The sequence below is a fragment of the Papaver somniferum genome, unplaced genomic scaffold, assembly GCF_003573695.1.
Source record: "Papaver somniferum cultivar HN1 unplaced genomic scaffold, ASM357369v1 unplaced-scaffold_137, whole genome shotgun sequence".
Lineage (NCBI taxonomy): Eukaryota > Viridiplantae > Streptophyta > Magnoliopsida > Ranunculales > Papaveraceae > Papaver > Papaver somniferum.
In genome coordinates, this window is record NW_020622934.1 from 11,978,696 (window position 1) to 12,050,784 (window position 72,089).

The following is a 72,089-nucleotide window of genomic DNA, read 5'->3' on the forward strand; positions in this document are numbered from 1 at the left end:
AATTATTAAGGCTCAATATTCTTTCTGTGAGTTTGAGAGAAAAAACGCAATAAACAGGCAACATGAATTAAAAGGAGACATTTAACATGAACTATCCACCAATTCTAAAAAAAAAAAAAAAAAAAAAACCCATATACACAGAAAACTTTTTGTAGCAATCAAATCAAATAGACATAAGAAACTAATTTGTAGAAATCAAAACAAATGGACATACGAAACCTAATCTCAGATAGCACCCACATATTTTCTTGTCGTTATTAGCCCCTATCAAGTTGTTATCCTAGCTAGGAATTTTTTCCACAACTTGATTCTCCTTGCAGTGGTACATCTTGATAATATTTCGAGGTTATCTATTCTGCATGATTATGATTACTAATTGAGTAATTTCATAAGCTGACTCCTAATATAATAAAATTCAGGTTTCCTAACACAAAAATAGAAAAACCATAACATATTGTGACTAAGACAAAAAAGCAAGCAAGAAAGAACAAAACTGGTTTTGCGACAAAAAGAAAATTACCATCCTTTTCAACACTATCCCCACTCATAATTGTCTTCACTTCCTTAATCCTCGTAATGTTCCATCTACAAAGTTATGAAAACATCCATTATCAGTATATTAATCACCCGAAACAAAGAAAAAAGAGAAGCAGCAAAATTAAGAATGCGACTCTCTTACTCTTCGAGTAAAGTAGTGTCAATGTGAATGACAATGCTTCTTCATATACATACAACACAGTGGATGTTGGTGAAGATAGTTTTCTGATGCAATTCATCATCTATATCTGCTGATCTCAAGTTTGAATGAAGCTGATGGAATTCACATAGGCCGATTGAAACATAACCCCAGATTTTTTCTATGTGATTCCCATTGCTTCATTCAAAAGTGTAAAGCACTCAAATTTTCCTACTTTCAAGATACAGAAAGTTAAGGTATAATCTGGGAAAGTCAATCTTATAATGAATCCGAGAAATGGATATCAAGATATAATCTGTTGGGAAGAACAATTAAAAATACTTAGTACCATACCATTTATTTATGTTTTGCCGAGAAACACCATTTCCTTGCTTAGAGAGCTTATGCCAGAAAACGTAAACCAAAAACACGAAATCCAAAAAGGGTTACTCACCATTGACACTAAGCTTGTATCTATCTGTAACTCAGCAAACACCTTTAAGAGGAAATAACATGTACGGGAAGACATAACATAACTCAAGCAAAAAACATGTATGGGCAGAGAAATCCGCACCTGCAATAAACAACAAAATCAGGCGATCCCTTTCACTTTCAAATATTGTATTATCCAAGATTTTTTCGAATACCAATCGATCAATTTCAATTTCTCTACAATCTTCTCCAAATCTAATTTTAAACTTTCAACAATGTCTTCACATTTTAAAATTCATAACATAAACACAAAATTGAAACATCGAGCCAATCAATTTGAGCCTAAACTTTCCACTTGATAATGCCATTACAGAATCAATAGCTATTGAAGAAAACAAATGTGAATCAGAAATCTAAGGAAAAATAAAAACCAAGTATTGGGAGAGAAATGATAACAATAATAAAAGATGAATAAAAACCCAAATGAGCCATACCTGTTCGGCAGATTTCTAGATGCGTGTGGGTTTATGAGTTGTGAGATTATGAGCTTATGTAGAAGAAACGTCTTAAGCGTGAGTTTATGAGACTCAAATAAAATCTCATTCCATGTAACCTCGTTGATTGCAAAGAAACTTAAACCTCGTTGATTGCAAAGAATTTGAAACGGCTAAGACTTTTTGTTCTATGCGTTTTTGTATTTATTTCTGTAACGGAAGACGGATAAAATGAAAGGAGGATTCAATTCAATGATAATAGTTCCGTAACTGAAGAGAAGGAAGAGGGATTACGGGAAAGGAGTACTTGCCGATTCGGGAATCGAATGATAGGGGTCGTCGATTTCCTTAAAACATGCATTCGGAACCATTGGATTTGGGAAAAAACATTTGTTTTTGTAAGATAGATTCGTATTTAATCTCGCTGTCATCAAAAGCCCTAAAATACCTTATTGCAAGAATACTCCGTCAATTTCCTAAATTCATCAACAAACACATTAGAGCTGCGACTGTGAATTCTACCTAAAGAATAACCTAACGTCTTGCGCTAATAAAGTTCAATTCCTAGGAGCATTAAGTTTAAGAAATAGGCTAATCAATGCAATTTTCATACATTCCGTATGACAATTCGGACAAAGGTCAATTTCTACATATGATTACAAGAGTGTATCACTACAAACCGTAATCATATCATGCTACTCATATTCAAGGTTATCGCTTGTTGATGAACCCTGAATTAGCTATAGAAATGGACGTGAGTTCAATCAATTCTAGACTCAACTAAACAAACATTCAATCATATTGCAATACATCAATCATGCAATTATTATACGCAGAAGAAATCAAACGATATTATGGAGAGAAAAGTAATTCATCATATCAAAAAACATGCTTGCAAAATCCGACTATAACTTTAACCAATAATAAAATTCTAGCTCATGTTCATGGAGTTCATAACAAGAATAAAGAGAAAAGTTTCCATATCTAAACCATAGAACAAAAGTAGAGAAAAAAGATATATGAGATGAAAAGTCTTCTTTTTATATACTTTCACTCCCCAGATTAGATCATAGCATCTCTGTCAAAAATCAGTCGCTTCAGATAGCCCATGAGTGAAGCCCATTCAAAACAGAACCAAGTCCATCTGGTCTGAGTCACGTCACCTAGCTCACTGGGTTGAGTGAACTCGGTTCCATTGTCAGTTCCATGGAACTAACAACACAAATTCAAATGAAACTCAATTCAAGCCAGCAACTCGGCAACTTATACCACTTGCATCAGCTCATTCATCATAGCACAACCCATCTACACATTTTCTGGCACTTTCTTGGCTACGCGCACACCAGCAAAACTGCATCTGCTCATCGAGCACATCATACTCGAGCCATTCCATTCTCTGCATTTCCATTTAGCTCACCCTTGTGTTCTCGTCAGCGACCACAACAACAGGTTCATCCTTAACGAGATAATCTCGTCTCCCTGGAAACTCCGCTTGGCTCAATTTAACTTCAGCTCCATGTCCCAGAACCAGAACTTCAATGATCCATCTCAAGTCATTCACAACAGCCAACATCTTCTCTTCCACTGCTACCGAACCAACCCATAATTCCTTGTCCTGATCTAAAACTTCAAACCCATCATAACACGAGCTGCAACTGCCACCGCATCTTCTGGGCCTTCTCTTGTAATATCCAGCTGCACAAGCTTATTCTGAAATTCTCAGTTCCTGCAGCACATCCATTCTCTTGGCGGCTCGCTGTCAAACTCCAATACTAGCAGCAGCTTCTTGTTCTTCGCATCTGACCCATAGCTGCAGCACACATTTCATTGTAAAACTCATTGCTGCATCGCCTGCACACTACCTGCAATGCACAGACTCAATACACCCACAATCTCCATATCTGAATCAATCAACCTCAGGCTAGGCCATTGCACCACCAACTCAACAGACTCATATCCGTTCTTCTCTGCAGCAGAACTTAACCCATTACAAGACCTCCTGCAACAACCCATCTCAGCTTGCCGACCTTCATGTACTTGCCAGAACTCAACCACACTTCCCTGTAGTCATACATACTGCCCTTGCTTTGATTCTCTAGCTGCAATTCCACCAGAACAAACACTTCCACCTCCATTTCCTTCTCAATTCCAGATCAAACCAACTCTATGCTATTCTTTCTTTTCTCCTCAGCAGCAACCACACAATCACCAGACTGCGGTTCATACAGTCCTTCCATGAACTCAATTACACCTGATACAAATCATGGCTTCACTGCACTTGTAGCTCCATCCCAACTGCAGCTCATTCCTTGCCAAACAATCATAACAGCACCTCCATCAAAACCCCATCAGTAACTCCAGTTCAGCTGCAACTATCATTCATTCTGCCACTTCAGTTACACACTTCACAGCTCCACCGAACTCCTCTTCTATTCCATGTCTTCTTCATTCCCAATCCACCAACAGCAGTTCCAGAAGCAACAAACCCTAATCGACTAATTTCTTCATCTGGTTGTTTAATTCAACCAACATCACTACTGTTTCTCCCAATTCCTGGAGTACCCATCTATCTATTATCTGAAACTTCTTGGATTCTTCATTCAGTTACCAAACTCATATCTTATGAAACCCCAATTTCCAATCTTTGTCTGATTTCTCCCACCGATCTCAGCTCCATCTATTCTCCTTCTCAAGCTTAGTAACATCTCTTCTCGTTCTGATTCATCAATTTCATCCAAAAATCTTCAACTTAACCCTGCAAATCTTCATCTTCTTTCTCTAATTTTCTCTAACTTTCAGACACACAGATAACACAGCCGCACAAAATGATTGAGAAGACATTTCTCCCAATTTTGGGTTTAGGTAATGATGAGAATTGCTATAGGACGTCCATAGTTCTGGATATGGGCTAACCAGTCTATTTGTCCTGTCAGTTTCACAAAACTGACTGCCTCTTCTCCTCCTTGCTCAACTGTCAGTTCTGGGGAACTGACAGTACATTTTTCACTCCCTCTTGCGCAACTTGGCCTGCTCCAAGTATGACTCGCCTGTGAATTGATCTTTTTGTCTTTTTCGCTCCAAATGAATGGTTTTCCTCCTTTGCTCCTAACGACTCCGTTGCACCTAATAAACTCAAAAGCAAACATAAGATACATAATTTACAAGAAAATAGCAAAGAAAGCATAAACAATATATAGTAAATTAAGGTGTTTGTGACACTTATCAAATTCCCCCACACTTAGACTTTGCTAATCCTCGAGCAAATCAAACAATTCAATTCTAAAACATACATACAACTCCGTGTCGTCGAGGCTACGGTCACACTTAGCACGTATAACAAGCCTTTAAACCCCCAGATGTACCTAGTGGACGAGTTATAGTCTTGTGAAGGTTTACAAGGGGTGTACCTACAAAACCTATACTTCCAAACTCCAGCCACCTGTGAAAATTTAAGAATGTCACTAAATATTTTTATTAATTGGCATACTATCAATGATTACAAGAGGAAGTACCCACTTTCAAATCCAATTCATAAATTAGTGATATATCTTCATTCGGAAAGTTGAACACAACCACAATACTCGGAATCTAATCAACCACAATCACATGAAAAGATTAAGAAGATGGATATAGAAAGTAGATGGTGGCGGACTGTTGACTAAGATGAACGGTGTTTCTCATATCTATCTGAAGGTCACCGCCAAAACAAACCTAAAAATCCTATTGGATTGAGCTACTGGTCTGAATACTAATATCAACACGACTGGCATATACAAGGGAACCAGCGGCCGACAAACTTAATTCTAGATCAATTCACTGGCATATACAAGGGAACTAGTGATCGATTTTATTCAACACAATAATAATAATATATTTTTTTTCTTTTTAGATCGACAACATGATTGGATCTTTTGGATCCAAGCGCATGATTCTTGTCAGCAGATTACATGGTAAAATCCCATGGATCCTGCATTCCACGCTTGTTTAGGCGACGGAGACAGGGAGAACACACACATATTGTTATCCAAGTGTCAATCTTTTTTCTTTTAGTAATTCACTCACTCTATTTCATCCTAGTAGTGATAACAATTCGATGTTGGTGCCCCACCAAATCACTTAGAGAAACAATAGATAAATATGAAAAAAATAAAAAATAGAACGTGACATGGTGACGACTCTGAGATATGGTGACATCTAACATGTTATTTATTTTTATATTTTGTTCGTTTTCATATGAATAGACTCTACTAATGGGTAAACTCCTACAACCACGATGTTTCCATTAGTGTTAGGCACAAGTTTCTAGACTTAGGAGTTTATCATCTTTTTTTTTCTTTTTCTTCTTCTTCTTCTTCTTCTTCTTCTTCTTCTTCTTCTTCTTCTTATAAACACAAGGGAAAACTAACAAGGTTAAAAACTCTATATGAGAACGCTCCCCCACACTTAAACTTTACATTGTCCTCAATGTAAAATTTAGTCATTCAAAATAAAGTTCAAGATGGGAAATTCATAACATGATATATATACACAATAAGAAAATAAGATGCATAATAAAAACTCATACTCCAACTCATAGCTATTTCTGAACAATAGAGGATAAACACTAAACAAGCTATTTACTTGGCATCTCATCCCAACTCAGCCAATATATATACCTCATTGCTAAGAAAAAATTCCATCTACTTAGAAAGGCTAGTGTTTATTCTAAATTGTTCAAAAATCTTTAAAAGTTGGAGTTTTGATATGCAAATATCCAAAATAGGAAAATAATGATAAAAGACTTAAAAATAAAATAAAAAGATAGAGATAGATATACAAAAGCAGTGGGTTGCTTCCCATTTAGCGCTTGGTTTAAAGTCATCAGCCCGACTGGCAAGATGAATTCTCCATACACCAATAATAGGAAAAGTTGGGGATCCACCCATAGCACCTGTTTTGCAAACACTAGCTTCGCACAAATATTAGTAATATAAAACAGAAACGAAGCTATCGACCGAAAGAATTTTCCCTCACACTTATTCTTGTCCACAGTTGGAAGTGTATAAAGAATATAAAAGTCAGGGACTACCACAGTTTCTTGTTTCAAAGCTTGCATAGTATGAGAATCAAATGTTTCCAATGGCGGATATCGAGAACAAAGTCATACAAAAATACTCTCGAAACACATACATTCAAACTAATAAGAGGTAAAGGAGAAGAAACAATATGCAAAGGGTTAGACAAACCTATCACAATCTCTTGTATCACGGAATCCTCTTCATCCTTGAAAAATTCAAGTGAACATTTCACCTCTTGTATATCGTGGTTCTCTATCAAACATTGCAACCATTCTTCTTCCTTTTCTGCCTTAACCAAAGTCTCGTCATCAACATCATCATTACAACCATTTGCAAGATCAATTGGGTCTTCCACAATATTGGTCACAATGGTTTCATTCTCAACATACTCATCTTTTTTGTAAGGCACATACTCTTTTGCGGATGCAATTCTGTCCATAAGGAATTTTTTTAGAACACTCATTGCATCATCATCAAGCTTTACCTTTTGAATAGGTTCTTGATCATTAAAAAGATCAAGGCTTGAGTAAGCTACATTAGTGTCATCATATTCCTCTTCGTCTTCATCTTGATCCCAAAAATATTCCATTGTACACCTTTGGTAAATGTCACCATGAGTTGTTTCAAGCGATGTATCTTCATAATCATCATCACTTTCATAGTTAACATAAGATTGGTTCTCGCTGAAATTAGTGTTGCTAATCTCAAATTCATCCTTTTGAATAGGTGAATGATCATTATTAAGATCAAGAGTTGAGGTAGCTACACAATTATCAACGAAAGACCCCAAAGGTTGGCCCTTTTCAACATTATTGTTCATTTCCTCTTTGTATTCATCAATGCCCTTTCTTATGTCGGAAACACCTCTTTGAAGCTCTTGGGGTGATCCATCCAAATTATGAATATAGTGTTCCATTTGGTTGTAAAGATCGTTCGAAAAGGCAAAAGTAGAATCACTTACCTTAGTATTGCTAGGCCAATTATCTTCCCTCTGAATGGGTGAATGATCATAACTACGATCAGAAATTGGGTCAAACATACTATGAGCATATTCGGTCGAGGAAATTGGTTCCACGCTTGGTTGTATACAAACGGACTTCATTCCTACCATAAATTGTTGCATCTCATCTACCAAACTAGAAGAAATATGAATAGGATCACAACTATTCTCCCCTCCTTGTGGTTGCTCACTTACATACCTACCGTAAAAAGGTTGGTATGTATGAGAATAACTCAAAGGGTACGTGGAATATTGACCATAACCAAAGGATTGGTTTTGATTGTATTCCCCTCAAGGGTGATAGTTGTCATAATGTTGTTGAGGTTGACAACCGTACCCATTGTTCCAATATGCTCATTCCATAGAAATTGGTACCTGAAACAAGAGTTCTCAAACCTATGTCAAGAACCAGAAAATAAAACAAAAACAAAACAAAAAATAAGAAACCAAAAACAAGTGACAACCGCTACCTCCCCGGCAGCGGCTCCAAAATTTGATCGCTGTCTTGTGTGTCAAAAATAAATTACTTTCTCATTACCCAAAATAAATAATATAGCAAGGGCAAGAAAGGATCGTTCCCACAGAGAGGTCTTGGCTTGTCAATATGTTATGGTTACTTATAAGTAACAAAGGGGGATTTTATGATTTTTATAAAGTAAACTAAAATAAAAGCAAATAAATAAAAAGTAAACACGCAAATCAAGGATGTGAAATATTGGGTAAAGGTTTCATCTTTAATTGTAAACAAGTATTTGAATGTGTGAATAGAATTCGTATTTAATCTCGCTATCATCAAAAGCCATAGAATACCTTATTGCAAGAATACTCCGTCAATTTCCTAAGTTCATCAACAAACACATTAGAGCTGCGAGTGTGAATTCTACCTAAAGATAACCTAACGCCTTGCGCTAATTAAGTTCAATTCCTAGGAGCATTAAGTTTAAGAAATGGGCTAATCAATGCAATTGTCATACATTGCGCATGACAATTCGGACAAAGGTCAATTTCTACGTATGATTACAAGAGTGTATCACTACAAACCGTAATCATATCATGCTACTCATATTCAAGGTTATCGCTCATTGATGAACCCTAAATTAGCTATAGAAATGGATGTGAGTTCAATCAATTCTAGACTCAACTAAACAAACATTCAATCATATTGCAATACATCAATCATGCAATTATTATACGCAGTAGAAATCAGACGATAATATGGAAAGAAAACTGATTCATCATATCAAAAAGCATGCTTGCAAAATCCGACTACAACTCTAACCAATAATAAAATTCTAGCTCATGTTCATGGAGTTCATAACAAAAATAAAGAAAAGAGTTTCCATGTCTAAACCCTAGAACAAAAGTAGAGAAAAACATATATGAGATGAAAAGTCTTCCTTTTATATACTTTCACTTCCCAGATTAGATCATAGCCTCTCTGCCAAAAACAGTCGCTTCAGATAGCCCATGAGTGAAGTCCATTCAAAACAGAACCAAGTCCATCTGGTCTGAGTCACATCACCTAGCTCACTGGGTTGAGTGAACTCGGTTCTATTGTCAGTTCCATGGAACTAACAACACAAATTCAAATGAAACTCAATTCAAACCAGCAACTCGGCAACTCATACCACTTGCATCAGCTCATTCATCATAGCACAACCCATCCACACATTTTCTGGCACTTTCTTGGCTACGCGCACACCAGCAAAACTGCATTTGCTCATCGAGCACATTATACTCGAGCCATTCCATTCTATGCATTTCCATTTAGATCACCTTTGTGTTCTCATCAGCAACCACAACAACAGGTTCATCCTTAACGAGATAATCTCGTCTCCCTGGAAACTCCGCTTAGCTCAATTTAACTTCAGCTCCATGTCCCAGAACCAAAACTTCAATGATCCATCTCAAGTCATTCACAACAGCCAGCATCTTCTCTTCCACTGCTACCGAACCAACCCATAATTCCTTGTCCTGATCTAAAACTTCAAACCCATCATAACATGAGATGCAACTGCCACCGCATCTTCTTGGCCTTCTCTTGTAATATCCAGCTGCACAAGCTTATTCTGCAATTCCCAGTTCCTGCAGCACATCCATGCTCTTGGCGGCTCGTTGTCAAAATCCAATACTAGCAGCAACTTCTTGTTCTTTGCATCTGACCCATAGCTGCAGCACACATTTCATTGTAAAACTCATTGCTGCATTGTCTGCAGACTACCTGCAATGCACAGAATCAATACACCCACAATATCCATATCTGAATCAATCAACCTCAGGCTAGGCCATTGCACCACAACTCAACAGACTCATATCCGTTCTTCTCTGCAGCAGAACTTAACCAATTACATGACCTCTTGCAACAACCCATCTCAGCTTGCCGACTTTCATGTACTTGCCAGAACTCAACCACACTTCCCTGTAATCATACATACTGCCCTTGCTTTGATTCTCTATCTGCAATTCCACCAGAACCAACACTTCCACCTCCATTTCCTTCTCAATTCCAGATCAAACCAACTCTATGCTATTCTTTCTTTTCTCCTCAGCAGCAACCACACAATCACCAGACTGCAGTTCATACAATCCTTCCTTGAACTCAATTACATCTGATACAAATCATGGCTTCACTGCACCTGTAAATCCATCCCAAATGCAGCTCATTCCTTGACAAACAATCATAATCGCATCTCCATCAAAACCCCATCAGTAACTCCAGTTCAGCTGCAACTGTCATTCATTCTGCCACTTCAGTTACACACTTCACAGCTCCACCGAACTCCTATTCTATTCCATGTCTTCTTCATTCTCAATCCACCAACAGCAGTTCCAGAAGCAACAAACCCTAATCGACTAATTTCTTCATCTGGTTGTTTAATTCAACCAACATCACTATTGTTTCTCCCAATTCCTGGAGTACCCATCTATCTATTATCTGAAACTTCTTGGATTATTCATTCAGTTACCAAACTCATGTCTTATGAAACCCCAATTTCCAATCTTTGTCTGATTTCTCCTTCCAATCTCAGCTCCATTTATTCTCCTTCTCAAGCTTAGTAACATCTCTTCTCGTTCTGATTCATCAATTTCATCCAAAAATCTTCACCTTAACCCTGCAAATCTTAATCTTCTTTCTCTGATTTTTTCTAACTTTCAGACAAACAGATAACACAGCCGCACAAAATGATTGAGAAGACATTTTTCCCAATTTTAGGTTTAGGTAATGATGAGAATTGCTATAGGACGTCCATAGTTCTGGATATGGGCTAACCAATCTATTTGGCCCGTCAGTTTCATAAAACTGACTGCCTCTTCTCCTCCTTGCTCAACTGTCAGTTGTGGGGAACTGACAGTACATTTTTCACTCCTTCTTGCGCAACTTGGACTGCTCTAAGTATGGCTCGCCTGTGAATTGATATTTTTTCCTTTTTTCGCTCCAAATGAATGGTTTTTCCTTCCTTTACTCCTAACGACTCCGTTGCACCTAATAAACTCAAAAGCAAACATAAGATACATAATTTACAAGAAAATAGCAAAAAAAGCATAAACAATAGATAGTAAATTAAGGTGTTTGTGACACGTATCAACATGGTCAATATGTAAAACAACAACGACTAAAGAACAATCGGCATTGTCGAAGAATACAACATTGCCGACCAAACTACAGTCGGCAGGGTCGACGTATCCACAACAATGCCGGTTAAGGCATGTTTCAAATCACGTTTCTGAGGTGCAAAAATCTTATAGTCATCAAGGTTCATATTTTCGACCTTGCCGACTAAACACAACTCATCAAAAGTCGTGGAATTTGGTAATATAAACCTTGTCGATACTGGGCAGCAAAAGTGAAAAACAAATCGTTCATTTGCATGGAAAAATCACAATCTTCACCATGTAAGTTGTCTACCTGATTACTTGCATTTCCATTCTTTTCTTCTGGTCATTGGATTATATGTTTGGCTCAAGACATTCATCACATCCATATACATCTTGGGTTTGAGGAAAATAAAAGTGAGGATCATGCATATAATCCATTTGATCATGATTTTGTAGATCATCATACAAGTACTCATCTGTAGGAGGAAAATTAGAAGACTCCCCCACTTCAAAATCAGGATTAGAATCACTCATCTCACTCATATCACAAATTTCTCAAAAACCCTAACTCCCCCCTCCTCCTCCCCAAAAAAAAGTAAAAAAAAGAAAAAAACTTCCTCTACTACTTCATACTCTTTCTTACTCTCAATTATTTCCAAATCCACTCATATAAATCAACTAACTAATCTAATCATATCAATTAAATTAGTGTTAATCATTGCAGGGGCAATTTAGACATTTAGAAAATACATGGTTAAGGGATGGCTTCTTTTACTTCAAAATGACCTAACTTTTATCTCATTAGGTATACCCCAATTTGGCCAGGTTTCATATGGGGTATACATAGCCGATCAAAAATGCATTATTTTATAATTTTAGCGAATTATTAATTTGGCACGTTATCTCCAACTCGAGACCGGCTAAAAGTATTTAAGAGAGTTTATTAAATAATCGAATTAATGGAGTTTCTAATGTAGTTCACAAGTGATTCTAAATTGACCGAAAAAAGTCTTGAAGATTGTTCCATGAGGGAATCGAACAGTCCCAACCATGCGTTTTCAGCATTGGGATTTGGGATAGGGAAGGTAGGAAATACCAATAGGTCCTAGAAATAATATATTATGATGAGTTTGGTCCAGTTGACTCAGTCAACTGTCTGTTTGGTCCTTTTTGGAAAAATAAATTATAGTTTGGTCATATGGTGACATCATGGATGATGTAAATGTCATGTGTGGTGACAGAAATACCCTTTTGGGACCACATATATAGAAAAAAATCCTTGAAAATATCTTATTTTTATTTTTACTTTCTCTCTCTTCCTGTTTTTCAGATCTATAATCTCTTTGCTCTAGAATTTCCTTTTCCCTGTTGTTGTTGAAGATGAACCTTGCTTGTCTTGATCTGCTACTGCGGTTGAAGATAATGAATCTTTAAAAAAACAACGATGAACTCGTGATGATTTTTTTTTTTTTTTTGCTGTTTTGAAGATGAACTCGTGATGATGTTTGAAGACGAACTCGTGATGTTGAAGACGACGGAGTTTTTTAGGGTTTGTTTGGTGCTGCTGCTATTGAAGACGACGAAGATGATGAAGATGATGCTTGTGTTGAAGATAAAGATGAAGACTAGGGCTGCACAAGACCCGCCCATCATACCCAAACCCGCCCGTACCCTCTAAACCCGTGGGTTTTTAATCCAAACCCGTCCGTTGTAGGTGCGGGGTTGGTTATGAAAATAAAAACTCGCTGTCTATGGGTGCGAGGTTGGTTTTAGCTAATATCCGCCCAAACCCGCCCGAAAAACCCATAGAGAATGAAGATAAAAGATCATGTGGAGATTTATGGTTTGAATTTAGTTTTGCTCCACTTGTTTCTTTTTTTTTAAAGTAAAAAAGTATTGCTTGCATTCACATACATACCCATCTGTGCCCATTCACATACGTACCACGGCTGTGCCCAAATTTGGTTTATTACTGTGTGTACATAATTTTTATTGTAGTTGCAACTTACCATTAGACCTTCACCACCATATTGGCGTTTAAGTTAAAGAGTAACGATGCAATTAAATTATTAAAATGAAAATGATGTGGAAGTTTCTCAGTCATTTAGTTAAATGAGAGGCAGACACTAAAGAACTTTCTGAGGTTAGGAATTAGGATCCTTAGTGGAGAATGATTATAGGATCGAACTTTGTATAATTATTGGCCTTGAAGTATTCTAAAGTTTAGAGATACATTATGATTCGGAGAACAATTAGGATCCTTAGTGGGTTTAAACCCAAACCCGCCGAACCCGTAGCGGGCGGGTAATAAAATCCGCCCGCTGTTTGTAGGTGCGGGGTTGGTTATGAAATAAAAACCCACAGTTTGTGGGTGCGAGGTTGGTTTTAGCTAATACCCTCCCAAACCCTCCCAGTTGTGAAAGATGAACTAATATCAGATCTGAAAACAATGAACTCGTGTCTTGCTGCTCGTGTTGAAGTTGAAGATGACGATCTTATCTTGCTGCTGGTGTTGAAGATCTTGATTTTAAGATCTTTGTCTTGCTGTTGCTGCTGTTGAAGATGATGAAGAAGATGAAGATTTGTTTGTTTTTTCGTCGTTTTTTTAGGTCTTTTTACATGGAGTTCATTTCTGGAATGAACTCTGTTCTTTTAGGTTTTTATATGGAGTTCATTTCTGGAATGAACTCTGTTTTTTTAATTTTTTATATGGAGTTCATTCCATAAATGAACACTGTTTTTTTTAGGTTTTTATATGAAGTTCATTTCTGGAATGAACTCTGGTTTTTTTTAGGTTTTTATATGGAGTTCATTTCTGGAATGAACTCTGTTTTTTTAGGTTTTTATATGGAGTTCATTTTCTGGAATGAACTCTGTTTTTTAGGTTTTTATATGGAGTTCATTTTCTGGAATGAACTCTGGTTTTTTTAGGTTTTTATATGGAGTTCATTTTCTGGAATGAACTCTGGTTTTTTTAGGTGATTTCTGAAAAAATAAGTAGAAATTAACAGGAGTTCATTTTGAAGAATGAATTGCTACAAAAAAATAAGTGAAATTAACACGGAAGTGTACTTTTGTTCATTTAATATTTTTAAATAATTATGGACCAAACAGTAAAGGCGTTTTCCCAAAGGACCAAACTGACATGGGCCTACCTAAAAAAGGACCAAACGATATTTTTCCCATAGGGAAAGGTAGGAATGGACCCACTATCCTCTCACACGGTATAAAGAATTTTCGCTAGTTTATATGGATGAATTGTGGTACCTTCTCGGTAAGTGAAAAATACTATAACCCCCTTACTATATGGGTTCAATATATAGAAACCCAACAAAATGGATCCTTCATTGTCAACTCCATACTTTAAGAAGATGTTACTACTAGGCCCAAAATATCAAATTTTCTTCAGATATAGCCCATAATTAATTATTCCGAATTTTAATAATGACAACACTACCCTTTAGTATTTATATGCAATGAAACTAACTATAAGATTTCATTTCCCTTTTCACTTTATCTCTCTTTGTCTCTCGTCTCTGCTATGAAGAACTGCTCTGAAGAATATTAGGGTTTTCAGATCAAACCTCACAATGAAATTAAACTGAAGAATAAATTTTCGTCTCTGCTATGAATATTAGGGTTTTCAGATCAATTTATTTCTTCTAAAACGAACCAATGTAATCAATCGTCAAACCATCGCTGGAGCTGGAATAAATTGATTTAGTTTTATATAGATCTGAAAAGAGGAAAAAGAAAAAGAAGACATAGAAATTATCTAGTTACGTTTTAATTTGATGTTTTACTTTTGTTTGTTGTTGATTTTGGTTGTTTGTCTCGATTTCGATTTCGATTTATTTTTTGATTTATGAGAAGAATTGGAAACATCATTGTTTGAGAGAAAAAAACGATATCTGTTTTGATTTCATTTTTCGTTGTTGTTGTTAATTTCTATCTTCAATTTCAATTTTGATTTAGTTTTATCAAAGTTTTGATTTTCTTATCGCATGTTTGATTGATTTGATCTCGGTTGAAGATAGATTTTAATTGAATCATACTAGTTCAGGATTCATCATTCTTCTTTCTCTTATTTGAAGCAAGATTTTGATCTTCTTCTTTTTTATCACATCCGTGTTTTAGTTTTATTATTGTGGAAGAAGAACAACAGGTCTATTTTATGAATCAATCGTTTTGTATCTTTCAATTTATTAACATTTTGTGTTGTTGTTATAGTTGTTTTTAGCTTTGATTTGTTTGAATTTATAGATTTGTTTTTTGATGATTCAAATTTTTGTTCTTCTTGGTCTGTTTTTGATCAATTAATTTTTGTTGTGCATCTTGATTAGGTGTTTTTCAATTGGATTGAAAAATATTTTGGGAATAGGTGAATACAGTTTCTACAAACCAAGTATATATGTACAGTTGGGTTCAATTCAATTTTTTGATGAATTTATTTGCTTGTGTTGATTGATAGTGGCATGTTAGCTTTTATCTCATCTACACATGTCAATTGTTGCTCAAATACGAAGCCTGATACTAACTATCATTGCTTGAGAGACGTTATGCCCAAGTGCCTATTTATAAAATTTTACAAAGGTATTAATAGTGGCATGTCTTTCTGAACTATGAAATATCTTCTCTTATTCTTTCATGTGTAACTTGCGTATACACATCCGATTTTCATGTGTAACTTGCGTCTACACATCCAATTTGCATGTGTAACTTTTAGTTACACTAGAAAAATGCATGTGTAACTCTTAGTTACACTAGGAAGGTGCTGATGATTTTGCTAGATTCAATGTGAAATCTAATGAGACTGTGGTTGAAAAGGAAGAAACCAGAACCATCATATATATTACTTATCTATTTGTTACGAATTCTATATACTTTGACTGAATTGATCAATTTTGTGCACTTCACTTCTGATTCTATGTAATTTGTTGTAGCTCTGTCAATGAAATCGAATTTGTAAATATTGATAGACGATAAATATATCCTAACTAGTTTCATCTTTTGAATATCTTATTCAGGTTACTCATAGAAAGAATAAGAGAATGCCATCTCCTTCTATTCGACGCCTTGGAAAGTTTGGGAGGGAGTTGAAAGGGCTGTGATCTCAAATACTACAAGGTTTCCTTGTACTACTCCTTGAGTAATTCATAGCTTGCACTAGATTTATGCAGTATTGGTGAATTATGGTTGACCTTGGATCATTACATGACTGTTACGCTTATTGTTACAGGGGTTGGGAACCAGTACGTCCAAGGAAGGGAAGGAGTACTTTTTGGATATTGGAAGCATAAGAAAGATTTTATGTGGGTGGATGAACAGGATGACGAGGCTATCGAAATAGCTTTTAGCAAAAAGAAGATTGAGGCCAGAAAGAGTTGTCTCAACAATATAAGGTGATACATCAGATGCTTGTCGTTATTTTATCTTTTTAAATAAAAATTGCCACTATAGGATACCGCATATAAATAGGTTCTTATTTATTCATACAGTGGATAAGTCTGCGGCTTTCCTATTTACATTTATAGGAGGGTTCAGGCCCAAAAAGTAGTTACATAGATTGGATAATTATTACTTACCTTCTAGTTTCACAAACTAAGTGGATGTGTAACTTCTAGTTACGCAAGCTAAATAGATGTGTAATTTCTAGTTACACATGCTAATTAGATGTGTAATTTCGAGTTACACATGCTAATTAGACGTGTAACTTTTACTTACACATACTGATTTTGGGTACACATACCAATATGAATGTGTAATTCCTAATTACACATGTTATATGCATGTGTAACTCTCAGTTACACAATTCAGATGCATGTGTAACTGCTAGCTACACTAGTCAGATGAATGCGAAACTGAATATACATTGTTGTATATACTGTTCATTTTAATATTATAAATACTGATTGCTTGTTGTTATATTTCAGGTTTCAGATAACTTCATAAAAGCTAATTGCTTAAACGTGGTAATGGCCTCGTTGGAACTGGAGTTGACGCTGAATACACAAGTCAGATGCATGTGTAACTCTTAGTTACACTAGATAGACACATATGTAACTCTCAGTTACACTACAGATGCGTGTGTAACTTCTAGTTACACATGTTAAGAAATTATTGTAAATGAATATTAAAGTAATAATTGTATTTTTTTTGTATTTTCTTTTTGATGTCTATTTTTTGCATATATATACAAGTGTAACTTTGCATTACACATGTCATAAGGATGTGTAACTTCTGGTTACACATGCCATATGCATGTGTATCTTCTGTTTACACATTCACACTGTACTTAATAATTTCGGGTCTAGATTTAATAATTTTGGGCCTAGATTTAAATTTTACTTAATCATGGACTTGACAATATGCATAAAGGTATCGAGGTCTTTTAATAATTTGGGGCCTAGATTTAAACTTCTTTTAATTAAGGGCCTCATATTATGGGTTACCCATGGGTGGGGCCTGAGCATAAGTTTCACGCTCGTTGAACTAGTGCCCCGTTACAAATAACCTAACCCAAATTGTCTTCAAAACCGTATCAAAAAAAATAAAAACTGTCTTCAAAACACTTCTCTCACATAAACCCCCCAAAATTTAGGGTTTAGAATTTGAAATATTATTTTTTTAAAATTATTGAAACTTATAAAATGGTGATTTATGGCATTGAGCTCCATTTTAATGGGGACAGCAGTGCCATGCAGTTAGAAGATAGGTTATCGGTGAATGCTTCCACACATTCAGTGTGCAGAGAGCAGTTCTATTTATATTAAAACAGTTTCAATATTCTGTTACAGATTTTGGTAAAAGATACAGAGATTGATCATGCCAATATTGTAGGCTTTAGACTCTGACACAGTACTTGGTCAAGAGACTTGGTGTAGAGACTTTTTAGCAGAGTCTTCAGGAGTTTGCTTAACACCTCCCCTCAAGTTGTACTGCAGCTGGCGAAGTTGCAACTTGCTACGTAATATATGAAATCTAGGTGATGGAAGCCCCTTAGTAAAGATGTCGGCGATATGATCTCTTGAACTGATGAACCTGACATGAAGTAGACTAGCAGCCACACGTTCACGGACAAAATGATAGTCTATTTCAATGTGCTTTGTGCGAGCATGGAATATGGGATTTTAAGTTAGGTACATGGCTCCTAAATTATCACACCAGAGTATTGGTGGTGAGATTTGGACACCAAGCTCTTGCAACAAGGATTGGATCCATATTATCTCTGAAGTGGCTATTACAATGCCACGGTATTCTGCTTCTGTACTGGACTTTGATACCGTTTTCTGCTTGCGTGCACTCCATGAGATCAAGTTGCCTCCGAAATATATACAGTAGCCACTCATTGAGCGTCTGTCATCCAAACTTCCAGCCCAGTCTGCATCGGAGTAGGCTTGCAAAGAGAAGTCTGAGGAAGAACGAATATGCAGACCATAGTCTACTGTATTATTAAGATAACGAATAATTCTTTTGACTAGTTCCCAATGCTCTTCATATGGGTCATGCATGTATTTACAGACCTTGTTAACTGCCACAGAGATATCAGGTCGCGTTAAGTGCAGATATTGCAGTGCACCCACTACACTGCGATACAATGTCGAATCATGAAACCTTTTGGTACCTTGCTTCTGAGTTTTCACATTTACTGCCAGAGGTGTGTTTACTGGCTTTACCCCATCTAGCTTTGTCTTGCGCAGAAGGTCTGTAACATACTTACGTTGTGTGAGAATTAGTTCTGTCCCCTTTCTAAGTACTTCGATCCCCAAAAAGAAAGAAAGATCTCCTAAATCTTTTAGTGCAAACACAGCACTAAGATCTTCAATCAATACATAGATCTCAATTGGATGTGAACCCGTCACTATTATGTCATCTACGTACACTAAAACGTACAATGTGGATCCCTGTGTTTGACGAATGAAGAGAGAACTGTCATCTATTGAACCCTTGAACCCCAACTGGACTAGGTAGGTGCTCAGTTTTGAAAACCATGCTCTAGGCGCCTGTTTAAGGCCATAGAGTGATTTGTGCAATTTGCATACATAGGTTGGATGCAGCTCATCTACATACCCCTGAGGCTGCTGCATATATACATCCTCTTCCAAGTCTCCATGAAGAAAGGCGTTCTCTACATCCAACTGTTTTATATCCCAGTTGCGCATTACAACAATTGACAGCACAAGGCAAATAGTGCATGGCTTAACCACTGGTGAAAAGGTTTCACCATAGTCAATCCCAGCTGTTGGTTATATCCCTTGGCAACTAGACGTGCCTTTCTCTTGTTGATTGAACCATATGGATTCTATTTAACTCGATACACCCATTTGGATCCCACCACATTCATTCATTTTTCATGTTTCACCAGAGAGTATGTGCCATTCCTAATTAATGCATTGATCTGGACATCCATTGCATCTCGCCATTCTGGAATTTTCCTTGCTGCCGAGAAACATGTTGGCTCCATGAAATCTTCATCATGTAGAAGATGTTTGGATGCAGTCAAGCACATTTTTTGAATAGGCTTGTCTATACCAGCTTTTGCCCTTGTGACCATGGGATGTGATAAAGTTGTACTTTGGACTTCGTCATGTATAGGTGATGATGAAGCTGGAAGAGCAGAAGAAGTTGAATACGCTGAAGTAGCTGGACTTGCTGCAGGGGAGATGGTTTCCTCAGAGTAAGCCAAACTTTATGAGGCCGATTCTGAATGATTCACGTTGTCTGATGTATGTGTGGCAGGAGACTGTGAAGCATTACCCTGTATTACAGTAGCATTTCCATTTCCAAATGGTTTCTTAGAGAAAATACTTGTGCTGGATTGTACAATACCTGGATTTGGCACTGGGGATTGTTGCTTGAGAGGCAAGAATGGGAATGTAGTTTCCTCAAAGCGCACATGCCTAGATATATAAATTCTATTTGTTTCTCTGTTTAAACACATGTACCCCTTATGTGCGTTGCTGTAGCCTATAAATACACATTGAATTGACCTAGGTTCAAGTTTATCTTTGTTATATTGCCTTAAGAAAGGATAAGCTAGACAGCCAAAAACTTTCAAGATGGAATAGTCTGGAAGTTTGTGGAACAACAGTTTAAGTGGTGTTTTTGTGTTTGACACATAAGCCGGTAGCCGGTTTATAAGATAACATGCAGTAACAAAAGCATCTGCCCAAAAATACCTAGGCATATGAGCATGAAAAAGTAAGGCCAAACCAGACTCTGTTACATGTCTGATTCGTCGCTCTGCCAAACCATTTTGAGGTGATATGTGAGGACATGAAAAACGATGCTGAATGCCAGACTCATTTAAATAGGAAGTAAATTTTTTATATTCTAGTGCATTATCAGATTGGAAAATTTTGATCTTATGACCAGTGAGATTCTCAACTTGTTTGCGAAAGAGAATGAATGTCTGTAATGCATCAGACCGTAGAACAAGGGGAAAGATCCATGTATAGTGGGAATAGACATCCATAAAAAAAATGTAATATCGAAAACCTGTTCTTGATAAGGAGGGTGAGACCCATATATCTGAAACAACTAAGCTCAATGGCTTATTATAAACTGTTTTACTTAGAGAAAAAGATAACTTCTTGCTTTTACTCACATGGAAAGAATGACAGAAGTCAAAGTTTTTATTTGTTACTGGAAGTGAAAACTGATGACAGATTTTTGACACAGTGCTAAGCATTGGATGTCCTAGTCGCTGGTGCCAAATAGGAAGTGTAGAGGACACCAGAGCTTCAGGTTTTATTGAGTATTGAATCAAATCTACCCCTTCAAACATATAAAGGCCATTCTTATTAAACCCTCTCAGCAGCATTATCCCCGTGCGCTTGTCCTTTACAACAAAGAAACCAACATGAAACTCAAAATAAACATTATTGTCTCTACAGAATTGTGAGACAGACAACAAGTTTGTCTTGATTTTAGGAACATGATATATATGATTCATTGCAAAAGTGCGGGAATTAAACGTAAAAGATGCATTACCAACATTGGAGATCTCCAGTGCATTACCATTGCCCACATGAACCTGCTCAGTGCCATTGTATTCGTGAGGAATGAACAGATTTCTCATATCAGATGTGAGATGGTGAGTTGCACCCGTGTCTGTCACCCACTGATTGCCAAACTGGTCACCAGGTAAAGCAATATAGGCCTGTGCTGAACGCTGGTTGTTGCTTGTGGTTTTGTCGTAGCGAAACCAACATCTATCTCCAAGATGACCCTTATTTTTACAGATCTGGCACTTGTCAATGAACTGAGGAGGTCTTTGATTCTGCTGCTGACGAGCATTCATGTTATTGTAGGAATATGTATATTTTTGTTTGACTTGATTCTTCCATTGATCACCTCTGCTTGTCGAGGGAAAGTTTGGGACAGCTACATTGGCTACTGGAGACTGCAGCAACGACAACTGAGACTCTTGGCGCATGTCATAGGTGATCAGATGAGAGTAAAAGGTATCAATAGGCATATCCTCAACAGTGCTTAACGCAGTGACAATAGGGTCATAGCTTTGGTTAAGGCCATTACTAATGGCTTGTTTCTTTTCATTTGTTGTTACAGCACAGCCAGATTCTGCCAACTGAGCAAACAAATATTTAGCATCATTCAAATAGGTTTTGAGAGTTTTGTTACCTTTTGACATGCTGTGCAGCTGCTTTTTCAGATTCATCTGATGATGAAAGGTTTTTGGTGCATATTCGGATTCTAGTTTATCCCAAACCTCCTTTGCAGTTGTTAGGTGAGCTACATTGCTCAAGACTTCAGGTGTTAGAGTTGAATTGACCCATCCAACTATGAGAGAATCCTGATGCTCATATGCTGTAAACGCAGGATTTATATCGTCACTTTCAGGTAACGTTCTTGCAGGAACTTGTTTTGTTCCATCTACAAAGCCACTGAGATCATAGCCTTTTAAGATTGGTTTGAACTGTGCCTTCCAGAGGATATGATTTGTTTCTGTGTGTTTTAACGTGACTAGGTGATGAATCTACACCTGTCTTAGGGTATTTGTTGTTTCTGCCATGAAGTTGTTTTGGTTTTTTTTTTTGGTGGTGTTTTTTTTTTTTTTGAGCGGAAGATGGTTTGGATCAGGCTGATACCAAGTTAGAAGATAGGTTATCGGTGAATGCTTCCACACATTCAGTGTGCAGAGAGCAGTTCTATTTATATTAAAACAGTTTCAATATTCTGTTACAGATTTTGGTAAAAGATACAAAAACTGATCATGCCAATATTGTAGGTTTTAGACTCTGACACAGTACTTGGTCAAGAGATTTGGTGTAGAGACTTTTTAGCAGAGTCTTCAGGAGTTTGCTTAACACAGGCCATAGTGTTTCGTGATCAAGAGGTTGTGGAAAAGGGAGCTAGTTTCAGGAGCTCAACCAATGCCGTACTTCGGTCGACCCCTTCGTTTCCAAAAGGTAAGCAACTCTGTCTTGATTAAATTAATTGGTTTCTTGTGCTGCATATGTCACTTAATTCTTCCATATTGATGGAATTGGAGTGGCTACTGTCAGGGAATGAAGCATGCATGGAACAAATGGATGTTGCCTATGAAGAAGCTTGATGTCGAAAAGATGATCTTGGGAATGGAATACTCTTTTCGGCTCAACTACTGCATACCTATTTTGATCAAAACCCTTAAAGGTGATATCAAAAGTTTTAATTCTCTAAACAATCACTTTCATTCAATTTTCTTAAACCTGAGAGTGCAAAATCATCTTTGACATCACTGTTGTTGATCGGTTCAATCGGTTCGATGACTAAATTGAGGCATAATTTTACTTTTAGATTTTGAAAATCTCAATATAGTATGTCTGTACGCTGGATAACTCATGCTTAATAGGATGTTTTGGGATATTTAGAATCCAACTACAGATAATCGTAGTTTTGATTCAGCAAACTGTGAAAATTAACAGAAATGAAGGCTGATAATATAGGGGAGGACATTTTGTTTTGTTTTCTTCAAATTGATCAACCCCTGCTGACTGAGTCAATGGGGGTATATGCACCGAAAGATCATTCTATTTGTTTGCTATCCACAACCAAAAGAAAGGAATGTGTAAGTCAACAGACAAAATAGGCAAAAGACAACCCACATTTATACTGGATATATAAACAAGTAGAAAGTTCTGATCCTAAACTGGAAGTCTTTCTCAATTTCAGTGCCCACTGAGTCACTAACTGAAGTAAATGAATCTTTCTTTTAATGTTATCTTCATTAGTGTCTCTCATGATGAAGGGAAACAAAGAAATCTTAAAAATAACAAAACATTATGGGAGATAATCCATTAGCTGAGCAACAACAAAAGCAACAACTCTTGAAGAAGATTCAAGAGCTTGAAGCAGGACAATTATATCTGAAAGAAGAGATCTACAATTTAAGCCTTTCATCTTCTTACATACCTAGTAAATCAGGTTTCATTCCAAGATCCTGCTGTGCACGAGAAGACAGTGTTGCTGGTGATAATGATGAGGGGAATAGTTGTAACTCCGGCAATTGGAAAATGGGTTCTGCTTCTTTTGGATTTTCACCCCCTTTGCAGAGTCGGAGTAGGGGGACAAGACGTAGTGCTGAGCTTTCGTACCCTAATATAGAGAATGGAACTTCTGCTCCGAGTTTTACCGATAAACAGTTTTTGAATATCTTGCAGTTCATGGGTCAGTCTATTCATGTTTTTGATACTTCTGGTTGCTTAATTTACTGGTAATTAACTCGAAATACTTCTTTTTGTTGCTGTTCATTTTAATTGTTTGTTAAAAACTGTTTCTGATAACGATAGTGGCATTCTGTTTTTAGTGACTTTTCCCACCCGGTTAGTAGGAACGGGTTGTTCTCAGATTAAACTCAACTTTATGTTATAGTGAGCAAGTTTTGATTAATTTTGGATTTTGGGTTATGGGCTTCCCTGAATATTTAGAGTTAGAGCTTATAAGATTAAGTGAAGGTTTGTGGAACTACTAGAATATGAAGAACACAATCTTTTCTTTTATTGATTTTGTTTCTTGCGATTTACAAAGAATGGTTTCCTATATAAACAAGTCTAGTGCTAGAAAATAATCTATCATCAAAATAAGATCTCTTAAGCTAGGCAAGATAATATACAAGATATGCACAATATATATCCTAAACTAGGTAAGATATTATATGCAACACATTGCCAAATATACGTGAGATATATTTGGCTAATACCCCCCCTCAAGTTGGAGCATGAAGAGTCGAAATGCCCAACTTGAGAAGAAGAGACTGGAATTGTTTACGACCCAATGCTTTAGTGAGAATGTCAGCCAACTGAGAAGTAGTATGAACATAAGATGGAGCGATAGTACCACGAAGAAGTTCATCACGTATGAAGTGACAATCAATCTCGATATGCTTGGTTCGTTCGTGAAAAACAGGATTATTGGCAATGTGTAAAGCAGCCTGACTATCACAATGAAGAGGAACTGATGTAGGATGCTTTATACCAAGACTTCGAAGCAAACCTTTTAACCATATAATTTCACAAGTAGTTGAGGCCATTGCGCGATATTCAGCTTCAGCAGATGATCGAGATACTGTCGTTTGCTTCTTTGTTTTCCAAGAAATAGGAGACCCCCCGAGTGAAATAAAATACGCGGTAAGAGATCGACGACTAAGAGGACAACTGGCCCAGTCAGCGTCACAATAAGCATTAAGAACAAGAGTAGAATCAGAGCGAAGCAAAATACCTTGTCCAGGGCTGCTCTTTAAGTAACGAACAACACGTAAAGCAGCATCCCATTGCGAGTGAGTTGGGCGTTGCATAAACTGAGATAAAATATGAACGGAGTAAGAAAGTTCAGGCCGTGTGATAGTAAGATAAATTAACTTTCCCACCAAGCGCCGAAAACGAGCAGGTTCACTCATGAGCTTGTCTGACGCAAGAGCTAGTTTGTGATTTTCTTCCATTGGAATGCTCGCAGGTTTAGAACCAAGAAGACCTGTCTCTTTTAGAATGTCAAGAGCATACTTACGTTGACATAGAAATATCCCTTTTGAACTTCGAGCTACCTCAATACCAAGAAAATATTTTAATTTTCCTAAATCCTTCATATGAAAGCACTTATGAAGATAAGTCTGAAACTTACGAATAGCAATGCTATTATTGCCGGCAATAACAAGATCATGTACATACACAAGAATATGCAGAATAACGTCGTTCTTCCGATAAACAAATAAAGAATGATCAGAAGGACTGGAAGAAAAACCATATGATCGCAAAGCGCTCGCCAACTTTGCGTACCAACATCGTGGAGCTTGTCGTAAGCCATACAACGATTTACGCAATTTACATACCTTGCCAGACATGCCATGACTAAACCCGGGAGGTAGTCGCATATATACTTCCTCATTCAACTCACCGTGAAGAAAAGCATTATGAACGTCCATTTGAACCAATTCCCAATTGTTAATAGCAGCAACAGCCAAAAAAGTGCGGACGGTAACCATTTTGACAGTAGGAGCAAAAGTCTCTGTGAAGTCAATCCCTTCCTTTTGATGATTACCGAATACAACCAATCTGGCTTTATATCTCTCAACTGAGCCGTCAGATCTGTGTTTGATGCGAAAGACCCACATACAACCAATAGCAGTCTTTCCCGGAGGTAGAGATTCAACTGTCCATGTGTGATTGAGCAGTAAGGCGTCAATCTCTCTTCTCATTGCCTGTCGCCATCGTGGATCAGCCATGGCTTCCTTGAATGAAGTTGGCTCTTTATCACTTAAAATAGCTGCAAGAAAGTGACGATGGACAGGAGAGAAAGCATTACAATTCACAAAATGAGTTATAGGATAGGGATTACCTGAGGATTGGACAGGTACAGGTGAGGAGTCGAGAGAACCCAAAGTCGTGTTAACGTTCTCCCATTGAACATAATCTCGGTGTCTAACATTTTCTGTACGAGTGCGTTTGCCACGACCAAGGGCATCATCAGTCAACATCCTGGTATTCACATCCTCTTCTACTGATAACGGTGTTGTTTCAATGCTGTCGGACACAGAAACTGGTAGAAAACTCGCTGCTGAGTCCCTGCCATGACGTCCACGCAGTTCTGGTGATGGACTGAATAGTGGAAGTACTGAAGAGCTACCAGTGTCGTCTGCAGAACTGCCGGTGATGTCTGAACTGGAAACTGGAAGCGTTGAAGAACTGCCAGAGCTGCCAGTTTCGTTCGCAGAAGTACCAGGGAGTCTGAACTGGAAACTGGAAGCGTTGAAGTATTAGCAGGATTTCCAGTTTCGTTTGCAGAAGTGGCTGAAAGCTGCAGTGACTGAGTAACAGATTCAGGGACGTTGAGAGAATCATGCACGCTGTCAGAGAAGTCAGCAGCTTGAAGATGATGATACACAGCACTCGAATCATCGGAGTAAAGAGAAGGAAACTTCGACAGCTCTTGGGGATCAGCCAAAGGAAAGGTGTCTTCCAGAAACTGAACATCACGGGACGCAAAATAATTGCCTGTCGAGAGATCAAACAGATACCAACCTTTCTTCCCAAAAGGATATCCAAGAAAAATACACCGTCGACTACGACTATCAAACTTGTCGCAAGATGAAGATTCTTTGCATAGCATAAGCATCCGAACACTCGAAGGGATCGAGAGTGGGAGCAGTACCATATAAAAACTCATATGGAGTTTTGAAATCGAGTACACGAGAAGGGGTTCGGTTAATCAAATACGCAGCGGTTAATACACATTCTCCCCAAAAATCAATAGGTAAAGAAGCTTGGAAACGAAGAGCACGAGCAACATTGAGAATATGACGATGCTTTCGTTCCACCCTAGCATTTTGTTGAGGTGTTTTGACTATAGAAGTTTGATGAATAATACCGTTCATGCGAAAGTATTCTGCAAGACCTTTGAACTCGGTCCCATTGTCACTTCGCATGATTTTCACCCTTTTGGAGAATTGTCGTTCGATCAAAGCAAAAAAATTTCTCATTAAATGAGGCACCTCATCTTTAGTTTTCATCAAAAGAACCCAAACACAACGAGAATAATCATCCACAATAGTCAAAAAATATCTTGAGCTGCAGGCCCGATTAGCGTGATAAGGACCCCAAACATCACAGTGAATTAACTCAAATAAATCAGTAGCTTTATTATCACTTAATGGAAAAACATTACGAGTCTGCTTGGCTCTATAACAGATATCACAAGCATGGAATTTTAACTGACTAGTAGTGCCACAAATTGGAGGTAAGAACTTCATTGCTTGCATGGAGGGATGACCGAGCCGTTGGTGCCATAAAGATGTAGAAGACGTCCCGGACACGACATTAACACGAGTTGGTTCCCACGAATTTAGGCAATAAAGCCCTCCCATAAGTTTACCCGTACCAATCGTCATCCTCAAGGTATGGTCCTGTATAACACATTCAGAGTTAGTGAATTGAAAACGAATCATATTCTTAACATGTCGAGAGGTTAAGAATTGAGATACAGATATGAGATTGCAGGTGAATGTGGGCACAAAGAATACATCAGATAAAACGAGAGTTTGATTTAACTTCACAACTCCCATTTTGGTCGCCTTAATGCTTGCACCATTAGGTAATCCTATTTGAATAGGTCGAATGGTATAAAGAGAATGGAAAAGAGATTCATCACAGCAAACATGATTGGAAGCACCAGTGTCGATAATCCAAATATGAGCATCCTTACCATTGAGACGAACATGATTCAAAGAAGCGGAAACGTCACCAAGAGTAACATTAGTTTTGACAGATTTGTCAAGTTTACCACGGCCTGCAGTTAAGCGTCGAGGTTCTCGGCCTTCCGGATAACCATGTTTCTCCCAGCATCGGTCCTGCAGATGACCATGAAAACCACAGTAAGTGCACTTCAATAGGGATTTCGACCCCCCTCCTGATTTGGAAGTTGTCGGCTTTTGGCTGGGCGTAGCAAACGCCATAGGGGTAACAGATGTCTCAGCTCTGCGTTGAATATGCATCTGAACTTCCTCTTCTTGTATAAGACGTGAGTATACAGCATGTATAGAAGGCAGCGGTTCTGTACCCAAGAGATTAGATCGAACATTGTCATAGCATGGTTGAAGACCCATAAGGAATTGACGCACCTGATCATCCATACGTCTGTTACGGAGAGTAACATTGAGTCCACAGCTACAACCAGTGCAAGTGCAAGAAGGAAGAGCATCAAAGTCATTGATGTCATCCCATAGCTTCTTTAAACGTCCATAATATTCTAACATAGGCTCAGAAGGCTGTTGTTTACAACTAGCAACAGCGGACTTCAATTGATATATCTTTATACCATTACCCAGTGAAAAACGAAGTTTAATATCTTCCCAAAGATCATAAGCAGTGTCACGATAAGAAATTGTGGAGCGAACGCTTGGCTCAATGGTATTAAAAATCCAAGCAACAATCATATAGTTTGCAGTCCACCAATCCTCAAGATCAGTGGAACTATCATCAGGTTTACTATACGTACCGTTAATGAAACCAAGCTTGCGTTTAGCACCCAAGGAGACTCGAAAACCTTTAGCCCATTCTTCATAATTGGAACCTTTGAGAACAACATGAGTAATAAGCGTTCCCGGACCATCATTAGGAGCTAATGCATACAATGACTTAGGAGGTAGTTCAACCGAAGGTTGTGGAACCAATGTTTGGTGAACTAAATTCTCTCCCATGGATCGAAAATTTGACTCACAATACCATGAAGGTTTGTGGAACTACTAGAATATGAAGAACACAATCTTTCTTTTATTGATTTTGTTTCTTGCGATTTACAAAGAATGGTTTCCTATATAAACAAGTCTAGTGCTAGAAAATAATCTATCATCAAAATAAGATCTCTTAAGCTAGGCAAGATAATATACAAGATATGCACAATATATATCCTAAACTAGGTAAGATATTATATGCAACACATTGCCAAATATACGTGAGATATATTTGGCTAATATTAAGCTTTATTATACTTTTTGAGCCATACGTAGGAACAAATTCAGTGTTTCTACTAGCAGCATTGATGAATTTGTAAAGTGGACAATAATTCATTGTTTATTAGGATTTTTAGACTGATATCAATTTGCCTGTTCAGATGATAGTTGGAATAAATTCCTTGTGAAATGAACAGTTTAAATTAACGTTGTAGTGTTTAGTATAATCCTTTTGCTTCATCTATAGTTCAGATTCATAAAACTCTTAGTTTATTCCATTTTTTGGTATTTTAATTTTACAGGAATCGCATGGCAGAGCTCCTTTTTGGGTACTCCGCATCAGAAGCTCTTGGACAGGATGTCTGTAAGCTACTCGTACATTCTCAAGACGCTGATGAAGCAAATGAAATAGTTGAAAGAATTATCACCGGAGAAGATTGGACAGGACAGTTCCCAGTAAGGAATAAAGCAGGGAAAGCTTTTTGTATCATTGCGACCAGTACCGCATTATATGATGATAATGGTAGTTTGGTCGGAATTATTAGTATAACAGGTGATGCAGATCTCTTTAGAGATGTTTTCGTTCCAACTTCTGGAAGAATTTTTTCTAAAGATTGTTCAAGCACTAGATGGCTTAGAAGTTGCAGCCCAACAAGTAAACCTGATGTTGATTCTCGGCAGCCTCTGCAAGATATGGTTGCCACGAAGATATCGAATCTGGTAAGTTTAAACTTTTATGAAAGCTAACTAGTTTATTTTAGATGGACTTAAAAACAACGGAAACTAGAATCACTAAATATTTCGTCGAAATTTGAATAAAAAAGTTCATTTCTTTAATGATCTTGTTTCGGTGAGCCACTCTGGATTAACAGACCCATGCAACAGGCATCTAGAGTGACCAACAAAGTTTGGTCGAAAATGAGAACTAATGAAAGCACTTTGGGGCGGGAAATCCAGTCTGGAGATGGACATTATTTTGTTCTTACGGAGGATCCAACTTCAAGTAGAACTAGCACGCCTAGGGGAGGGATACTCCCGTCTCTCTTTGGTGTTCCTATCAAACATACCCTAGAGAAAAGATCCCTGGAACGACCTGTCAGCGATTCTGGTGGTGATGGGGAGATAGGGGCGTACAAGAGAATAACCTCCAAGGCAGAGGCTTGGATTAGCAAAAAGGGGATATCATGGCCATGGAAAGGGAGTGAGCAGGATGTGTTGGTAGCACGAACTACCCATGATGTCGTTCCATTCCTGAATCACGATGGTGAAAATTACTTTGATGAACAGAAGAATTCTGATATTAATGAAAGGCCGGGGTTCCAGGTTGTTGGTAATAACCAGTTAGAATGGGAAGCACGGGGTTCTTTGCCTTCTTCTGATGTCAAACGTACAAGCAGTGTGAGCACAAGTGTTAGTAAAGGAAGCAGTGGTATTTATTCAAATTACAAGGAAACTTGTTCGCTGGATTATGATATCTCGTGGGCAGACTTGACAATTGGGGAAAAAATCGGACAAGGTGTTATATATTTTTCACAATTTCTAATTTACCAGATTCTTATTTCAAAATGGCCATACTTTTTCATTTTTATTTATGGAGGGCGTGCTAGTTACTTATGTCATTCTGTAAGAAGACAATTCATTGAATTCAACCTTGCATTGATGACGTGCTATTTCTTTTTTTTGTTTATCATGCATGCTTTTTGACAGTGAAGTGCTTTTTGATACTTAAATTCTAATTGATGGTCCCAGGTTCATGTGGAACTGTATATCGTGGTCTATGGTGTGGTTCGGTATGTTTTCATTTCCCATGAAAAATCTATTCTAGGGATCAGGGAATGCCTAATATGTGTCTCCAAGGGACTCTTTTTATAGTTATGCTGGTATGTTGAGTTTTGTTTCATCAGCCCTCAACATAGAATGGTAATAAACAGAATGGAAAAGTTACGGAGAGGGGAGAGAATGTTGTACATTTGTCATTGTGTTAACAAGCACCCCCTTTCACTTTCTTGCAGGATGTTGCATTAAAGCTATTCTCCAAACTTGATTACTCTGATGACTTGCTGCATTCCTTCAGACAAGAGGTAGTTTAAGAACTTGACCGAATCTTTGTAAAAAATTTCACCTGAAGCAGTCAATAAACACCATTTCCCCTCCTGACAAACTAAAAAGTTCAGAGCAGATTTACGGTTTTTGTCAAATTATGTAAATCCATTCCTGGAGAAAATATATCTTTCATGCATTGGTCTAAACTCCAAAAGTTATTTCTTCATAGGTCTTACTTATGAAGAGGCTCAGACATCCAAATGTACTACTATTTATGGGGGCAGCAGCATCACCTCAGCATCTCTGCATTGTTACGGAGTTCCTGCCGCGGTGCATTCTTCATTTTTCTTCTGAAAACTTCCAAATTTGATTAGCACTACTATGTTTCATTCATGTTAGTTGTGCTTCGCGCGTGTAATATTATCTACTGTACTCAAGATGTTTTTCACTGATCCTTTTTTTCTTTTTCTTTTTTGCTTATTGAGTTTTCAGTCTTTTAATATGCAGTGGAAGTTTGTATCAGTTGCTTCAACGGGGATCTCAGAAACTGGATTGGAGGCGACGAGTTCTCATGGCTTTGGACATTGTGAGTACTGCTGTGTACAGTTTCTTAGAAACAGTAGTTCTCATGTCCATTCGATATCAATATTTGGTACACTCTTTTCTATTAAGTGCAACATCAGATTATCCATTGCAAATTGACCTGCTATTATCTCTAATAACTACTCAAGGATCTGGTTTTGAGTCTTAATTGCGAGTGACGGATTTTAGTGAATATCTTGAACTTCTTAACTATTTAAAGAAGGCCTCTCTACTGTAGAAACTCGAGATATTCTTATATTTCCTTCCATTTTACTTATTCATTGTCTAGCCTACCAACATGTTTGGGACTAAAGGCTCAATTGTTGTTAGTCTAGTATCATGTTACTTCCATACTCCTTTTGGTGTTCGACTGTCCTACAAAAGTAATAGCTCATTTTTTGTGTGACCCTTTATAGGCCCGGGGTATGAATTATCTTCATCTTTGCAACCCACCTATCGTCCATCGTGACTTGAAGTCATCAAATCTGTTGGTTGATAAGAACTGGACTGTGAAGGTTCGTTTTTGGTTATCATCTTAATCTTTCTACCTGAAAAGCTACACAGAGAAGCATCACGTAATCATCTTCTATTCATTTTAAACAGGTTGGTGACTTTGGTCTCTCAAAGTTCAAGCATCAAACGTTTCTGTCAACATTGACTGGAAGAGGAACGGTATATATTATAACATTGTCCTGAAAGACTACTTTGTTCATTTTCTTTTTACCACGGGTTGTTTGACTCTACTATTGTTCTCTTTTATTTTTAATTTTCCAGCCGCAGTGGATGGCTCCAGAGGTTCTCCGTAATGATCGGTCAGATGAGAAGTAAGTTCAACTACCTCTGTTTCCTGTTGCTTATGAATCTTTGACTATGGGATCTGATTGTTTTGACTTGTGTCATGTCTTGAGCTCACCAGCTAACCAATTTTGGTGTGCGTCTTGCAATCTTTAGGTCTGACGTTTATAGTTATGGAGTAATATTGTGTAGATTGCCACACAAAAGATTCCTTGGGATAACTATAACTCAATGCAGGTATTTACTTGTTTATTGCTTCATCATTCCAGTCCTTTTGTGGAACATTTTCCTGTAATTTCCTGTCACTGCTTGTGCCACATGTCCAAGGAATTGTCTTTTTAGTGATTTTCTTCCTCCATCTATTCAATTCTATCAGAAAAATAGAGCAGTATAACGCTGGCTGTACTACAGTTCATACATCTAGTCTATTGAATGATTTCTCAAGTAAACAGTATGTGTTATAACTTGGTCATACAGTCCTTTGTGGAACATTGTCATGTAATTTCCTGTTACCGCTTGAACCAAATTGGAAGGAATTGTCTTTTCAGTGATTTCCTGCCTCTTATATGTCGTTTTTACTATGAAAATAGAAAAAACAGAAGAACGGGGGTCATACTACAGTTGCAGAGAAGTTTTGCTCCAACTTCCGTCTCGGTGTTCTAACCTATATCTAATCTACTATGAATGATTTCTCAAGGGAACAATATATGTTATGTAGCATAGGGATCATAGGATACGTGACATGAAAGATGTGATGATTTATGCAGGTGATTGGGGCTGTAGGATTCATGGACCAGCGACTTGACATTCCAAAAGAAATGGATCCAGGATGGGTCTCTATAATCGAGAGCTGCTGGCAAAGGTGCATATTTTTAACATGTTTCGTGTTTACAGTATGGATTTTCCTCTCCCTGGCCCATGTGATGATTCAGTAAATCCTATTATCCAATTTTTCTTCTTAAATTGTCTCATGTTTTATTTTTCTGCTTGGAAACTTTGTATGCAGTGACCCAAAACAGAGACCAACATTTCAGGAACTGCTTGAGAAATTAAAGCGTCTACAGAGACTTCAAGCCCAAGCATCCCGCTTAACACAAGGCAATCAAACGACAATGTCGGCACCAGATATTTGAATTCATTGCGATCTGTATACACAATTACATCAGCACCAGAAACCCCAGGTGGATGGTTGAATTCATGGTTACCATATATTTTGAGGTTGTTGTGTTTCCCAATAAACTTGTTTTTGCTGAACTCTCCCAATTTCATTGTATAGTTACCATAGAAATTTCGGACTTCAATTTAGATAATTAAAGACGACAGGGGTTCAATGTTTAAATATCGAGTTCATATGAGCACAGTACTGAACTCTGAAAGTAAATATGGATTTGATAGTACACATAGATATGACTGATGATGTATCAGGATAAAATTTGAAAGGGAAAATTAGGCGTAGACCCCAAAAAAATAATATTTTCATTGTCAGACCCACAATTAATTTTAGGTACCGTGACACCCATAATTATTTCCGTGACACCCATAATTATATGAAATTATTGCATGACGGATTATACATCCGCATGACGGGTTATGCATCAAGGGTATAATTGGCAACGCAACTTGGATATAACATATCTAAAAGTCCGCGCCTTGAAATTTTACAAATTTTATATCGTTGGAAATCTTTTTAAGAGAGCTACGCAACGAGTACAAATAACAATATCAAAATTTTATTTTTCACGAAAAAATCGGAAGTCATCATCATTTTAGGCAAAATTTCGAAAACTGACTACATAACCATTATGCATCCACCAAAAAAGATGCATAACACATTCTGCAGACGCATAACGAATTATGCAACCATTTTCTCGACTGCATAACAAATTATGCATCTGCATATCAGGTTATGCATCTATTTTCTCGATGCATAAAAGATTGTGCAACAATTTTCTCGATGCATTATGTAGTCATATTTTCAGATGCATAACCTGTTATGCACCATTTTCACGACTGCATAACATGTTATATAGATATTATTGTAGGTGCATGACAAGTTATGCAACCTTATTTTTTGTTGGTTTCAATACTAAGAAAAAATAGCTGCATAACGTGTTATGCAACCGTTATGAAAAACACCATGTAGAATGCTTTAATAACATGGAAGATGAAGGGTAATGATCGGTCTTAAATTCTAGCCAAGTACATTTGAATTGCTACCTCAATATTATCTTTCTTTACGGTGCCTATCAGCCATTACAGTTTAACTTATGCAACATCATTTGGAACCAAATCTCTAAGACACAATTTCTCTAGGCTCTAACATTTGAGTCGTCCCTCCTTCGATTATGCTTGCACAACCTCAAAACAGTAAACGCATCAGGAAACTAAAGTCCAAATCTATGTTAGCAATTTCATCGAACAATTCCTGGGCTTATTATAAACTCTCCTCTCATTACAGAACTTTATGCATCAAAGATATTGAAAGAGTTCCCATTTTGAAACTATAGAAATTTGGCTGAAACCCGACATTTTAAAACTCTAATATAGAACCCCTCCGGTGACTCCACAAGAATGATAAGGAACTCAGAAACCCATCCAAAGAAAGTTCCGGTGGAAGAAAAATCAAAATGCTAACTCCATAATAACTAGACCATTTATCCCGTAATAACTCCATAAGAAACAATTTTAGAAATTCTGGGTGTGGGAGAAATTTTACCCCAAAAAGTGGGTGCGCACCTAAATTTTTCTGAGCGTGGGTTTCACAGTGGAAGAAATCTGTAAAATGAATTTGGCTGTAGTTTTCACAATTTGAAAGGGAAGCAACATTTGGTAACAACTTATGTTTGGTATGTTCTTTTATGTGGTCCAAAAAGAAATGCGCTTCTTGCCCTTGTTCTTAGTTAAATCCATTTATTCGACGGTCTCAATATCTGGCATTCATATGGGTCATGACAACAAAAGATTGGGACTCCTAACCGAAAAGAAAGATACCTGCTGATAGAAATTAAGATACTTGTGGACTTCGAGTTCAAATCGTGGTTATCAACTTCGAACGGCTGTACCATACAGCTGCGAATGCCTAGCCTATTCATTTTCTTGCAGAAGTGGATACTACAAATTGTGAAGTGAATGCGTGCCTGTTCAGATTCTCAACTCCGGGGACGGTGTATGTTTCACCTTTTTAACTGGGCTTCATTCATGCACCCCTCTCTCTTTTCTTACATTACTCTTTGAGTACAAAGTAAATTTGTTCTTTACCAATTTTACAGTGTTCACCACCGACATTTAATGGTCCAAACTTAGATTGCATTTAGTGCAATACGCGGTTTTGCACCTCATTCTTGTGGTTTGGTGCTAGCTAGCTGTGGAAAAGACTGATCACCAGCTTACTGGTCATTTTCGGATCGTAATCGAATTTTAAAAACCAAATGTGAACTCTAAAACTGGTACTATATAAGTAGATTTCAAAATATTTTAGTTGAGAGTTGGGGGTTTGGAGTAAAGGCATTGAACTAATATCATTCCAACGTCTTAAATTCTGGTGTCAAATTTGTCAAACTTTAGTAGGAATTCTGTTTCTGACGCACATGAAAATGTATAGAGCGCGTAGAAGTGATAACACATACATATACTTGCTTAGTCAGCCACGTTCAAATTAGTACTAGTACTAGAAGGAAAAAGAGGTACAAGAATTTATAGCTACTACTGGCCTGGTCACTATACAGAAAGTCTTGGCAAATCTCATAAACTCTCAACTGCATGTATTAATGACTTGTTCCTACCGTTGTTGTGTATATATAGGGGATGTACTTGGCTTTATCAATTCATCCTTAACACCAGTAGTTAAAGAACTAGACATCTGAGAGCATATTTCATTCATTGCTCATTTTTGCTAGTTTTTGCTTTCAGATTTGTGTTTCTGGTTCTGTGAAAATGGGGAAGTTTAAGAATGCAAGTGTGTTTGGTTTAATGTTGATTGTTGTTGTGGTGTTGTGCGCTGGTAACACACAAGGAAGAAAGCTTGAGAAGGAAACGTATGGAGGTGGAGGAATTGGTGGAGGTGGAGGGCTTGGTGGTGGTTCAGGAGGTGGTCTTGGTGGAGGATTTGGTAAAGGTGGTGGAGTAGGAATTGGATCAGGTGGTGGTGCTGGAGGAGGCTTTGGCGGAGGCGGTGGTGCTGGTGGAGGACTTGGTCATGGTAGAGGAAGTGGCATTGGAGGAGGATTTGGTAAAGGTGGTGGAGTAGGAATTGGTTCAGGTGGTGGTGCTGGAGGAGGCTTTGGCGGAGGTGCCGGTGGAGGTGGAGGACTTGGTGGTGGTTCAGGAGGTGGTATTGGAGGAGGTGCTGGAGGTGGTCTTGGTGGAGGATATGGGGGAGGTGCTGGTGGAGGTGGTGGTTCAGGAGGTGGTCTTGGTGGAGGATATGGGGGTGGTGCTGGAGGTGGTGCCGGAGGTGGTTCAGGAGGAGGTCTTGGTGGAGGATACGGAGGTGGAGCTGGAGGTGGTGCCGGAGGTGGTTCAGGAGGTGGTCTTGGTGGAGGATATGGAGGCGGTGCTGGAGGCGGTGCTGGAGGCGGTGCCGGCGGTGGTTCAGGAGGTGGTCTTGGTGGAGGATACGGAGGTGGTGCTGGAGGCGGTGCCGGCGGTGGTTCAGGAGGTGGTCTCGGTGGAGGATATGGGGGAGGTGCCGGGGGAGGACTTGGAGGAGGCGCTGGTAGCGATGGAGGATTTGGAGGAGGTGCTGGTGGTGGTGGAGGAGTTGGTGGTGGATTTTAGACTTCAAGCGGAGATTCATCTTACAGAGAGCGCATCTTATTAAACTTGCTGCCAATATGAAGAGCACAGGCATACTACTATATTGTACTCTCTAAACTACAGAGAACAGCATGCATTTATCAAAATTATCATGTATGTTGTTTTTCATATCCAAATAAAATTATAGATTTATATAAGTTTTATTAGATAATCTCCCTCGTGTTCGATTCTTCTCTCAATTTCTCTCTAGCATGACTCTCGTGTTTACTAGATAAAACTCAATCCATGCATTTTACAACCTCTGTGAGCAACTCTGGTTCGTGCATGTTACTGTCGAAAGTTCATTTGTTCGCATCAGATTCTGTAGAGGGATGACTTGCATCTGAATTGCCAAAAATAGTGATACTAGCAAAGCATCTCTGTACGTAGTTTGTACAGAGGTGTATCTTCTCTCAAAACACTTGCCTTGGGAGTACAAGTTACGGCAGAAGCCAGATGACCATGCATGAGGGATTCAGGCAACTCTTTGTTGTGTCATGTGCAGAAACTTCATTGGTCTGACATGTTCTATATAACCAAAATGAGAAAGCCTTATATATTTGCGGTGATGCCGTTACCTTTAGAGGAATACGTACAGTTTGATCGTGGAAGTTTTCCAGCCAAACATTAAACATATATGACCGGGTGAATCTGCAATAGCCTGCTCGTGCCACTGTTGAGGTTGTTCTTATTTATCCAACCTTAAATCTATTTGTTTGTGTTTTTTTAAAATGGATTTTGATGAGATTGAGAGAGTTATTCAGTGATTTTTATCAAGCAATGAGATTGAATTACTAACCCCCTTGTTCTAAAGCTTAGCAGGTAATACGTTCTATTCTAACCACACTCGGATGCGGATGCTTTGGCGATTTTCCTTCAGCTTAACGGAACACAAGGTCTTCAGATTCGTAAAAATGGAGAATGGTTTCAGTAAAACCCATTCATAACGCTTTTGTAGTCAACATATGTGACATTATGGTAACTAGATGGTACCTTGACTTTATTTCAGAAAATTTTTCTTTTGTTTGCAACAATTCATTTGACTAGAAATTTGGCTTTTCCATTGGTTTGGCAGATTGTAAGCAATGGTGTCTATGGCAGTACCGAGCGGAGGGACCATGGAGAGCTACGCCCTGCAAATATAGAGACCATCGAGAGACATACTTGAAGCCATTTCTTTGGACGAAAACTTGATGGGAAGTCTTACCTAGATTCTACTGAGAATTGACAATGAACAAGCGGATCAGTCCAGTTGATTGTTGTCAGTGTTCATGGTATTAGTACAACATATATGCATTTGTCTTCTATTACTAAATGAGGGCACAGACAGTGAACGAAAGATGCATTTTATTAACAACATAATTCAGCTACATAGCATATAACTCGACCTCTTTACACAACTCGCACAACATAGACTTCGACAGTAAGAACACACACCACGCGTTATGGCCCCTAAGCATAACTCACACTAGCAGCATAACGAAAAATAGTACCAACAAGACAAACAACATAAGCATTTCATATTTCCGATCATGATGAGCATCTTTAAGCAGCGCCAATCTGGCCTTGTGGAACTTGAGGCGACTCAGATGAACCGGAAATCTCAATGGACTTGACTTCAGGTTTCTTCTGCTCAGCTTTAGGAACACATACGGTAAGAACCCCGTTCTCCATAGTAGCTTTAACTTGATCCATTTTAGTATTCTCAGGCAATCTAAATCTTCTCAAAAACTTGCTACTGCTACGTTCAACTCTATGCCACTTATTGTTTTTCTCTTCACTTTCTCTGCTTCTTTCTCCGCTTATCTGTAGAATTCTTCCTTCTACTTCAACTTTCACTTCTTCTTTTTTAACACCGGGAAGATCAGCTCTGAAGACATGAGCTTCTGGGGTTTCTTTCCAATCGATCCTGGTGTTTGCTAATTGTGATGTCTCTCTTGCAAGTCCAGAGCCACCTTGCTGCCCGGTAAGAGCACCAGTAGAGAAAGGAAATCCTTGGAAAGGATCCCAAATGTCAAGGGAAAATGGATCAAAAACGTTAGTCCTTTGGTTTCCGAAGAAACTTGGGATGATCGACATTCTGGTTTGCTAACAAAGATTGATTGTTGAAAAGGAATCGCTCAAAATGGGATTTGCAGTCGGAAAGTAACTTGCTTTGCTTGTATCTAATCGGTGAGATGAATGTCTTTGGATGAAATATTGAATTTATAGAGGAAGTTTTGCCAAGGATATGAGTTCAATTCTGGGTAGTTCTTGATTTTTCGGGAAGGAACTTTTAGAAATAACTGACGATAAATCCCAATAAAGTTTCTTTATTTTATATCTTTTCTTTTTTTAAACCAGAAAACGATCGTTTGTTCGACTGGTTTCTACAGACTTCTCGATTTCTTGCTTTTGACGTATTATCACCTAGGTTGTAAATCGGGCAGGGCCATGCCGCCCGGCCCTAGTTAGTTGTCAACACTGTAGATCCCAAATCCATGATTAACTGAACGGTAAATAAGTAAATTGAACGGTAAATAAGTAAATGGAAAATTTAGATATTTCTTTTTCTCGAGGGTATTTCTCTTTTTACCCATTGTGATTTGCTCCGTCATTTATGCTATCATCTCAACTTTTTATATATATATATTTATTTAAATAAAATTAATCGGAATCTAATTGATGCATTTTTACGTGCTGATACCAGATTACTAGGGGCTGATACCATCTCGGAATCTTAAGCGATCCCAACCGTTGGATCGACTAAATGGTATCATCCCCAGTAATCCTGGTATCAGCCTTAAAAATCATGATTTGTGGCGGAGGTTTTCAGATTTAGATTTCATTTGAATCCAAATTTGTGCATTCCCTAAAAACTGGGATGCACGTTACGGCTCACCTCATTAATATACATTCTTTGCGACTCGTTTTCAAAAACTACGTTTCTTTTTTATTTTTTTTATTCTGAAATATATTAGAAAGGAATCAAAGACAGTCAGTAGTATTTTAAATCTCCATTAACACCATAGAAGAAAGCCTACTATGTAGTATTTGCTTTTTACATCCTAGACATCGTCAATGGAAATCAATTAACCACTCCACCTTTCAACACGACATCACATGGAGTTTAAAATTTTGATGGTGATGTTAATTGAAATTACTAATTATTGTGTCTGATCTATTTCAATATGTACCAAAAGAATAACAAAGCACAAATCATAAAAGTGTCTGAAATCAGCGAATTTGGAATTTTAGGATTTACTTTTAACAAGTTAAAAACCTCTCAATCCCGGTTGAGATTTCAATTCATGACCGAACATGGACACTCTTAATACCACGTTACTAACAAGAGCTCAATTTTCTTGTCTGCCACCATAGGCTTGGAGTTTTAAAAGCTGCTACTACTAAAAGAGAAAAAAAAATCAATTATCAACAAAGAGAAGTGGTGTATAATTTAAAAGATTATCTTCTTTTATATTCTTTAGAATTATGAGTTTTGCAGATGTTAATGGAGGAACAAGAAACAGAAGCAGATGGAGGTTCAAAATACCGAGCCTTGCTCTTAGTTTTTTATATTTTCGGTGTAATTTTAAATTTTATAAAATAAGACAATAAAAATCAAACATGGTTTTTCAAAACCATTCATAGATAATTTAGATTAATAGGATCAGTCGTATCTTGCACCCTGGTTTTTAAGGGGTGCACAAATTTGAACTAGAGGGAATGGATGATCGTCAACATCAGCAGGGTTTTCCCTTATCACCACCACCATACGAGGGAGCAGCTGATGCAGTGCCAGAAGTAGCAGTACCACATTTGCTGGACAAGCACCATCAGATGGGAAGACATCTAGTGCGGAGCCATGAGTTGGAAGCATAGTTGAAAGGTTACCATCAGGTCTCCTAAATGACTTGGGAATAAGTATTTTATCGGCTATAGGCTCAAGACCGGAAAAACCAACTTCTGGAATAGGATTGACACCACGAGACTAGACGAACTAGAGACGGAGACAACATTAAGACCCATAGAAAGAGGAGCTTTAACATCTTCGTACTTATAAGGTCAAAAGTGCACGTCCCTTTTAAACTTAGATGTGTAAATCATTCCGTGAAGTCCTTTGTTAGAGCATAGCTCGGTTGAACCCACCAAGCGTTGGTATGTCAAATTTGGTTGTCATATTTTAGTACCAAAACTCATCTATATTCGCTTGTTTAAATACTAGAGTCAACTTCATTTAGGTTAGACTAGAAAGTCTAGGAATGTTGATACGTACAAGTATTACTCTGAAGACCTGAATAAGGTGAAGAAGCAACGACTACAACGACAATGCCATACTTCCTCTTGAGGTTAGTATATTGACTTGATCTTGTTTCCATTCCTAACGTATCTTTCAAGTCGGATTATATTGTAAACATAACATGCGAACATGTATATAAATAATACTCTATTGGTTAGACTTGGTGATAACATATGATCAAAGTGTCAAAGAATTTATTGAATTACGAAGTATAAAGCCTATATTTTGAACTTCGTAAAGACGACATCGACATAATTTATTGTATATAATTATTTGATTATGTGTGCATTATATAGGTATGGTTTCACCCTAGGAAACAATGTTTTATAACATTTTTTTAAAGGAAGTACATATATGAACTTGTTTCATAATCGAAAGGAAATCATGACCGGTCAGGTTTTTTATTGAATATCTTTTGAATGACCAATATAAGATGACAAGGTATAACCTATCTTAACTTATGGAGATTGATGGTATAACCGGTCATAGCCTGTATAATATAGCTAGTTGTAATCGGTCATAAGTTACATTGGAAATCAAGGTGTACCGATCACAAGATATATTGGAATGAAAGTTATAACCGTCACAAGTTACTTTGGAATCCAAGGCATAACCGGTCACACAAGATGAATTTGGAAGTTAGTTGTAATCGATCACAAGCTACCTTTGGAAGCAAGGCGTATGATAAACACGTAATCGAGCTAATCAATATCGTAATGCTCAATTATTTTTTTTTAAAAATTGTTTTATTCTGCTGCTAATTATTAGCACAATTTTCATTTTTTTGGGGTATTTTTCACCTTCTTAGAATACCAAAATTTTGATAATTTATTGCGGTATTTTTTACCCATGTTCAGTGCACTGTATTGACTTATAATAGTGAGTTACTCACTATACGTGTCTTTAATGAGTGTGGAAACGTGGAAATAATTTACCATTTTACCGGTTGCAATCTTTTCACTATCTTCCTCTTTTACTTAGTATAAAAGGAAAACTCTGTAAAAATTTCTTTCTCAATCTCAAATTTTAGCCTTTTGTTAGAGAATTCCCCTTTTGTCTCTTTCAGACTTTATGCATTCTAAACTATCTGATTATCATGGTCGTTATCAGCATTAAACAGTCGCGTATCCTCTATCCCTACCTTCAAGGCTTTAGGATTCGCCGTCCATCACCAGACTCTCCTTCTAATAAGGTTTCAGTCTCATCCCAATGTGATCACCCTTCCTCTCGATCAATTAATCCATCAGTATCTCATGCTCATTAATTGTTCTCCCGGTCAGATGACTAGTGGATTTTACGTGTTTATGGACAAATCCATTAAACACAATAGTTTCTGTGAAGAACCTCATTGTATGATTAACGCTCTGGATATTTTTCAAAGATGATGTCATCTCTGTTCCAAGCTCGTCTATGTTGAAGTACGTTCATCGAAAATCTGACCAACTTTCTTTAGGATTGGAGTTTTCTGAACCTGAGCACTTTGGTTCTGATCCTTCTTACCATGATAAGACGATCTTAACTCTAACATTATCTCTGGGAATTGGGAATATGGTAGAGATTTTATAACAACTGACCGAAGTTTGCGTACTTCTTTCTATCCAGATACTTACAATGTCAACTGTAAGTATATATACTTTTTCGATCCAGCAATTCAATTTTATTTTTCATTTTTGACCCCTTTTTCCTTTTCAGGGAGGTATAATATTCCAGATGCCATTTTTTCAATCAATCTTCAACTTTTACAAACCGATGTTAAAGGTCTTCATGGGATGATTCACACTGCTGAGTTTAAAGGGGACGAGCATTTTCGTCCTTATAGGTACGAAGACGTTAGAGATCCTCTTTATCTAGATCTTACTGTAGTCCCGATCTTATCCCAGAAGTTGGTTTTTTCAATTCTTGAGCCTATAGACGATTGGACACTTATTCTCAGGTCATCTAGGAGACCTGGTGGTAATCGTTCAGCTATGCTTTTAACTTCTTGCTCCGCACCAGATGTCATCCCATCTGGTGGTGTTATACTTCTTTCCATCCGGTAATTCAAAAAATAATATTAAACCCCTTTTGCCTTTTTCAGGGAGGTATAATATTTCAGATTACATTTTTCAGTCAATCTTCACATATTACAAAGGACTTTATAAGACCATGTAAACAAGTTCATTCTGAAAATGGAAAATAGGCTTCAAAAAATTCTTTCTCACCTCTCCCTGATTCTCTTCTAAACCTCCATTAACCACAACCAACTTAGAAGATAATCAGGAAACCAGACCATTATATTGCCGGAAACCTGATCAGAGATCAGAGTGACAATCGAGATCATATTCCATAAACAAGGACATTGATCAGACATCGTGAAAGTATAAATTCGACGTATCTTCACTTCGTGCACACTTGATTATCTAGGATCCTACGAGTTGATTATCTTTGAAATTCATACTTTGTTGTGTAAATCGACGGTCTATTATTTGGTGGTTCTCTTCAGGATCCGAATATGATAGATAGAGCTAAGATTTGATTATCTTGATGATCTAGATCTTATTTGGTCTGAACCGATACAAAAGAGTTTATTAATTTAAACGAAAGAGCCTTTATATAACTCAACAAATATCTATGATTTAGTTCTTAAGATTTAAAGCGGTTACAGAATATAGATTAGTCATTTACTGTTTCAATACGACCCAAAGAAGTTGAGTGGTAGAAGTCTTCACAGCAGCTGAAAAAACTTAATACAGTGAACTCTATCTTAAGATTTACGTGTTTTGACTAGATTGGTAGTAGGCACAGGGATACTGAGGGAACTAGGTAACTTAATTAAAGTTAGTGTACTTAGTCTCAACTATACAAAGTTGGTAATGATCTTTGTACAACGGCTTAATTCTGAGTGTATTCAAAATAGGAATAGGTCTTACTTTTTTTTTGCATTTGCAGTTTCCTCGTTATCAAAATCTTTTGTGTGCTTTTACTTTACTTCGCATTATAATTATTACTTTAGTTATAATAAATTAATCATACTTTACGTTAATCAAACACTTGGTTTGATTGCATAGTTGGTTCGGTTATACTATAATACCAAGTAGACATCTTGTGGTTGTTATATTCTTGACAGTCCCTTTCTATAATAGATCATGTAAGGTGTGTCTCATATAGGTTGATATCGAAAATATTGTTGTGTACTTGGTACCCTCGGCATTTCACAATTTTCCACCTACTTCGGTTCCAAAATTATCCAGTTTCAATTCTGAAAAACCTGACTACTAATAAGTTAGCACAAAGGCGGTCCATAATACTAATGAATGCAATAATAAAATAATTTTTTTCTTTCAAAGGAATACAACCTCCACAAAACTTATACGATATGCTTGTTGCAACAAATATTTGTGGAGAGTATCATTGGTTAATTTATAGGCTCTGGTGGTACTTAGTATATTACTTCTAATACTTTAGCTCTTGATAATATTAGATCTTATTCTGGTGGCGTTCACATAAGCACCACAAATGAAAAGGTATGTATATCTCTACATTGGTCATACTTATAAATATTTACATGGTAATAAAGTTACCTAACTGAATCTTCTTCGTGTACCTCATTCTTCTCAGAATTACTTTTTGTTCACCAATTTACAAGGGATAATAATTGTAGCATTATGTTTACCTCTGATGATTTCCTTGTGAAGGATTTAACATCAGGGAATATAATTCTCCAAGGGCCAGCTAAACATGGATTTTACCCAATTCAGTCAACTGCTTCTACAACTTCTCATGTACTGTCTTGCATTAACATCATTGCTACTCAGCTTCCTTTTTTCCAATCCTTACACAAAAAAATTTCATTCCTGGTATTCCATTATCAACAAAATCCCTGTTTTGTAATGAATGTAGTCTTGATAGATCTCATTAACTATCCTTTTCTGTTTTTATTTCTCAGTATAGTGCTCCCTACAATTGTTTCACATGGATCTGTGGGGATCTCGTCATATTACTCATGTTAGTGGTATGACTATTATTGTAACATCATTGATGATTGTACCAAGTATTGCTGGATTTTTCCAATGAGTAAAATTTCTGAATTTAGAACAGTCTTCAATTCTTTCAAATTACAAATTCAAAATTATTGCGTTTGTGATATAAAAGTGTATTAGGTCAGGTAGAGGTGGTGAATATATTCACAATAAAAGTGAATCTTTTCTTATTACCGTAGGTATCTCTCTCATAGTTCAACTGTCCTCGAACTCCTAAATAGAATGAATTTGCTACGTCAAAACACATGCATTTAGTGGATCTTGGTAGAACTATTTTACTTCAGTCAAGTCTATCTGATTCTTTTGGGGTTGAAGTTTTTCAGATATCTAATTTTCTGATCATTAGGTTGTTACTGCTTCTCTTTCATTTCCACTCCTTTTGAACTTCTATTTCACTCAAAACCTGATTACTCTTTTTCTCATAGTTTTTGGGTGTGCTTGTTTCCCTTGGCTCACACCTTACAACTCTGCTAAACTGGAAATGAGAAAAATGTGTATTTTTTATTGGTTAGGGTATAAATGTCTTGACCTTATTTATGAAATAGTTTACATTTCAAGACATGTATCGTTTAATAATAACATGTATCCTGGTCTGTCCTATAAACTATCAGTTTGGAATTCTTCACCCTCTACTCTAGATCTTGATTTTCTTAATCCACCTTTTGTTGACACATATTCATATTTTCCCTCTTATACTAACACAACGCCCACATCCTCCATTATTCACACTTCAGAAATCACTGTATCTGATAGTATTCCCATTACTTCTGCTAAATTTGTTTTAGTTCCATAAATGCCCCTCATGCTAGTATTACGTACTATTACCACTTATACTCATAATATGACCACTAGAGCCGAAAAATTATATATATAATCCTAAAACTCAACTTTTTACCATATATCCTCGTGCTACTGCTTATATTGCTCATGTTAATTATACCCCTCCAACTTGCTTGACACAAGCTAACAAAGATCCAACATAGAGGATACCACTTCATAATGAGTAAGTGATCATATTCAAGCAGGGAGATGGTCCACAGTTTCTCCAAATATGTTTCAACATCCGGGTGGATATAAACGGGTTTTTGAAGTGAAACAAAATATTGACGAAAGTTTATACAAGTCAAAAACTAGACTGGTTGCAAAGGGATTTCATTAAAAAGAAAGAATTGATTATTAATATTTAGCCCAGTTGCAAATCTTACCACCATCAGACTTGTGTTGTCTCTTGTTTTTCAATTTGATTGGAAGGTTAAGCAACTTAGTGTCAGTAATGTTTTCCTTCTTGGTGATTTGAAACAAGACGTGTATATAGTCCAAACTACATGAATTCAATCCATTAGTCATCCAGATTATTTATGCAAACTACATAAATCTGTCTATCCAAGAGCTTGGTATGAGAAACTTGTTGAAGTTGTTATCTCTCTTGGCTTCAAGCTATCTCACGTTGATACTTCTTTGTTTGTTTACAAGGATGGTTCTCACATCACTATTCTCCTTGTTATGTTGACGACACACATGTAACAGGCTCATCTGATTTTTTTTTTTGTAATTCTTTCATTGAGAAAATTCTTATTACCTTGAATTCTTATTCTGATACTGACCGAGGAGGGAATACAGATGATAGGCGCAACACAAGTGGTTTCTGCATCTTTTTTTGGCTCAAATCCAATTACTTGGCGTTTCAAGAAACAAGTTATTTTATCTTGCTCCTCCATTGAAGAAGAGTATCAATCTCTGGCACAGACCGTTGCTGAGGTTACTTGGGTGTGTCAACTCCTCAAAGATCTGTAATTTTTCTTTCCCTAACTCCTACCATTGGTGATAATCTGGTTTCAATTTTTCCGGCTACAAATCCAGTTAATCAAAGTCGGATGAAACATGTAGTTGTTAGTTTTCATTTTATCACGGAGTTGGTAAACTCTAAATCGATCAAGCTCTACTACACTTCTACTAAGTGGGGGATGTCTTTACCAAAAGGTTATGTGTTGTAAGGTTTGATTTCTTAAGAGACAAATTTATTATGCACAAGTCTATCGACATCAATTTGCGGGGACTAATAGCATTGATAACATCAGATGGTTTCCGTTAGTTTATTATAAGATTATTCCGTAAACGCTTGTTAAGTTAATTATAGTTGCATTACCAGTTTATGTATCTATTATAAACACAACTTTAATGATATATAACAGTAGTTCTATATGGATCGCAATATCTATAATACAAAACAATATAGATTTTTGAGCCTTGGACGGTCGGATAACATTTTGAGAGACAAACATGTGATCCGACCACTCCAGTCTCATCCTAGCAAAAGACATCTAGCGGCTGTGGTATTTGTAACCCCCTCTTTCCCTCTTAATTACTTCCTCTTCAATTAAACATTACAACCATTAAATGGTAGCATTACACACAAAAAATATTAAAATACAAATGCTACAATAACTTTTAGGCATGTATTCAAAAAAAAAAAAAAAAGGGTACCAATCTTCAACTGTTACAATAACTTTCATGGCATACTTTGATGAGCTTATCTATCTTACAAAAACAAATGGTTTGGTAACCATCTGACGGCTCGCATTGCTCTCAAAACACATGAAAGGTAAGGTCCATAAGGATATAAATCGCGGCTAGAAATATTTCCTTATGTGATGCCATAATCCAACGACCCTGATTCCAGTTACACAGATTTGTTGGTTTTCTTCGACTTATTCCTCCTTCAGTTTCGTACGTTACCTTTTTTTTTCTTTGAAAGTGATAAGTTTCCATTAATTTATTAAACAAGAACTTCTCTTGGATAAGGGGTCCCTATTGAGTCATTCATTACAATTAAATTGAGGAAATCCGGGCAGGTGTGTTCCCAAATTTTTGTCGGTATACTGTTGGTGCCGCCGTTTCCGTTTTGTAGCTGTTTCTTTGCCGCAAAGTTTGCAAGTCCACCCGCTGCCTGGTTACCTTCCCTGTACGTGTGTGTAATCACATATATTCGTAGTTGTTGCAAAGGGTCTCGTATTTCTTGCAGCATAGTTTGAATGATCCATGGAGCCTCTGAATGTTCCCCCACAATTATATTCAACAAAGCTGCCGAGTCTGTTTCGAAGTGTATGTTGTGTCACTTTTTGGTAACTGCCATCCTGGATGCTAAGAGCAGGGCCGATGTATCCACCACCAGTGACGTTGTTTTTCCAATTGGTGCTGCCATAGCCATGATAACTGAGCCTTGTGTATCTCTATATATCCATCCATCTCCTGCTACCTCTGGTGCACCTTGTATGTCAGTCTTGCTTGCTCTATCCGTACTGATTTTCATCCAGTCTGATGGTGGTGCGTTCCATTTTATCCTATGATCGCAGTGTTTCTTCTTTGTTGTTGCCATGCTACAGGTTGTGAATATGTTGTGTTGTGTAGCCCATTCGTATTCTTGACTCAGCAACACCGAAATATGAAAAGTTTGTTGTGGTGTTTGGATATTGTTGTTGTACACCTTAGCGTTTCTCACCAGCCAAATATTCCATATCAAGAAACAACACAGTGTGAACTCCTTTTTGTGTGCATGCATTTCCAAGAAGTCCTCGAAATTTATCGATGGATGTGGTTTTGGGGTTGATGTTGTTCCTCCTCCTTGCTTCCTGTTCTGCATTGCTGATCTCCTGTGTTGTTGTTGTTGTTGCCTGATAATAGTTGGTAGCGGGTGTGGTGGTAGTACATGGTGGTGTAGGTTGATGTTGAGCAGGTGTGATGTAGGCATGAATAACATTATGAGTTGCGACTAAAACCGAGACATTAAGATGGGATGTCCACATCAAGTAGATGCCACCTTTATGTTCCTCACAAGGTACAATGAAAGATCCAAAAAAAACTAAAGAATTTCCAAAAAAAGACATATGCGAAACAGTCGCAAGAGTTTCAGACAAGAAAAGTAAAGAATGTCTAAATTTACGTGTGTAGTCACGTAATTTAGATACTGTCAAGGCATTGTGAATGCATTGACAGTTCCAGGATATGTAACTCATTGCCCTTGCGGGTGTTAGTTCAAGCCAACACCTCGCGCGAGTTTTTGTTCAGCTTCTGCGATAGTCCTTGCATCTAAGGATAATCTCCAAGCTGGTCTGACTGAAGACGAAGGATTGTTGATTCCTTGTGCACTGTTTTTCCCCGTTGTTGTTTGGTTCTTGTGATTTTTTGTGATCTTTGCATCATTGCCAGTCTGTGGCTGCTGAAAAATGCCTCTAGCACTCCTCGTTTTCCTGCTTCGCAAAGTTGGTATTTCAAACATTGGTGCTCTGGTTCTTGCTGCTTGCTGCATCTCCAATTGTGCTACGGAGGCATATTTGCGGGATTTTGCTGGTGGTGGTTGTGCCCCAAAATCCGGAGTATTAGGAATAAGCAGGTGCGCTGGTAGCCTTGAGGTGTTCTGGTAGTCCTTCTTTTATAGGTTCAAAGTGGGCTCGGAATTTCCTGATATTTCTTTGGTGCAGCAGATGTGGTTACCGTAACCTCAAGCTTGCCATCGATCATATGTACTAGCAGGTTCACTTGCATATCCATGTTTTGTAATTCATTCAAAAGCACTTTAGTATACTCAGGAGTGAAAAAAGTCAGCATTCTATTGATACCGGCTTTTGTTTTGGGTTGCGGTGAAGCTTCGGGAATTGGGTGATGTTGTTGATCCGTAGAACCATATTCAGTTGTTTGGATTTTCTCCAGGTGGGCCTTTTCTTTTCCTTTGTTTCTGGGCATATCCTGAATAGGGTATGTAGTTGGTGCTGCTGATTCTTCTCTTGAGCATTAAGTCCATTTGATGTCTGAGATGGCCTTGATGACGTGGGAGTAAGTGGGTCCTGTTCATCAGATATTTTCCCGACATTCTTTATCTTTGTAGATTCTTTTTCAGATGTTTTTGCATGGGAACGCTGATAGACACATTTTTGTGTCTGATATAATCTCAATTGTATATATTGTTAGTGCTCGATTTTGTATTTATTTTGGCTTTTTATGTCTTTGTAGGTGTTTTTGGAAAAATAATATTTTGCGGCGAAATTGGCTCGAAAAGTGTTTTTTGCGTTCATGGGAGGACATTTGCTATTCGGACCCTCAATTTGGATAAGGGGTAACCTAATTACTAAGGGGCATCTCATTTCCAGGCATCTGCTAATCGCACCCCTAATGAGGTTTTGGCGGGAAAAAAGTGTAGTTAAAGAGCAGTTTTGGCAATCGTGATTTGAAGGAGTTTGAGGTCGATTAAACCTATGATTTTCATTGGATAGACTCCTTATGGGTCTAGGAATCTGATATGGGTGTTTAAATCGATTAGAATAGGCTCAAACGACGGATTTTCTCACAACAAGAAAATATGGAAAGTCACGTGTGTGACTTGTTTTAGGGAATTTTAGAGTGATTAAAACGCTGTAAACCTTCCCAAAGATTTGTATCTATCTAAGGAAGAGTTTAGAATAAAAAGGAAAGCTCAGAAACGCGTAGAAATCCTAAAACAAGAAATTGTCGCAACTTGGCCGTGAAGAGAAGGAAAGAGATTTCGGAAGATTTGGGAGAGATTTAATCGGTATTTTTGATATAAATAGATGTCTTGGGTCATACAGAAGAGGTGTCGAGAGTTTGGGAACCTAAGGAGAGCCAGAGAAAGAAATCAGAGCTTTACCAAACTCTGTTTCTGCTGTTGTTGAAGAAGAAGAACTGAAGAACATTGACCCTCGGTAGACAGTCGCAGAAAAGTGTCGTGTTTAACAGCTGAAGAACATTAAGCTGTTCAGGGCAGTCTTATTTAGGGTCTTAAATCAGCAAAAGCAACAGTTTTTCTGTAACAGTTCCATTGTAACAGCTGTTTTGCAACACCAATACACTGTTGCAAACAGTCTGTGTTATTACTTTTCACTCTTTTAATCATCTTTTGAGCAACAAACACATATTTTGAGATCATGATTAATATGAGGAGCTAAACCCCAACACTGGGATGACGGAGGAAGCCATATTTCATACGTGTGGTAATTATATTTAATTCTTTTTATGACTTTTTGCATTAATTTAATCGTTTTATGATTTTTCTTAATTAGTTGTGAAGTCGTATGATGATGTATGCTTGGTCTAAGTGCTTTTGATGCATCATGCTAGTGATTTACAGTTAATCTTTTTAAAATCTACCCTGGCAAAGAATTAGAGTCAATAAACAAGAGCTATAATTGTCTAAGAATTGATTTTTGAACCACATGGTATGAGGTTTGGTGGAATCCTGAGTCTCAGTAATCTCTCGACATTGTGACAAACCTTGTGTATATATTTTCTTTATTTTTTGTTTTCTATTATTAAGTCTGAAATTGAGTCTACACAAGTCCGAGTTGAACGAACTTTATTTACCACTTAAAACATCAATTTTTGGCGCCGCCGACGCGGATTTGTATTTAGATTTGTTTTAGGTTTATTTTTATTTTATTATTTTTTTTGTTCTTTTTACGCGTTTTGGTATTTTTCGATTCTTTTCAGATTTGGAGCGAAGCTACAAGGAAAGAAAAGTACTATAAAAGGAAAGCATCGCCAAAGAAGGAAAGAAAAGAGGAATCTGAAAGGAGTGAAGAAGAAGATTTTGTATATAGTTATTTGTTTATTTTTAGAAACTGTAAATAGGATTTTATTTTTGTAATTTTTCTTTTCCTTTTTGGACATTTTTATTTTGACTTTATTTTGGACTGGACATTATTATTTTAAACCCTAAGGAAGGGTTAAAATTAAATATAAACTGTTTGCAGGGAAGGACGACAGTTACGATACTGTCTCGGCCCCTCGGGTTCGTACACTGACATAGGAGTCGGTGGCCTGAGTCGACTTCAACGGTTCATCGCCCGTCTGGTACGGGAGGTAAGACTCTATCCACCCACGAATCCCCTGTCAGTGGGTTTTATTTTGTGTGACAACTCACACCCCTGCAGTAGAATGTCGAACTGGTATTACAATAGCCAATACAACGAATATCCGACTGAGTTTCAAAATGGACGTTACTACTTTGACCATAGTGTGAATAGTGGTTGGGAACATCAGCCTTTTGAAGATTATGGTCCATACCATGGTGAGCCCAATTACTATCCACATACGCACCGGTCATATGAGCAAAATTCTTATATTTCTCCTTTAGAAGAGTCTCTCAGGAAATTAGAAGAGTCGACACGTAGGATAGCTGAGATGAATAACTTAGTTTATGACGAAAGAAAACTTTCTTTAGAGGAATCCCTCAAGCTGATAGCTGAGACGAACGAAAGAATTGCTCGAAATAATCTTAATTTTCAATAGTGTCTCCAATAATACCCTTGAAAATGAGGATAGTTATTTGCATAACAGATGACGAGGATAAATTGGTTACACTACTTGTTTAGATGAGGTTCAACCATTTTCATGTTATTATAATGATTATGATGAGGATAGTGTTGATGAAGAATTTGAAATAAATAGGCATAGTGATCAGGAATTTGCTACTCCAACTGAGCTTAATAATAATATTATTTCTAGTTCAAATCCAAATAATTTTAATAATTATTCACCTATTCAAAAGGACGAGGATTTGACTAGAGATACCCCCGTTTTAGACGATGTAGTATTTCCTTTTGATTACGAAGCTAATAATGGTTTAGAGGAACGAGTATATTTTGAGTCTAGCGATTTAGAAACAATAGACTTAGAAAAAAAATGAACTCGTCGAGATGAGTGAGGATGTACCCGACTTAGAAGAATCAATTGACCATTTTCATGAATTAGATGACCTTGAAATTAGGGAAGTTGTGACTAGTCTTTCTAGAGACACTGAAAACTCTAAGTTTGGGGGTGATTATCATTCTCCATGTGATTTAACTCTTAGAAAGGTCCCTCACTTGGGACTTGACATATGTGCCTCAACCATTTTACAAGATTATCTTCATACACGTTTTCCTGAACCTAGTGATGTCCACAAGAAATTTCAGTTATTAGAAACCCATCCTCTGGTTGATGTGGTTTACCCAGGCTATGATACCCAGATTGACTTTGTTTTCCCACCAAATATTTTTCTTCCAAATGTGGGAATGTTTGATTTTCAAATGTGTCGAATATTAAGTTTTGAGACTAAACCTAATTACTTTAGGAGATTAGGGTCGACATACTTGTTTAAGGAAGATCACCACTCTCATTGTGGTCAGCTGTGTAAGTCAAATCTGATTGACTTAGAGGATCCTCAATTATTCAGGTTATTATTATGTGCTTCTAAGTTTTTATTTGAGTTTTTCCAGACTCTAGAACCTGAACATTTGGATCTAACCTATGAGGAAATGCAACCCATGAAAATATTTTATTTGGACCCAGTTATAGATCCTGAACCTGAACCACAACTAGATGTAGTTCTTAAACAGGAAACTAGACAAGGGTGTGCTTTATTTGTTCATTTTCTTGGCATGTTGCAGATTCCTTTTACTTGTGATAGCTCTATTTGGTTTTAATGACCCACAGATATTTCGGGTATTACTTTATGATTTTATAAGGTGACTAATCCTTTCTTAGTCTGGCTGAAGACATTAAACTTAGCACTTCTTGGGAGGTAAACCCATTCTCATGCAACACGGTAATATCTTTCCTTATCTCTTTTGCTTCAAATCGTAACAGTTTCTCCTTGTTCATGCTTTTAATTTGATCTTTAGAACATTGAGGACAATGTTAGATTTAAGTTTGGGGGTATAGGAGAAACTTTTTAGTTGCATAATTAAACTCCAGAGCCTAGAAATTTATGCCTATTAAGGATGGCACTAACCAATCTAAGTGGATGGAACCATTTTGGTTGTAGGAGTTGAGGAACCAATCTGACTAGATGACAACATCTAAAGAGTCTACTCATAAAAGCACAAAGCTCAGGTGTTAGAAATAACATGATAGTTTCACCATATCTCGTTGAGTCCTTTTCACTTCTGTTTTTATTTTGTTTTGTTTTTAAACTATGTTTCTCTAAGTGATTAGGTGGGGCTCACGATTCAAGTTGTTACCAATGCTAGGGTGAATTAGAGTGATTGAGATACAAAAAAAAAAAAAAAGGAGTTGAAAAAAAAAAGAAGAAGAGAAATTGAGACCAGACCATCAGACCAACTGGAATAAATTCAATAAAGTCGACCACTGGAACCCTTGTATTTGCCAGTTGTGTTGACCTAGAGTTAGCATTATCAATCACTGGTTCCCTTGTATATGCTAGTGTGTTGATATTAGTCAGACTAGTATCTCAGTCCATTAGGATAGGTTCATTTTGGCGGATGCCTTCAGACAGATATGAGAAACACCGTTCACCTAGTAAACATCAAAACCATCTATGTTTTTCTATATCCATCTTCTTGATCTATCCATGTGATTAGTTTCGACTCCGGATATTGATGTCCATAGTGCAACTATCTGAGTAGAGCTCTGTCACTTTATATGAATTTTAGTATGCTTGAGTGCAAACTCGTGTACAACAATTGGAATTTCGCATCAGGGTACTTCCTCCTGTAGTCAATAAGTATGCCAACCAAGGAGATTCTTTAGTTCCTTCCAAGGTTCTTTGTAGATAGCTAGGGTCTGGAGTAAAACGGTTTTGTGGGTATACCTCTGGTAAGCCCTCCGGAGACAACACTCCTCCACTAGGGACACCTAGGGGTTTAAAGGCTTATTGCATACGCTAAATGCAATCGACGATGCCTGCGACAGTGAGTTAGGATTTTATTTCTATTTTATTTTTGCTCGAGGACTAGCAAATAATAGGTTTAGGGGTATTTGATAGACACATTTTTGTGTCTGATATAATCTCAATTGTATATATTGTTAGTGCTCGATTTTGTATTTATTTTGGCTTTTTATGTCTTTGTAGGTGTTTTTGGAAAAATAAGATTTTGCGGCGAAATTGGCTCGAAAAGTGTTTTTTGCGTTCATGGGAGGACATTTGCTATTCGGACCCTCACTTTGGATAAGGGGTAACCTAATTACTAAAGGGCATCCCATTTCCATGCATCTGCTAATCACACCCCTACTCTGGATAAGGGGCAACCATCTTCAACATTCAAAAATCAGGTTTTGGCGGGAAAAAAATGTAGTTAAAGAGCAGTTTTGGCAATCGTGATTTGAAGGAGTTTGAGGTCGATTAAACCTCTGATTTTCATAGGAAGGACTCCTTATGAGTCTAGGAATCTGATATGGGTGTTTAAATCGATTAGAATAGGCTCAAACGACGGATTTTTCTCACAACAAGAAAATATGGAAAGTCACGTGTGTGACTTGTTTTAGGGAATTTTAGAGTGATTAAAACGCTGTAAACCTTCCCAAAGATTTGTATCTATCTAAGGAAGAGTTTAGAATAAAAAGGAAAGCTCAGAAACGCGTAGAAATCCTAAAACAAGAAATTGTCGCAACTTGGCCGTGAAGAGAAGGAAAGAGATTTTGGAAGATTTGGGAGAGATTTAATCGGTATTTTTGATATAAATAGATGTCTTGGGTCATATAGAAGAGGTGTCGAGAGTTTGGGAACCTAAGGAGAGCCAGAGAAGAAGAAATCAGAGCTTTACCAAACTCTGTTTCTGCTGCTGCTGCTGTTGAAGAAGAAGAACAGCTGAAGAACATTGACCCTCGCTAGACAGTCGCAGAAAAGTGTCGCTGTTTAACAACTGAAGAACATTAAGCTGTTCAGGGTAGTCTTATTTCAGGGCAGTCTTAAATCAGCGACAAAGCAATAGTTTTTCTGTAACAGTTCCATTGTAACAGCTGTTTTGCAACACCAATACACTGTTGCAAACAGTCTGTGTTATTACTTTTCACTCTTTTAATCATCTTTTGAGAAACAAACAAATATTTTGAGATCATGATTGATATGAGGATCTAAACCCCAACACTGGGATGACGGAGGAAGCCATATTTCATATGTGTGGTAATTATATTTAATTCTTTTTATGACTTTTTGCATTAATTTAATCGTTTTATGATTTTTCTTAATTAGTTGTGAAGTCGTATGATGATGTATGCTTGGTCTAAGTGCTTTTGATGCATCATTCTAGTGATTTACAGTTAATCTTTTTAAAATATACCCTGGCAAAGAATTAGAGTCAATAAACAAGAGCTATAATTGTCTAAGAATTGATTTTTGAACCACATGGTATGAGGTTTGGTGGAATCCCGAGTCTCAGTAATCTCTCGACATTGTGACAAACCTTGTGGATATATTTTCTTTATTTTTATTGTTTTCTATTATTAAGTCTGAAATTGAGTCTACACAAGTCCGAGTTGAACGAACTTTATTTACCACTTAAAAAACTACATCAAACGTTTTTTATTGCATTCTTCCGGCGGCTGAGCTGTCTGGCTTGTTGCAAGTACTTTGTAAGATTTCTTGTGCGGGTTTACCGGGTTCCATGCAAGACCACGCCGAGTCATTTCTTTAGATAGCCGAGGTGGAAACGGTGGTGGGTTAGCCGGTCTTGTGTCCTTCTTTTCTGGTTGCACTGGCGCCTGTTGTGGATCTTGTCTTTGATTATATGAATGTTCATCCGAGTTTATGAAGATTCTCCCATGCCTGTGTGTGTGGCGCGGTACTCATGCAACCAGTTTACTCTTGTCATTCTTAAGGTTGAAGCCTTCATCTTAGCATTGAGTTTTCCATAAAGAAAATCCGAGAACTTCCTGTTGTTCATCAGTTGGTTCATTCCTGTGCAGTTGGTGCAATCTTCGAATACGTGTCCTGGGAATCCACAGATAAAACATAGCACCGGGATATTTTCATATGCAAACTGAACCCATACTCCATTACCCATACTTAGCATCACTGAAAAAGCGGGGGTCTAACAACACCACCCAATATTTCGCTTAGAAATATGTATGGATTAACCCCGAAATACTTTCTAGATAATCAACTAGACAGTCAGACTCAATCTAGGTAAAACTATCTCAAGGAGTTAATATCTCTATCTTATTTTGATTTACTCAAGCTAATAGAAATCAGCGAGTCGTTAATCAAACACAAGGAATAACTTGGATGGTACCAAAGACCAATATCCAAGGATCAATCAATGACAATCAACAACCAAAGGTTGGATTACTCTAATTGAAGATATAACACACAAACTGTATTATTTAAATCATAAAGATAAAACAATATAATGCGGAAATAGAAATAACACAGACACCAGAAATTTTGTTAACGAGGAAACCGCAAATGCAGAAAACCCCGGGACCTAGTCCAGATTGAACACCCACTATATTAATACGCTACAGACACTAGCCTACTCCAAGCTAACTTCGGACTGGACTGTAGTTGAACCCCAATCAGTCTCCCACCGATCCAAGGTACAGTTGTACTCTCTACGCCTCTGATCCCAGTAGGATACCGCGCACTTGATTCCCTTAGCCGATCTCACCCACAACTAAGAGTTTCTACGACCCAAAATCGCAAGCTTTGACAATAAACAAATATGTCTCACACAGACAAGTCTATCAAAGGATCAATATGTCTCCTACAGATAAATCCTAAAGGTTTTGTTCCGTCTCTTGATAATAATCAAGGTGAATAGGAACCAATTGATAATCCGGTCTTATATTCCCGAAGAACAGCCTAGAGTTATCAATCACCTCACAACAATCTTAATCGTATATTTGCGAAACAAGATGTTGCGGAATCACAAACAATGAAACGAAGATGTTTGTGATTACTTTTTATATCTTGCCTATCGGAGGTATCAATCTCAAGCCAATCAATCTTATTGTACTCGTACGATAGAAGATGCAAGATCATATCACTCAACTACGATAAAAGTAGTATCGGTCTGGCTTCACAATCCCAATGAAGTCTTCAAGTCGTTAACCTGGTTTTAGAAGAAGAAAACCAAAGGTTAAAGGATAAATGACTCTAGCACGCAAACTAGTATCACACGTAAGGTGTGGGGATTAGTTTTGCATAATACTAGATGTATCCTTTATATAGTCTTTCAAATCAGGGTTTGCAGTTAAGTTACCTTGGTAACAAAGCAATCAATATCCACCAATAGATGAAAACCTGATTTAGATTCAAGCTAATATTTCTCAACCGTTAGATCAAAAACTTATATTGTTACACACACTTGACAATGCACGCTTCTAGGTTTGTTAATCGTACCCAAACGTATGCACTTGTTGGTTCAACAATAATTAACCAAAAGGTTAGCCATATGAGTATTTAATATCAACCATGTTCTTCTTCACCATAACTAGTTCAAATGACTTCAAATGAATTAGTTATAGAGTTCTTCAATTGCAAGGAAATCTCATGTATTACACAAGACACAATTGAAACAAAGATGATTTGATTCACTTGAATCGGTTCACAAACTTTTATAGCCACGGTTTGCAAACTGCATTCCTTAGTCTTTTTAAGTTTAAGTTCAGAAATTATCTTCAGATATATAACCTTCTCAAGTTCGCAGACTAGGTTCGCGGACTTAAGTTACCGGCCAGAGTTTACAAACTCCAGCAGAAATTCTCGGGTATGAGAACTTCGCCGGTTCGCGGACTTAGATTCACGCAAGTAGTTTGTCAACTCCAGTAGAAATTCTCGGGTTTGAGAACTTCGGGAGTTCGCGGACTGAGTTCGCGGACTTGGCTCACGCCATTCTTCCGGTTCTCTTGATCAAAAAATTTCGCAAACTTTGGTTCAAGGAATGGGACTTATACATAAATGTGTTTCCACAACAATGCTTATGTCCACCATTGGTTATGTAATCTAAACTCGCATTTAAATCGTTGAAACATTCTTAGAGGACGTTATACAGTTGTTACACCATTTCTCGTCAAAGCAGTTTTCAAGATGATTGAAACATATCATGATTTTCGTCACATGGTAAAGATAAACTTGATCGAAGAGAAAAGCTTACCAACACATATTTCGAGATATAGATAGGCGAGGTATACTCGGCTCGAAATACTAATTGTTTATAATCCAAGTCTATATATATAGCATACGACTTCTTGTCTCAAAGAGTAGGAGATAGAGTAGATAAACTTTTGAGTGATAGATAAGTTTAAGTCTTCACATACCTTTTTGTCGAGAAGTTCCACGGGTTCCTTGAGCAGTTCTTCTACTTGTATGATGAATCTCCATGAAGTCCTTGAGCTCAACTATACTTTCTATCCTAGTCCGAGACTTAGCTATAATAGACTAGAAATCAAGACTTATAGTTTTGATCACTAACATTGACAGACATGCTTGAGATAGCAACGCATGCGAGTTCGACCGAGAAATGCTCTAACAATACCCCCTTTGTCAATTTTAGTGACAAAACTATCAATATATATGGAATACAAAAAAGATAAATAAACTTTAGTAGCTCCTATTCCACATGTCTAATCTTCAACATTCCTCGAAATCTTCGTCACTTCCAAGTACTCCAATGATCCCAAAGGTTGTAAGTTTAGCATCACCGCTGTTGAAGATCCGTAGCTATAACAATGATAAAACATAGTTCTCGAGCATTGTTATACATTGTCATAATATTATTACACAGCGTCAAAGTTCAATTGTATCACAACTTCAATAATAATAATATGGTGATATGTATCACTCCCCCTTAGTCAATACTCCATCTCACAGGGAAACCACTCTCCCTTACACAATGATTCGAAAACCATATGTATTTGTAGTGTGAACTACATATTAGTTCTCCCCTTTTTTGTCAATAAAATTAGCAAAGGTACAAGAACGGGATCATAATGAAATTTCCGAGAGAGACATTTCATGACAAAATAAAAAAATACATACCAACTAATTTAGATGCAATCATAAAGCCGAAGCTTAATGCATTCATCAAGGAGTTTAAAGATACAAGATAGTCCCTCTAAAATTCCACAGCTGCACACCCCTCAAGATTTGACCATTAAGCACAAGTTCAAAAGAACTCTCCCCCATTTGATGTCATTCCCGAAAGAACAACAAGAGCGACCTTAATTTCGAAAGAAAAGAAGGATTTTTATTGAACACAAAAAACCATAAGAATGATTTCTTATATCCAAAAACTCAATCAAATTAATCACAAGTAAACCCATGATTAATTTAATCGGAATATGCAACCAAATTAAACACAAAAAGTGATCAAGTCAATTGATTGTTCTCAACATAAGAGAACTTATAGAGACACGAAAATACTTAACTAGATTAATTACAAGAGAACCTATAATTAATCTAATTGGAATAAACAACCAAAGTAATTACAAAAGTAATCAATTTAATTGTCATTTTGCTCGACATAAGAAAACTTACGGAGAAATAACTAAATAACCAAACAAGATGATTAATTTAGTTCAATATGCTCGACATAACATACCTCACGGAGCACCAACTAAGCTAAAAAATCAAATTGGTTGTATAGTGCTCAACATAAGATATATTATGGAGCCTCACAGTAATACGTAAAATATGGATCAGGGATGATCAATACTGCAGAATACACAAGGATTCATTATATTTTCCACCACTGTTTGCATATCGATATTAATAGACATAATCCTTGAAAACAAAAGATTTTAACCTATCTTCCATCAAATATTTGACAATATAGGCTTAACTTTTGTATTTTTCAAAAGTTCATTAATTCTTTTACCAGTACGTGAATACCGAACACGAACGACTTTATTTTTGACAAAGTATGGGACAAACATAGTTTACGGACGTAAACACCAATATCCCATAAAAAATTGCAATATATCAAATCATAAAGATTAATACTGCAAAAACATCATCCCCCAAATAGTTTTTAGAATTTAAACCAATAAACCTAAAAAAGAAGAAGATGAAAATAATAGCTACGTGTAGTTACAATCATTGCTATTCAAAGCACTAGTTATTCTTCCAACTAAACCAAAAAGAAGACTTACTAGGCGACTAATAAAACTCAGTTTTCCTTGATGATTTCATACCTATGGAATGGTCCATCGAAATAGGAGTCACTGATATCCTTGATTTTGTTGACCGTAAAGACACCATGTTCATGAGTCAGAACGTTAGTTTTTCAATCAACAATGCGAAAAAAGTGTCGAGCCTTAGCGCAGTCAAGAATAACTTTCTTCTGATTCATGATCAAGATGTTCTCAGTAAAAAGGATTTTTGCCTGTCCATCAATAAGCTGGTTTATCTGCAGTTAAAGGTTAGCAAGTTCGTTCTTTACTTCATTCTGAACGAGAATTAAATCCTTGACAAATTCTCCAATCCAAGAGTTATACTCTTTCCTTTCAAGCATCTTCTTCAGAATAAACTCTTGAGCAGGATCACTTCCTTTGAGATCATCCTCTACAGTAGGGTTAACTTCTTCCTTGGGAACAGTTTCCATCGAGTTCCTTTCTGAAGATTAATGAACGCATATATGAGATATATATATGTTCAAGTGTACACCCTAGATAGAAACCCTAGAGTTCCTTGAGGAGATATAGACGTTCGTGGACTAAGCCATACGCCAAAAACTGGACCCAACCAGGAAAACTGCATACTGTGTTTCTTTAAAAATTTCTCCATCTCTAAAAAGAAAGGTCACAGTGATGAAAGAAAGAAATACTAAAAACTCACATCATAAGATATCAAACATACAAACTGATGAAAATCAGCTGATCACTTGAGCATCTCTCAAACATCATCCTTGTATCTCTCAAGTTAGATACAAGAACGGAACTTTCTGCTACTAAGTAGCAGAGGGATACATAGTTTCACTAGAGGTTTTGAGAGAGTGATTGTGATTTCCACCAGGATATCTGACCTCAGTATTTCTTGTTTTTCCTTGGCAGTTTCCAAATATAGGAAAATTTCTTACAACCCTTCCCGAAGTTTAAACAAAATAAGCTTTCTGATTACTGAGTCTAGGACCTCTAGAGACCGGTTCTAGAGGATTTTCCGAAATGGCTCTCCATACTCTAGACTTGGATTTACCAGAGTTGTTCTTATAAGCACAGAACATGATTTCATTAGCAGCACAAGAATTTATACCACTAGAATGCACCAAAGTCCTGTAATGATTTCTAGGAAAGAGATCATTTTTATAAGATTCCTGGTTTCTTGTGAGCATGAGATTCGCTGCAGTAGTCAATTGACTATTTACTCCATTGACAGTGGAAAGAAGCAAATTATGAAGTTTAGAAATTTGTTTCTTCCTGGCAAAACAACGGATAGCAGAGTGATTTGATTTACCACAGAAAGTACAGGTTCGTGGAGAAGACGCAATAGACGACATCTGTTTTAACTTTACAGACCTGTGAGAAGATTGTAAATTATATAAAATTTTCTCGACACAAATCTTCTTCTGGAGGATATTTGTTCATGTACTGTATGTCAAGAGGAACAGTTGGGACAAAAGAATTTTTCCTTAAGACAGAGTTTTCCTTTTCCAAGGTCATACACTGTTCATGGGCTAGTAAAAGTGATGCTTCTATATTTTCTTTTTCAACACGAAAACTGTCAAGATCAGATGAATGCGCCTTGATCAAACGTTTTTCTCTAATTGAGCCTTCTTTGACAATCTTTTCAAGATCACAAATATTTTCGCGCTGTAGATTATTTTCTTGAAGAAGTTTCTCAATATGTTTAGAAAAAGACTCAATGATGTTATAGAGTACACGTTCTCGATCAATAGACTTTCCAAATTCATCGATGAGCTCATCATGATTCTGAAGATCAACAAACTCAGCAAATTGTTTTGCGATTCTGGTGAGCTCCATTTCAGCTTTTGCCATTGTGTCCAATGTCTCATTGGAGGAAGAGTGATCAACACAAGATGAGACAATCTTCCTTCCTCGGGATTCGGAAGAATCAACTCAGGAGCAATCCTTTGAAGTATTCCCGAGACAACTGACATGGTTGAAGGCTTTAGGAGGCATCCTGGTATGCGTAAGAGATTCTGTCCTCAGACTCATATTGCTACAAACTCAGACTTGTGAGGTCTTGAGCGTATTTTCCTGCTATGATACCAATTGAAAAAGCGGGGGTCTAACAACACCAGCCAATATTTCGCTTAGAAATATGTATGGACTAACTCCAAAATACTTTCTAGAGAATCAACTAGACAGTCAAACTCAATCTAGGTAAAAGTATCTCAAGGAGTTAATATCTCTCTCTTGTTTTGATTTACTCAAGGCAATAGAAATCAACGAGTCGTTAATCAAACACAAGGAATAACTTGGATGGTACCAAAGACCAATATCCAAGGATCAATCAACGACAATCAACAACCAAAGGATTGATTACTCTAATTGATGATCTAATGCACAACCTGTATTATTTTAATTATAAAGATAAAACAATATAATGCGGAAATAGAAATAATACAAACACCATAAATTTTGTTAACGAGGAAACCACAAATGCAAAAAAACCCCGGGACCTAGTCCAGATTGAACACACACTGTATTAAGCCGCTACAGACATTAGCCTACTCCAATCTAACTTCGGACAGGACTGTAGTTGAACCCCAATCAGTCTCCCACCGATCCAAGATACAATTGTACTCCCTACGCCTATGATCCCAGTAGGATACTGCGCACTTGATTCCCTTAGATGACGTCACCCACAACTAAGAGTTGCTACGACCCAAAATCGCAGGCTTTGACAATAAACAAATATGTCTCACACAGACAAGCCTATCAAAGGATCAATCTGTCTCCCAAAGATAAACCCTAAAGGTTTTTTTCCGTATTATGATGATAATCAAGGTGAATAGGAACCAATTGATAATCCGGTCTTATATTCCCGAAAAACAACCTAGAGTTATCAATCACCTCACAACAATCTTAATCGTATGGTAGCGAAACAAGATGTTGCGGAATCACAAACAATGAGACGAAGATGTTTGTGATTACTTTTTATATCTTGCCTATCGGAGATATCAATCTCAAGCCAATCAATCTGATTGTACTCGGACGATAGAAGATGCAAGATCAGATCACACAACTACGATAAAAGTAGTATCGGTTTGGCTTTACAATCCCAATGAAGTTTTTAAGTTGTTAACCTGGTGTTGATGGTGATTTTTAGCTTAGGAATAAAATTTTAAAACCTTACATCTTACATGACGTCATTAGGACCACCAGCACATTTATTGAATCATTCAACACGCCCACGTAAGAATTACAAGGGTAACTTTTTTTTACATATATATGTGTCATGTTTCACGGTAGAACCCTTAGTATTGACTGACATCACCTTCGTACACTAAACCCTAAATTCTTACACCACCGTGCCAATGGAAAACCATGCTAGCCACGTCTCCGCGCCAAGGCATTCCAACCATGCCAGCCGTACCATCGTGCCAATGGAAAACCATTCCATCCACGTCTCGCGCCAAGGCATGCCAACCATGCCAGCCACATCTCCGCGCCAAGGCATGCCAACCATGACAGCCGCACCACCGTGCCAATGACAAACCATGCCAGCCACGTCTTCGCGCCAAAGCATGCCAACCATGCCAGCCGCGCCACCGTGCCAGCCACATCTCCGCGCCAAGGCATGTCAACCATGCCAGCCGCACCACCGTGCTAATGGAAAACCATGCCAGCCACGTCTCCGCGCCAATGCATGCCAACCATGCCATCCACGTCTCCGCGCCAATGCATGCCAACCATGCCAGCCACGTCTCCGCGCCAAAGCATGCCAGTCGCGCCATCGTGCCAATGGAAAACCATTCCAGCCATGTCTCCGCGCCAAGGCATGCCAACCATGCCAGCCACACCTCCGCGCCAAGGCATGCAAACCATGCCATCCGCGCCACCGTGCCAATGGCAAACTATGCCAGCCACGATTCCATGCCAAAGCCATGCCGGCCCTGCTACATGCTGCTGGCTGCCAAAACGAAGGGTTGCAACAATCAACGGCCACCCTTCTATCTGAGATGAAGATCTTAGCCATCCAAGATCGCCAGCCAACGCATGGTAACCTTTGGCCCAACGCATGGTAACCTTTGGCCCAACGCCAAAAACCTAGTTTTGGCCACGCCTAAACCGTACCAAGGCATGCCGACCATGCCACATGTGCCAATGGCATGCCATGCCAGCCACCTTGCCGCAGCTAAACCATACCATGCGTACCTTCCCCTCACGGCTGCCAAAACGAAGGCGTGCAACAATCAATGGCCACCCTTTCATCTTAGATGCAAATCTTAACCGTCCAAGGTCACCAACCAACGCATGGTAACCTTTGGCCCAACGCCAAAACCTTAGTTTTAGCCACGCCTAAACCGTGCCAAGGCATGCCGACCATGCCACATGTGCCAATGGCATGCCGTGCCAGCCACCTTGCAGTGCCTAAACCATACCATGCCGGCCTTCCCCTCACTGCTGCCAAAACGAAGGTGTGCGATAATCAACAACGACCCTTCCATCTTAGATGAAAATATTAGCCGTCCAAGGTCACCAACCAACGCATGGTAACCTTTGGCCTAACGCCAAAACCCTAGTTTTGGCCACGCCTAAACCGCGCCAAGGCATGCCGACCATGCCACATGTGCCAATGACATGCCATGCCAGCCACCTTGCTACGCCTAAACCATATCATTCCGGCCTTCCCTTTACGGCTTCCACAACGAAGGCTTGCAACAATCGACGACCACATTTCCATCTAAGACGCATATATTAGTCGTCCAAGGTTACCAGCTAACGCAGGGCAACCTTTTGGCTCGACGCCAAGCCTTAGTTTTGGTCGCGCCCAAACAATGCCAAAACCATAGCTTTTGGCCACGCCTAAACTAGGCCATATTAAAGCCATGCTTTCATTCCACTAGCTACCAAACAAAGGGTTGCAATAATCAACGGCTACCCTTCCTCTCAAGATGCAAAATCTCGACCGTCGAAGGTCACTGCCGAGACAGAAAGTCTCCCAAGCTCAACTTTCCAAACAACAACAACATGCTACATGTTTTCCACGAAAACACTCGAGACATCAACACATGTCACAAACTGGGGGATGCTCATTGGGTATTGGTTTGGCGGTTTACAGCGTGCAGCGTACACTATGCCCGTTACAAGACAGTGTCATAAGGATGAGGCGGTTAGTAAATACATGGAGTAATGGTAAAATGCTTTATTTTATGGAACATCAATTCCAGGCGTTACCAGTTACCACCTCCTCCCATTTACTCATCCGTTTTCCATTTCTTACGAGACCAGAGTACGTTTCACTTCGACTTGTATAAATAGGTCTTACCTATTTCCACCGAACAACAAGTTCTGGTCAGGAGCATACAACACTCAGAAAATGTTTGATAGCTTTCCCATCTGTTAGCTTCCCACTTTCTGATGCAAGTCACAAAACAACTACTCTCCCAGGATCAACTATTCTGGTATCAGCACTCTATTCGCTTCCCTCCCCAAAACCAACCCTTCTCCTCCTCTTTGTATTCGAAGCAAGTTTGTAACGACCATTTCTTGGTTTAGGCCGGATTTTTACAGATTGATCTCTTGAATCTAAAGTACTCCCTTACAGTACATTGTTTAGGGTTTATACTCGTTTCTCACCCATACACCCGAAATTACCGAAATCAGCAGAAACCGTTTTCACCCTCAAATAATTGGCGAACACAGTGGGAGATTGATCTTTCGGTTACAATGTCAACTTTCAATCCTCGATCTCATATTTCAACCCAGACGTCAGGACGGTAGAATCCAGACGACCTGCCCAGGGATCGACGACTCAGTTACCAGACGGCCCGGTTACCAGTCATGACACGACAAGGGATGACTGGGGACTTTCCACAGTCACGGCGGTGCTTCCCACAAAACTCGGTCTTACACCCGGGAGATTCCTTTTCATCAGGAGACCCGAAAAACCGAGTAAGTCTTGCTAGACAAAATACATGGTCTACTACTTCAAATCTTCACAGGGGAGATAAAAAACCGATAGCCATATTTTTCCCGTGTTTCATGATTTCTACTATCGCACAACATTCACAATTCCATGACTTCCCTGGGGTACTCATGCCACTTATATTCATAACCAAAAACATCAATATTCTAAAACAGTTCATTCCAAATAATAATCCAAAACCCTCAGGGGTAATACTTGTCTATCAACCCAAAAATCCAGAAAATTAAAACCATAAACCAAGCGCTTTGTTTGCCTTTCAAAAAAAAAAAAAACAACAGTCACCTACCCGTATGTGCCTACTTTGCATAATAATGATTACCCGTCACTATTCATGAGGTAAAAGACGTTACTACGGTGATATTCGAAGAGGAATTGTTTATGACGAAGTGTTTCTACAAGTTTATGAAAGGCATACCCACGGTTAGGGTTTACACCAGTTCAGAAGAACAATATTTCTACAGATTTATGGAAGGCATACCTATGGCTAGGGTTTGCACCAACACAAGAAAACAAGAAAATAAATTAAAAGAGAAAGGCTGGAGTACATAGCTGGAATATGCTTGCCCACTTTATTGCTACCGCACTACCGCTAACACCAGGACGTGAGAATAAAGATACGAGGTAAAAAGGAGATCCAACCCCTTTCATACGCATAACACTTTTGGAATTTGAATAAGAAAATGATTTCCTATTTGAGCTACGTATGGAAAGAGGCAACTGGGCCCGCAAGAACAAGTCTGCGCCACGCCAAGCCAGCGCCGTGCCAAACCAACAGTTCGCGCCATGCCCAGCCGACAGTCCGTGCCATACCAAATCCAAGCCAGCGTCCATGCCAAGCCAGCGCCTATTCCAAGCCGATCCAGCTTTAACAACTTGCATCTTTCCAGTGCCAGCATCTTGCATCCTTCCAGCGCTAAAAACTTGCATCTTTACAGCAGCTTGCATCCTTCCAGCGTTGCTCTTGAACGCCCAGTAGAAGGGAATCAGCAATCTAATTTCATTACACGAAAAGATCAGGAACGACTTCTCCAAAATCGAAGCAAAGCAAAATCAGCAACCCCCCTGAGTTCACAAAGACTCTTTTCCCTATTAGGAGATGCATGATTTCCCGGGAATTCGCCCCCAAAGTCGTGCAGTCTATGATGAAACATTTATATGAGATTCTATATTTCCCCAAGGCGCAACACCAAGGCATATTTGCATCCCTCAACCGCACTGCATCAGGGAAGCAGCTGTTTCCAACCAGAGAAGCCGTTCCCAAACCTCAACCTCTCCTGGAAAGCACGATTGATAGATGGAATTGGGAACTCCTAACCATTGTTCGCTTGAAGGGTGTCCAGTTTGACAACACACTGATTAACGCAGCCGCTCCGCTTCAACATCCTCCAGCAGCGACTCTGCTTCAACGATCACTCCGACAGCCGCTCCGCTTCAACGCTCGCTCCAGTAGCCGCTCCGTTTCAGCGTTCTCTCCATAAGCTTCTCCAGGATCCGAAGACGAGGCTTCAGCGTTCGGATTCTTAAGTTTCAACATCTTCTCCAAGAGCCGAAGCCGTTTCAACGACGCTTCTTCCTGCAACGGGTCGTACCACCACGCTCCCCATGTCAAGGATCATGATCACAGCCAACCAATCTTCATAGTCATGGACAGTTTGCTCGCTTACGCATCCAGCCAATCTTTTTACTTCCACGGATACCCGTACAACTCCATCCAATCCTTTTACTTCCACGGATGCCCATACAATTCCACCCAACCTACTTTGTTACCATGATAATGTAGTCTCTTATGATTACATCTGCTACCAAGAATTGTTGCCGCTCATTTGTTGATACCATCCAGAGCTTCACCGCAGCAACAATCACTACAAATATGGAAGCATGTAAACCATACTTGAGGACTAAGGATATACACGGAATCCCTTCACTATCAAAGCTCAGAAGACACAGTCAACCAAAAGGCCATAGCCGCAACAAGGTCATCTACACTTCAAGGGTGCAGCACAAGAATATCATCACCTCTCTGTCTAGAAGACGCCTTCAACACTTTACGATGCCGCGGAGGATCCCAAGCCTACTCAGAGGAAAACAACTTCAGAAACTGAAGAAAAATGCGAATGGGGAATTCTCTTTGCAGTCCATCGACGACCATCAAAGACTCATGAGATAACTCCAGAGACGCGGCTGAAACATTTTCTTAAAGAAACAGAGGGAGCCATGATAAACAACATAAGTCTCTCATTCCTACATCTTCGCTATCCAGAATATTTCGTCAATGCGATATCCTGAGCATCCCAGCGTCACATCCAGAAGAGTACGATAAGCTTGTATCAAATCACATGGATGTGGATTCAAGGCGATACAATAAAAATAGGATACACATGGGGACTACCACACGAGACGCTTTCACTCCCCTCAACCAGGTTATTTCTGATTTCAACATCATCACTGTCAAAGTTTCACGAGCCGCAGGAATTTCTCAACACGAAGCCGTACATGTACACCGAAGACTTCAAGAGCACGCCACAAAGATACATTCACATATTCATCCACGCCATCAGACCAAACCGAAGTATAACTGGGGACTTATTACCACATCTCGTTCCATACGATAGTCCAAGATTCAGAAGATGGTTCGAAGGATGTCGCTTGGAACAAAGTCATGGAAGACTTGATAGCAGCACATCGGCAATGGAACGTCTCCCTAATTCATCCGGGGGAGCCAGAAGTTTTCTACCATATAAGCATTCACAACACATCATCATCACGATCAGAAGGTCCAGGCACTGAACAACCTAAAGCCAAGGATGGACCGACACCGTAACCACAATCTCCAAAATTAACCCTGACATGATCGTTGCTGAGCATATATTCCATCCATCCGTCCCAAGAATGCAATGAAGTTTGGTAAATTTTGGAATCCACTGGAGATACATTGCAGACGAAAACGCGGATACAGACGAGCAACAGAAAACAGAAAAAGGTCAATACCTCTTTTCATACGAACGGAGTTTCTAGAGTTTTGCACAGAATAAAGTTCCCTTCTTGCTCCATGAACGGGAACAAATGACTCGGCACGACTATGCTACCCCGGGACCCGCAACATCCCTCATGAATTCTTCCTAAGTTTCACTGTCGGGACGTTTTCACCTCCTAAACGAGATCAAAACCTAAATATTCCTTCTTAAGAAGATAGGAAATTCTTTTCCGGTCATATGGAGAGGCGGACCGTCAAAATCCGAGTTTTTACGAGAATTCTACAATGATTTTAGTAAGGAGCGCTAATTAGGGTTTCGGCATCCCAAACCCTGATTTCGACAAAGTTGTCAGGCGCCATCACTACCATTTGATAACCGAAGTTCCAGCGTCATCACCATCGTTTTGTAGCCGAAGTTCTAAAACCAGTTTACACCATTCTGCAGACTGAAGACAGTTTCCACCATTCCGCTGACCGAAGCCAGTTTCCTCCATTCCAAGCCGACCAACGCCTGCAGCTCCCATTCCAAGCCGACCAACGCATGCGGATCCTATTCCAAGCCCACCAACGCCGGCGGATCCCATTCCAAGCCGACAATCTACATGTCACCACTTCATGGTCTAGCCAACAACACTACAAGTAGAATCTATGCAAGGCCGTCAACACGAATATCACGAACTCTCCTTACATCTCGAAAAAGGTTAGTCGGGTCTTCTTGACCATCTTTTCAAGACTTCTCATTTCTATTTTGTCCTCTCCTGTCACCATCTTATGCTTACCTCGCAACAATGCTCCTGTTCCGAGCTAAGTAGGGGACTTAATGTTGATGGTGTTTTTCAGCTTAGGGTTAAAATCGTAAAACCTTACATCTGACATGACGTCACTAGGACCACTAGCGCATTTATTGAATCATTCAACACGCCTACGTAAGAATTACAAAGGTGCCTTTTTTTTACATATATATGTGTCATGTTCCACGGTAGAACCCTTAGTATTGACCGACATCACCTTCATACACCAATCCCTAAATTCTTACACCACCGTGCCAATGACAAACCATGCCATCCACGTCTCCGCGCCAAGGCATGCCAACCATGCCATCCGTACCACCGTGCCAATGGAAAACCAATCCAGCCACGTCTTCGGGCCAAGGCATGCCAACCACACCAGCCGCATGTGCCAATGGCATGCCGTGCCAACCACATCTCCGCTCCAAGGCATGCCAACCATGCCAGCCGCACCACCTTGCCAATGTAAAACCATGCCATCCACGTCTCCGCGCCAAAGCATTCCAACCATGCCAGCCGCGCCACCGTGCCAATGGCAAGCCGTGCCAGCCACATCTCCGCGCCAAGGCATGTCAACCATGCTAGACGCACCACTGTGCCAATGGAAAACCATGCCAGCCACGTCTCCGCGCCATGGCATGCCTACCATGCCAGCTGCACCACCGTGCCAATGGCAAACCATGCCAGCCACGTCTCCGGGCCAAAGCATGCCAACGATGCCAGCCGCGCCACCGTGCCAATGTAAAACCATGCCTGCGACGACTCCGCGCTAAG

The 72,089-nt window shown here is 38.3% G+C and overlaps 2 protein-coding genes, 1 long non-coding RNA gene and 1 pseudogene across 13 annotated transcripts in view; 2 read left to right on the top strand and 2 right to left on the bottom strand.

Annotated features, from left to right (window-relative positions):
- The window catches only part of LOC113334985, a 3,970-nt gene extending 2,062 nt beyond the window's left edge, over nt 1–1,908 (bottom strand). For 5 of the 9 annotated variants that reach the window (XR_003353086.1, XR_003353084.1, XR_003353083.1 and 2 more), the window contains exons 1-3: nt 1,603–1,908; nt 680–1,250; nt 1–585 (exon numbers count right to left, since the gene is read on the bottom strand). The exon at nt 1–585 is cut by the window's left edge. This is a non-coding gene — a long non-coding RNA (uncharacterized LOC113334985). The remainder of the gene's footprint in view (nt 586–679; nt 1,251–1,602) is intronic. The other 4 variants (XR_003353082.1, XR_003353081.1, XR_003353080.1 and 1 more) reach the window with 4 other exon arrangements.
- Nucleotides 1,909–22,628: 20,720 nt separating this feature from the next.
- LOC113334983 lies at nt 22,629–33,830 on the top strand (annotated as a pseudogene).
- Nucleotides 33,831–36,421: 2,591 nt separating this feature from the next.
- LOC113334839 (glycine-rich cell wall structural protein-like) lies at nt 36,422–37,586 on the top strand. Of its 3 annotated transcripts, none has more exons than XM_026581057.1 (2): nt 36,422–37,109; nt 37,182–37,586. In XM_026581057.1, the coding sequence occupies exons 1-2, from the start codon at nt 36,554–36,556 to the stop codon at nt 37,394–37,396; spliced, it is 771 nt and encodes a 256-aa protein (XP_026436842.1). In that variant the 5' UTR covers nt 36,422–36,553; the 3' UTR covers nt 37,397–37,586. The 3 variants fall into 3 exon arrangements, with proteins under 3 accessions (XP_026436842.1, XP_026436841.1, XP_026436843.1); XM_026581058.1 differs by having other exon boundaries at nt 36,423–37,049; XM_026581056.1 differs by having other exon boundaries at nt 36,422–37,586.
- A 1,155-nt stretch (nt 37,587–38,741) lies between these two features.
- On the bottom strand, nt 38,742–39,659 carry LOC113335001 (18.2 kDa class I heat shock protein-like). Its single transcript, XM_026581224.1, has one exon. It carries the CDS (start codon nt 39,491–39,493, stop codon nt 38,960–38,962), a length of 534 nt encoding a protein of 177 aa, XP_026437009.1. The 5' UTR covers nt 39,494–39,659; the 3' UTR covers nt 38,742–38,959.
- Nucleotides 39,660–72,089: the final 32,430 nt, after the last annotated feature.

What these genes read in the sequence shown, in the direction of transcription:
- LOC113335001 (XM_026581224.1), bottom strand. Translation starts at nt 39,493, where the DNA reads ATGTCGATCATCCCAAGTTTCTTCGGAAACCAAAGGACTAACGTTTTT.
- LOC113334839 (XM_026581056.1), top strand. Translation starts at nt 36,554, where the DNA reads ATGGGGAAGTTTAAGAATGCAAGTGTGTTTGGTTTAATGTTGATTGTT.